Source organism: Phascolarctos cinereus, unplaced genomic scaffold (assembly GCF_003287225.1).
Source record: "Phascolarctos cinereus isolate Bilbo 61053 unplaced genomic scaffold, phaCin_HiC Scaffold_2;HRSCAF=192, whole genome shotgun sequence".
Taxonomy (NCBI): Eukaryota; Metazoa; Chordata; class Mammalia; order Diprotodontia; family Phascolarctidae; genus Phascolarctos; species Phascolarctos cinereus.
This window is the reverse complement of record NW_027555625.1, coordinates 176,740,664-176,812,752: the sequence shown is the minus strand read 5'-3', so window position 1 is coordinate 176,812,752 and position 72,089 is coordinate 176,740,664. Positions and strand designations below refer to the sequence as shown.

General features: G+C 39.2%; 1 protein-coding gene and 1 long non-coding RNA gene across 2 annotated transcripts in view; one reads left to right on the top strand and one right to left on the bottom strand.

Annotated features, from left to right (window-relative positions):
* The window catches only part of XKR5 (XK related 5), a 21,075-nt gene extending 20,459 nt beyond the window's left edge, over window positions 1–616 (bottom strand). Inside the window, 1 exon segment of the mRNA XM_020985266.2 lies at window positions 387–616. Coding sequence (XP_020840925.1) covers window positions 387–444 — 58 coding nt within the window. The 5' untranslated portion in view covers window positions 445–616.
* A 26,140-nt stretch (window positions 617–26,756) lies between these two features.
* On the top strand, window positions 26,757–60,178 carry LOC144455602 (uncharacterized). Its single transcript, XR_013484324.1, has 2 exons — window positions 26,757–27,003; window positions 59,937–60,178. It is a non-coding gene; the product is annotated as an uncharacterized LOC144455602 (long non-coding RNA).
* The last annotated feature ends 11,911 nt before the right edge of the window (window positions 60,179–72,089 follow it).

Below are 72,089 nucleotides of genomic sequence, written 5' to 3'. Positions count from 1 at the left end.
TTGAGGAAGGAGTGGACTGGTTCCACTGTGTTGGAGGGGGGGCGGTAAGCGAGAGTCTGCGTGGAAGTGAGGATAGTTGTTCTGTATAAAAAGGCGGGCTGTGTCTGCAGACTGGAGAGAAGGGAAGTCTGCGTTCATAGTTTTAAAAATTAGTCTCCAAGTGGGTTTGCAACTACAGGAAGAAAAGGTTACGTAGAAAAGGGAGTAAGCATTTTGCATGCGAAGGTTCATGCGTAGAGACTGGAGGCTGCCTGTAAGCATCGTTAGACGTTACAGGAACTTTAGGGAAGCTGCAGACGCTGGAGAGGGGAGATTAGGAACTGGATGCAAAGCCCTGCGGTTAGTCAGCAAGTCTCCCTACTCCCCGCCCGGCTCCGCCGACTCACGCGCGCCCTGCTCCGCCGCCAGTAGCAGAGCGCAGAGCACTAGGTATCCCGCGTGCATCCTCAGCGCTTTTCCCGAGCTGCAGCTATCCCGGGCAGGCTACCAGTGCAGGCACGATCCAGGACTTCTGGCGCGAGCCTCCTCCCCCAGTTTTGGAGCCCTCCCAGACTGCCACCCGCCTTTGCTCAAGTTTGCAGTGGGTTACCACTCTAGTGGTGGAGTAGGGGAAGAGAAGGGCGTGGAATCCTTAGTTTTGGCCCCCGGTGGGCAGAAGGGTTCACACGCCAATCGGCCTCAGGACCCCTCCCACTTTTGAGTACGCGATTGGCTGGCTGGGGAGAAGAATTAGGTGGTCCTAGTCTCCTCTGGAAGGAAGGGTGGGGGAGGGTACGGTTCTGCAGCGCGCAGGGCTCAGGGCTGGAACCTGCAGTTTTTGCTGTGAGGCCGCTTGAATTAAGTAGTACACTGGCTATTTCCGAATTCATTGCACTGGATCGTATTTGTTAAGCGCTTAGTATTAAAAGTGGAATTGTAGTCAGGAAGATGGGTTCAGAACCTGCCACTGTAAAATGATAGACATGTAAAGTTCTTCGTAACCTAGTCCTTTCCTACCTTAATCCTTCATGTGCTCTAGTTCTGTCACATCTTGCCTGACACACAGTTCCTCAATTTTTCCAGTCTTCTTGTCTTTACGTTGGCTGTCCTCCACTCCTGGAATGCTCCCCGCTTCCCCTCTGCCTCAGTTTCTTTCTTCCTTTTTTTTTTGGCTGGGCAATGGGGTTAAGTGACTTACCCAGGGTCACACAGCTAGTAAGAGTTATGTGTCTGAGGCCACATTTGAACTCAGTTCCTCCTGAATCAGGGCTGGTGCTCTATCCACTGCGCCACCTAGCTGCCCCCTCAGTTTCTTTGAAGACAGTTAAATCCCACCTAAGGAAAGAGATCTTGCCTTTAACCCCCCCCCAATCTGTTAATGCCTTCCTTACTCAAATTATACATTTTATATGCTGATATTTATGTCTTCTCCCCCACCAGAATGTAAGCTTTTTGAGGACAGAGACTCTTTGCCTTTCTTGGTATTCCCAATGCATAACAGTCTGGCACTTAGTAAATTTGTGTTATTTGAAAAAAACAAACCCAATTCTCTTAGTTGCAAAGCTAAAATTCCTTGTTTGTTTCCAATCTTGACTTCTTTTTGCTACTTCTATAGCCACAAAGGCCATGAGGGCAACATTCCTTCTCTAAGAAGCATGCTGTCCAGGAAAATGTCGTTCTCTTGCTATAGAAGGCTAAATTCAAGCTTCATACTGCCTAAGATACAGAAATCCTCACTCTTGAGCCTACATAGAAGGTTGGGGCCCAAGAACCCATGAACTTCCATTTGGGGCAGAGTTGTCAACCATATGTCTGCTTTTGCCATTTGCTTCTGTAAGGAATCTCTGAGGACCCTGGCTGATGCCACTTGGGAGAGTTAACTCTTAAGGCTGCCTTCTTTCAGGCTGCATGAGTAAGCTTGGAAAACTGCCACTTGTTTCTGCCCTGAGTCAACCATTACCAGTTTCTTGTGGAGAGGAGAAAGGGTATGCAGGCTTCTTCCACCCAGAAAACACCTCTGCTCAACTACACTCTGGTCTGTAGAAGTTGAAAAAGGTGAAAGGGCTAAGAGCTAGTCTTTTTTACTGCTGTTTGTCCTTTGTTCTCAAAGAGGAACATGACATCAGGGAGGTGGTACTATGACATGCAAGTGAATTGGTTTTAAGGAGGGAGGGCAGTGCAAAAGTCACCAGCCTCACTTTCTCCTCCAGAGCCATCTGGGTTCATTGGCAAGATAAAGATCAGGACAACTAGAGATGGCCCAGGATGCCGTGGAAGACCTTGGCCTTTTAAAGCAAAGGTCTTTATCAGGTGTCAGTTTCATCGAGGCAATGCCCAGTCAGTGATTAAAGCTAGGTAAGAAATGAGACAGAGAGTGGCCTTTTTTACCTAGTCAAAAAAAAAAAAGCAATCTGGAATGGGAAGACTCTCAAGGTTTCTGGCCAAAACAGAAACAATTGCTATTTATATTCACTCTGAGCCAGTCAGGGCCCAAACGATGACCGAGTGATGCTTGGCTTGGGACCTATTGTCAGGTGCTAGTACAGAGGGGTCGAACCTACCTTATCTGTCCTGAATCCCTGCCATGCAATCATCCTAGAAGGCATCTCAGTCCTGAAAACCAATCTGGAGAGGTCAGTTGCCCTCTTAACCAGGTACCAGTGGGCATGTCCATACTCTGTAGGGGGAGATATATGCTCTTTTTTTTTTTTTGGTGAGGCAATCTCAGTTAAGTGACTTGCCCAGGGTCACACAGCTAGTAAGTGTCAAGTGTCTGAGGCTGGATTTGAACTCAGGTCCTCCTGTATATATGCTCTTATTAATGGGTTCATCTGTCCTGTCAGCTTTTATTGCTTTTTACTAAAAGTCACTGTAAGAATTAAAGAACAAATATCAGTGACTTCAGGGTAAGCCACAACATTTAAGGTAAGTTTCTCATCATGCACATACAAGATGTTCTAAACATCTTTTAAAGCTTAAAAATACCCTAAAATTTTTGGGACAAACCATGTGTCACATTAAAAAAAAGTTTCACAGAGGGTATCATCAACTAAATATAGAGCCTCATGTTAATATTAATTATAGTATTTTTTTTTTGGTTTGTTTTTGATAGGCAATGGGGTTAAGTGACTTGCCCAGGGTTACACAGCTAGTAAGTGTCAAGTGTCTGGTCTAAGACCAGATTTGAACCTAGGTACTCTTGACTCCAGGGCTAGTGCTGTTCAGCACCTAGCTGCCCTGTTAATTAGAGTATTAAAATATTACTGGCTATATGACCTTGGGAAAGTTATTTAACTTGAATTTCTAAAGGATTCAGTTTCCTTTCCCTAAAATAATGGTGTTAGACTAGGTGGCCTCTGAAACTCTTTCTAGCATTAGACCTATGATCCTTTTTTCTTTAATTCTTGATTTTTTTTGTCAGCCATTGTACATGTATGAAGAAGCCATTGAGTCCTGTGCTCATAAAGTATTTTGATGAGACTAGTTTGGGTGATCCTGGCAGGATTCATGGCACTTTGGCTAACCCCTGCCTATTCAGAACCCATGGCACCTAGGTGGTCTGGATTTCACATACTGATTTATTTCATTATTTGAAAAAAGGTTATGTCCAGTTTTTTAAAAATAGATTTATATTAGCAACCTTTTGTTTTTGCGTTGCCTAGATTATTTGCCATATCGGTTCTCTTTCCTCCCTCACAGAACACCGTATGTGATCGTTATAAAATTTATATTGTTTGATATTATAATGATAGGACTGCAATATGGAGTCACTTGGGCAAAGTGGTCCTAATGGCTATCTATAAGACAAAGACAGACAGGGTTGTATACTTTTCCACTGTTCTCATCATGTTAATACTATGTCAGGATTACTCTGATTGGAGACAACTCTTAACCAACTACCCCTTTTCTATGAGTCATTCTCTTCCTACTGCTTTACATAGTGAACTTAGATCCTCTCTCAGTTTCTGGTCCCCGTAAAGAAACTCCCCCTAACAGAAACTCAGCTAAGTCTCTTATCAGTAACTCTGAGAACTTTATCACATCTGGGTCTGATTAGGAATGCCCCCTCCCACATCTGACACTGATTACTTTTTCTCAACCAAATCGATATTAGCTTTAACCTGAATGGTGAGGCTGAATGCCTCATAACGAAGAATTTTTTTAAAAAAAAGAAACAAAAGAAAAAAACGGGGATGAAGAAGACAAAATTCAGCAAAAACCAATCATATGTCAAACTCCCCTCTCCCACAACAAAACAAAGCAAAACAAAGCAATAAAAAACCTGAACTTATTTGCAATGTTCTGCACCCATGGAGCATCCTCTCCACTTCTGCAGAATTGCAGAGAGGTAACTTATCATCTCTATTTTTTGGGGTCAAGTTTTTTCTTTATAATTTCAAGTCATTGTTTCTTCTTTTTTAAAAATTCTATTTGATTTTTAGTTCCAAATTATTTCTTTCCCACCTTTCCATCCTCTGCCATTGAGAAAGTAAGAAAAACAAAACTCATTACAAATATGTATGGGCAAGCAAAACAAATTCCCTCATTGGTCGTCACCCTTCCATCAAATGCTTCATTGTGTACTCTGAGACATCACCCCTCTGTCTGAGGTGGAGAGCATGTTTCATCATGAGTCCTCTGGAACTGTGACAACATTCAGTTTCGGAGTTTTTTTTTTGTTAAGGTTCTTGTTCTTTCTATTTATGTTCCTATCATTACATATATATACATATGTATGTATATATGTATATGTGTATATATGTGTATATATATATACACACACACATACATACACACACACACACATATATTTAATTTTCCTGGCTGTGCTTATTTCACCTGGCATCAGTTCATATGAAAATCTTTCCATACTTCTCTGTATTCAAAATGTTGACTGTTTCTTACAGCACAGTAATATTTCATCACAATTTGTTTAGTGTAATTTTCCAGTCTACATATATCTACTTTGTTTCCAGTTCTTTCTGCCTCACACACACAAAATAGGCTTTCATAAATATTTTATACTCGCTTTTTGTCAGTTAAGTCTTAGATAGCAAACCTTTTTCAGAGATATTCAGTACCAAGATTTTCCCCGTGCCTTCCTCTCCTAATGCATTAATTTTGTCAGTCACTTTTCAATTTTGTGGAATCAAAATTATTTGTCTTTTGAAATTACCAATATTTCCTGCTTTGTTAAGAATTCACCTATTCAAAGCTATAAAAAGTATATGATTCTGTTCTTGTTTTTTATGGTGTAAGGTTTAATGTTCAGATAATGTACCTGTTTTGAATTTATTGTGGAACATGGTATAAGATGTTAGTTTGAGCCTCATTTCTACCAGGCTGCTTTCTGGTTTTCTTGGGAGTTCTTAAATGATCAGTTTTAAAATGTAACTAATTCTCTTTTTCTCTACTAAAATCTTTCTCTGATCTTGTCTTGTATAGAGCAGTGGTTTCAAATGTAATGTCTGTGACATGAGGGTCACATCTGAATACAAGTGGAACCAGATTAAAATGTAATTGGGAAATATTTAACAAAATAGATAAATAAATACAATAAAATATAGATATTATGTTTTAAAATTAAGTCAATATATGCCCCTTAGAGATCCTTATGTATGGTGAAATGGCCCCTATTCTGTATGAGTTTGACAGCATTAGTATAGAGTGTAGAGGTAGCCCTGGGTTCTCAAAGGCTATCTCAGCAAGCATAATCTCTTTCAGGGCCTGCCAAGCTGGGAAGGCTTTGGATCTAGGCCTGATGATATCTCTCTCTGTTATTTGAGGACTGATCTGTCATGTTCAGAGAAGCTCCCCATCCCATTGTCCATATAGTGATGAAGTTTTTGGCCACAGAAGCCCTCCAAGACCATCTCCTAAGTCACTGAGGGGTGTTGTGATCTGTGTAGTTGGAGAGAGGAACCACATGGATTAAATTATTGGTCTTTGAAATATCAAAATAATTCTCTATTACAAAACAAAGTGGAGACAAAGATCTAAGGGTGGTAGTATGGTGCATTGGGAAGAGTGCCTGAGTTTGAATCCTGGTTTTCCTTTTACTGCATGTTGTGACCTGAAGTCAAGAAAAAACTGAATTTAAATCTCATTTCTGATACTAGTTGTGTGATTTTGGGCAAGTGACTTAACCTCTCTGGGCCTCAGTTTCCTGATTTGTAAAATGAGGGAGTTAGACTACATAACCTCAGAGGTCCCTTCTGTCTCTAGAACTATGATCCTACAGTTTCCGTTTTGTAGATGAGGAAACTGGGGCTCTGAGAGGCTCTAGTGATTTGTTCAAGGTTATATAACCAGTTAGAGCACCAGCCCTGAAGTCAGGAGGACCTGAGTTCAAATTCGGCCTTAGACCAAACACTTGACACTAGCTGTATGACCCTGGGCAAATCACTTAACCCCATTGCCTAACCCCTTCCCCCCCCAAAAAAAAAGGTTATATAACTAGCATCAGAAGTGGAATTTAATTTCAGGTCTCTCATGACTTCAGGTCCAGTGCTGTTTCCGTTTCCTCCTGAAAAGTTTAGAGGGGTAAACCAGTCATCTTCTGAATGATAACATTTCAATATGGTTCCCTTTGTTGTGCTGATTGTGGCTTTTCTTTGTTCAGGTTAGGTTTCCTAAGAGCTTTTCATTAAAATAAACACCGTAATATTTGAATTTTAGGCACTAGTCAATTAATAATAGCTGACATTTATACATTTTTACAATGTACTTTGTATCCATTTATCTCATTTGGTCATTTGGTTATTTACTTACAGCCTATTGAGATTTGTTGGGTTTCTTTCTTTCTTTTTTTTTTAAAGTCAAATTTGTTTTGGAATAACATATTTAATGATTCTTCTCTATGATTGTAACAAGTCTGGGAGAGTTTGGGTCTCCCTAGCATTGCCTTCCTCCCTAGGAGTCTCTTTAATACTTGGGTCCTGTACTTTTGGCGCCACCCACTGGAAACTCCCTTTAATGATTAAAATCACTTGGGCTTCATAGGATAATAAAATGAGAACAGTTTACTTAAAAAAACAAACATTGTGAGAGCCACAAAAATATATCAATAAAGCCCTTCAGTACCTGTGACCTCAAGCAAACTTCTCTTTCTTCCCCAACTTTTCCTAATCCCTTAGAGATGAAAAATTGTGAGTTCAACCTATCCCCAACCTCAAGGTCAATTCAGAGGAACTGAAAACTAGAAAGGTAGGTTAATAACTTGTCCATTACCTCACAAACCATCTTCAGAGCCTGGAAGCTGCTGCTGTATAACACAGAACCGTTGTTCTGTAGGGAGCGAGGTCTGCCCAAGGTCTGGGAGAGCATAGACTGCATTGAGTCTCCAAGACAGAAATTAGCAGGAGTGGTGAAACCTCCCAGAATTGTACCACTAGCTGTTATACCAGTATACAATGCCACCTTTACTAGAAAAGAAGGAGAAGGCTCAAACTTTCCTAAATGCAGGATTTAGCAGGTCATGACATTTTTCTTCTGCCTTCCCTGCCTCTTTTTCCTAGTCATCTTCTTTTTCATTGAAGGTCCAATTATGTCACTTCCCTACTCAGTGAACCTCAGTGACTACTACTACAAGAAAAAACTGAAGGTAAGGATTGAGATGAGGACTAGAGATGCACATGGCAATATCAGGATTCTCCAAAGGGCCTAGTTAATTGTTGGTGTTGTCTCAGAAGGATGCTCTTATTCTCGAAACTGTCAGATATCATGGGGTGATGGTGGTAGTGGTGGTGGTGTCTTAACAGGCATAGCTCTTTCATGGAGTTCATTACCTCCTGATGAGGTGGGTAGGTTTGGCACATTTGGTGGAGACACAGAAAGGTTTTCCAGTGCAAAGTAAATAGCTCTTGGCTGTTCCAGAATTAGTTTACCTCGAAAAGCTGGCTTAGAATTACACCTCAGGATCTAAGACTACAAGGACTTCAGTTAATAGCTGTGTGATACCCTCTCCACTCCCCCAAATTCCCATCCTGTCAACCCACTTAAATTCTCTGGGCCTCAGTTTTATGAAATGGAAAGTGGAGGTATCGTCATCATCTTTATTACCACACTGTTCAAGGAGGGAGAGCAGCACTGAGAGTGGAAGGGACATTAAAGGCAATCATTTAATTACTTCATTTTATAGATGCTGAGGCCCAGAGAAATGAAGTCGCTTCCACAAGGCCTCACATGTCTTTAGTAGCAGAGCTAGGATTTGAACTCAGGTGTTCTGCCTCAAAATCCAGTGCCTTGCCTATTGCTAGAAGCTGTCAGCACTTGGTTATGTGGAAAGGCCTTGATCCCTGAACCAGGAATTTTGGCCCAAGCATTGGAAGAGCTTTTTCATTATTGCAAATGTCCAGCAGGTGGCACCATTTGCTAACAGTCTCATACTAAGTCTTTTGTGCCTTTACCATCGGCTGTTCAGTCCTTTCAGTTGTCTGACTTTTTGAGACCCCATTTGGGATTTTCTTGGCAAAGATGCTAGACTGGTTTGCCATTTGTTCCTCCAGCTTATTTTTCTTTTCCTTCCTTCCTTCCTTCCTTCCTTCCTTCCTTCCTTCCTTCCTTCCTTCCTTCCTTCCTTCCTTCCTTCCTTCCTTCCTTCCTTCCTTCTCTCTCTTCTCTCTCTCTCTCTCTCTCTCTCTCTCTCTCTCCCATTAGTCATGTTGTAAAGAAGATGAGAGCCAACAGGAGGAACCACAAGAAAGAAGAAACAAAACAGAAGGAAAAAAAGAGCAAATCGTATTCTTCAATCTGCAGTCAAACTCCATAGTTCTTTCTCTGGATGTGGATAGCATTTTCTGTCATGAGACTTTTGGAGGTGTCTTAGATCCTTGCATTGCTGAGAAGAGCTAAGTCTAGCAAAGTTAGTCATCGCACAGTGTGGCTGTTACTGTGTAAAACGTTCTCCTGGTTCTGCTCACTTCACTCAGCAGTCTGTGTAAGTCTTTCCAGGTTTTTCTGAAGTCCGCTTGCTCATCATTTCTTATAACAAAATAGTATTCCATTACATTTATATACCACAACTTGTTCAGCCATTCCCCAAGTGATAGGCATCCCCTCGATTTCCAGTTCTTTGCCACCACAGAAAGATATTCTATAAATATTTTTCTACATGTGGGTCATTTTCCCATTTTTATGATCTGTTTGGGATACAGCCCTAGAAGTGCTATTGCTGGGTCAAAGGGTATGTACAATTTTATAGCCCTTTGGGCACAGTTCCAAATTGCTCTCCAAAATGGTTGGATCAGTTCACAACTCCACCAATAATGTGTTAGTGTTCCAATTTTCTCACATCTTCTTCAACATTTGTCATTTTCCTGTTTTCTCATGTTAGCTAATCTGATAGGTGTGACGTGGCACCTCAGAGTTGTTTTGATTTGTCCTCCAGCTTGTTTTGTGTTGTTGTTCAGTCATTTGAGTTGTGTCTAACTCTTTGCAACCCCTTTTGAGGGTTTTTGGGCAGAGATGCTGGAACAGTTTGCCATTTCCTTCTCTAGCTCATTTTACAGAGGAGGAACCGAGGGAAACAGCTATAGTGATTTGCCCAGGGCCTCACAGCTACTAGTGTCAGAGGTCATATTTGAACTCAGGACTCCACGCCCAGCACTCTATCCACTGCACCACCTACCTGCCCCTGTCTTAAGTACTTTTAAACAAATGACCTTTCCTATCCACTAGCCCACGTTAGCAAACTGAGAGTCCAGGCATTACTCAAATAGCTTGTGATCTGAAGCAGAGCCCTGGTACCACTCACAGACCTTCCTAACATAAGCATTTCTGGTGCAACTACATCACTAATGACATCATGAGACAGGAAGAGCACTGGATTTTGAGGCAGAAGTTCTTATTTAGTTGATTAGTCGTGTCCAACTGTTTGTGACATTTGGGGTTTTCTTGGCAAAAATATTGGAGTGGTTTGTCATTTCCTTCTACAGCTCATTTTATAGAAAAAGAAATGGAGGCAAACAGGATTAAGTGACTTGCCTAGGGTCACACAGCTAGTAAATGTCAGAGGCTGAATTTGAACTCTTGACTCCAGGGCTAGCACCCTATTCACTGTGTCACCCAGAAGACCTAGGTTCAAATCATAGCTCTGCTCCTAAGGACTTGTGTGGCCTCAGGGAAGTTATTTCATTTCTCAACATCTGCAAAATGAAATAATTGGACTAGATTCTCTCTAACGTCCCTTCCATTTTTAATCCTGTGCTCTCTCCCTGGACACAACGTGGTGATAAAAATGATGGTGATGATGATGGTGATGGTATCTAACACACCACACACACACACACACACACATACACACACATATACATATACACACACATATATATATATATAGCCCTTGAAGGCTTGCAAAACTCCTTACATATATTATCTCATTTGATCCTTGCCATAATCCTGTGAGGTAAATGTTGGTTTTATTCCAATTTTACAGATGAGGAAATTGAGGCTGAGAGGTTAAATGACTTGTCCAGGGTCACAAAACTAGCAAGTGTTTGAGGCAGGATTCAAACTTAAGTCTTCCTGACTCCAAGTCTAGTGCTCTGTCCACTAGCGACACAGTCTACCTGAAGAGAGACCTTTGTGATGTTTATTATTTTTACAAATGATTTGGGAAAGGCATATAATCAGCATGCTTATCAAATTTCGTTATGACACAAAGTTGGGAGGGATAGGTATCACACTGGATGACAGAATCAAGATTAAAAATATTGGCAGGCTGAGCACTGGGTCAAACAGAATGAAAATTTAATAGGGATGAATCTTAAGTACCACACATGGTCACAAGAAGACTTCAGAAAAACAAGATGTGGGAGAAAGAGTAGATAGCAGAGTTCATCTGAAAAAGAATTGGAGTTTTAGTGAACTGAAAGGTTGATATGAACTAACATTGGTAGCAGCGAATGGGGTGTTGGGCCTAGAGTCAGGAAGACGCATCTTCCTGAGTTCAAATCTAGCCTCAGACACTTATTAGCTGTATGACTCAGGGTAAGTCATTTAACCTTGTTTGCCTCAGTTTCCTCATCTATAAAATGAGCTGGAGAAGGAAATGGCAAACTACTTCAGTATCTTTGCCAAGAAAACTCCAAATGGGGTCGCAAAGAGGATATGACTGAAATGAGTCAATACAAATCATTCAGCATTAAGAGAGACTTAATGCTCCAGACTCAGGAGGTGATAGTCTCTCAGTACTCTGCCATGGTCAGACCACTTCTAGAGTAGCGTGTTCAGTTATGGAGCACCACGTTTTAGGATGGACAGACTGGACACCATTAAGAGTAGGGAAATGAGAATATTGAAAGGCCTTGAGATCCTCCTATGTGAATAAATAAATGATTAAATAAAAAAGCATGCATTAATTGCTTGCTATATATAAAGCACTGGGGATCGAAATAGAAAACCAGAAACAATCTCTTCTCTCAAGGCATTCACATTCTGATGGAGATACTATAGGTCATATAGGACGTTTCAGTTCTAAGTCAGATGGAAAGGGCTGTGGCTCTTAGGGATCTTAGCAGGCTCAAAACTGGTGGAGCAAAGCAGATGGGAATGCATCTTCTTTAATGCCATTTCTATTGATAAAACCACACTGATCAAATGTTGAATCATTTGATAATGCTGAGCGAGAACTTTCTTTTCTGGTTCTTCAATTGCTATAGCTTCTGAGGAAGGAGCTATAGAATCTGCTCAAGCAGTTGCCAAGTTGTATCCTCACTGAGGCTGCTTCCTTGGATGATGGCTGTTGGGGATGAATTGGAATTAAGGTTAGTGTCTGGGGGAGAGGAAGTATGGCTATTCTCAGGGGTCTTGAGCTCAGGATCCTAGGCTGTTTCAATCAGCATGTGGGAGGAGGTTGTGGGTAAGGTGCTGGTGAGGGTTTGACTTGCATGATATGTGCTACCTCCTGTCTTTCTATCAAGCTGCCTTGCTGCTTTAGGTAGGTTGACTTTCCTGTCTGATGAAGGAATTGGCATTGTTTAATCAGGGGAGGACAACATGTTTTCTGGAGGGAGAATTGGATATGATATCTTGTATTTAAAGGGAAATAACATGGAAAAAGAATTAGATTTGTTTTGTTTGGCTCCAAAGGGCAGAATTAGGATCAGTGGGTGGAAGTTGTGGGGAGTAAGGTTTAGGTTGGATATAATTAGGATTATAGGGCTACTTCAGGAGGTAGTAGAATTCTGCTCAGAGAGTTTTCTTTAAGAAAGATCTGAATCATTGTGAGTGAAAAGATTATAGAATAGATTCTTGTTTGTGTAGTAGTTGGACTAGATGAACTCCAAGAACTCTCTAGGAACTTTAAAATCTTGTTAGTTCTACCCCCACAACATCTCTTGTATGCACAGTGTGCAACGAGGTAATGCAATGGATAGAGTGTTGGTTGCTGACTCAGGAAAACCTGAATTCAAATTGGGCCTCAGATATTTATGTAGCTATGTGACTCTGGACAAGTCATGTAATCCCTGTGTGCCTAAATTTTCTCATATGTAAAATGGGGGTAATAATCACACCTATCTCTCAGGGTTGTTATAAGGCCCAAATGAGATATATTTGTAAAGTTCTTTGTAAACCATAAAGCACTACATAATTGTTAGCTATTATTAGCTATATGTCCCCTTCTCTTTACTCACACAACCACCACCATATAATAGCACCTGCTTCACAGGATTGACTTGAAGTGTCATATAAATCTAGCTGCTATTATTAAGATGCATTTAGGTAAGGTGTTTTCCTTAAAACATAGAGTCTGGGATGAAGCAATCAGAGGAAGAGGATGAAGAAATCCAGGAGAAGAATGAACTTCTACTGTGAAGAGTCTTCTGAGGCATGGTTTGGAAGGTGCAGAGATACAAGAGTACAGCCTGGAGGTAGAAGCGGAAATCAGGAAGACTTGAATTCAAATCCTGTCTCAGATACTTGCTAAATGTATGACCCTGGGCAAGTCACTTAAACTCTCTTACATTCAGTTTTCTCATCTGTAAAATGGGGATAACATTTACCTCACAGGGTTGTTATGAGAATCAAATGAGATAAAATTTGCACAGCACTTTACATGAATGCTAACTATTATTATTATAAAAAGTTATGGAAGTTACTTCAATAGATGGGCTGTCAAAGGCAGCCCAGCCCCACACTTTTCATTGCAATGCATTAAGGTTTTTTTCACTATAATAAAGACATTCAAACATTTTGAAACATAATTTCAGTGGCTGGCATGACAGTTGGTTGAGGTGGCATTAGTATTTGTATATATAAATCCTTAAATGATGCTTAAAAACTTTCTATAGATAGCCTGACCATACACCATTTAAAACTGACTCCAATTAAAGGAAAAAGAAATGAATTAAAAAAAACCCACCACTACCCAAGGAATTTTCAAGGTGGGGGGATGGGGTGAGAGATCATAGATTCAGTTACCTGAAAGAGCACTGGACTTGGAGTGTTTGAACTCCCACTTCATTGCTTATTGACTGTCCTTAAATTTCTTGGGGTCTCAGTGTCATCATTTGGGAATGAAGTGATCACTAGATGATGCTTTAGGTCCTTAAATTAGAAGTAGAAAGAGACTTTGAGGCCATCAAATCCAACTCCCTCATTTTATAGATAAGGAAACTGAGGCCCAGATGGGGAAAATTATTTTCCCAAGGTTACACATGTGGAAATTGATATGGAAATGTCCACTGAGTTCAAATCCAGCGTTCTCACTTTAACTAGAGATTGTCCTCATGGTTATCATCAGCAAACATTTGATAGGGGAGCAGTCCAATTCATTTGCTATTGCCATCTACTGAGCTCCCACCTTCTACTCCCTACTAGAATATAAGATAATTAAGAGCAGGGACTTTTTTCTTTGGTATGTTTATTGAATGGCAATAAATATTTGTTGAATTGAATTAATACAAGGAGCTACAAGACAGAGAAGAAGATAGTGAACAGTTGGGGAAGATAGTCTATGCACATAAGATGAGAACTATCATCGACCAAGAACAGAGGCTAAGGGCTCAGGGAGTGGTATAGGTTTTGAGTGTGTCAGGTCTTCAGAGGAGAGTGAGATCCCTGAAAAGTACCTCTAGGAAAGCTTCTTGGGGACATGGGACTTGAGCTTGGCCCTGAGGGAAAGGTAACTGGAGAAAAGGGGGAGAATACTATAGGAAATGAAATAATATAAGTGAAAGTCTGTAAGCTTCTAGGAAAGATAAGTAGATTAATTTGGCTGAAGCAGGAGGTTTTTGTAGGGTGGGGTTATAGTAGGAAATAAATTTGGAATAGTAGGTAGGAACTGATCCATGGAAGGCCTTGAATGCCCACACAGAAATGCAGTGTGAAAGGAGTCTTTCCCTGAAGAATAATCATTGCTTTGACTCTAAGATTGCTATAACTTCACAATTCAAACTCTTTTTTGGGGGGGGTTGGGGGAAGTAATTTTTATTTTTAAAACTTTAGTAACTTGTAACAGTCAAATAAAGAACAATTTTAAAATGAAATCATATGTGAAACCACAGTCTCGAAACTATTTACAATTTTTAAAAAGTACAAATTTCTTTTGTTGGAGTTGCCTACTCCTATAAATAATGCCATTGTGTTTGATGAACCTCTGTGACTACGGGCATGGACTTCACTGAGCCTTGCCAACCTGTTTTTACCCTGGCCAAAGGCGGTATGGCATCAGGCATCTTGGTTTCCCACAATTAATGACCAGCAGTTTACCAGATTGGCCCCCAGGTTTCTAAGCTTAGGGCTCTCTAGCAAGGAGACAATGCATCAGAGTGGCATATACTTCTTGGCCATCAAGCCTCATATTATCCTCTTCCTCCTGGGAGAGATTGGGCCCAAGATTAAAAATAGATAGGCAGTAGTCTTCTGTGCTGCTGGTGTCACAATTGGCTCCGTCAAGAAGATGCTGACAGGATTGACATGCCCTGACAGAAAATGAGTGCAAGATGGGGTCCCTTCAGTGACTGGCAGACCCTCTGGATGCGCAATACTTATGTATTGGAATAATAAATGCCGAGAATGTTAACCAGCACTGCCAAGATACCCACTAGAATCCAGAATAGCTCAAAGGTAATGTCAGTTGAGAAGCTCAGCTACTAGATAGGAGGGGTTTCTGCCTCAGCAAAAGTGGACCTTCCTATACATTTACAGCTTTACTGTTAATTTTTTATGTAAATCTGAAGATTTTCTCTGAGAAATTATTTTTATTCTGTTTTGCATTTTGTAATTTAAAAGTGGCTACAGAACATTTCTGAAGTATAGTAGGAGACCAAAACACACTTGGAGAAGAATAAATATATGAAGAGAGACTGGTTGTTTTATTATCGATGTTTGAATGTTATCAGACTAACATTTGGTGAGTGGACATGAAGCAATATGTTTGTATAATTGAGGGTAGCCCTAGATTTTCCTTGAGGTTATTGTTCAGAATCATTGTGTCTTGAACACAATGTGACAAATCAGGTGTAAAAAAAAAACAACGAAAAACCCTTTAACATGGCTGTCTTTCTGGTGCCGTTGAAGTGCGAGAATACTTTTGCACATACAGAAAATGTAGGTGAAAGTTTTTCAATTAATGTGTAAAAGAAATTATAGGCATTAAAAATTTTATTCATACATTTACAGCTTTTGATGCACTGAGAATAGATGGGGCCAAGATAGAGCTGCTTTAGTGTTTAGCAGTGCTTCTGGATTCACTGGACATATGAAAAGTTGCCAAGATGCCTCTTGGAATCAGCATAGCTATTCACAGCAACTCAAAAGTAGCGTCTGTTGTCCTGGAGGAGTCATGACTTGCACTGCTTAGCAAAGACTTCCACTCCTCATCATGGCTTACAGACATGGAATTGGTCCTGGTGAGCATCAATTCCTGGCTGACTGAGAGAAGCTTTTCCCAACTGCTATCAACTTAATCCTTCTGGATACAATAAAGTTAGAATTTCCTGTAGTATCCACAGAGTTGCCCTTTGTCTATGTCCATATCAAGCTACTCACTGACTTCCAGGCCTCTTGGCCCAAGAAAGACCCAACATAGAACAACTGTTCTTTTTGCTCGGTATGGTCATTCTCTCTGTGATCATAGATCAAAGATCTATGGATTCTTTGGCCCTGAGTAACCAATGAAGGAATATTTCTACAAAGCAGAAAGAGTTTCATACTAAGTGTCAGAAAGCCTATGTCCTTTGACCCAAAGCTATATTGATGGATGAGGTTTGCTTTTCTTATTTTGCTCCAAAGAGGTCAGAATGGCATTATTTTCCTAACTATTGGAAAAGTCAAGCTTGCCCTAATCCATCTTAAAAGTTATAGAGTTTCTGCAGCTATAGCCCCAGAGGATACCCATGCCGAAGAAAACACTCCACTCACCTATCTCGTGGGAACAATATCTGTCTTTCCTCTTTCAGAAAAAGAGAAAATGATCATCCCTGGAAATAGTGCCAAGAATGTTAAACCAAGCACTGAGAGCTGAGACTGAGCTACATAAGTCCATTCTGTCCTAGAAGGAACAGATTTGGCCTCTTGCTTTAAGTCGTGACTCCAGACGCCAGAGGTGCCAAACAACTCATCTCTCTTTCCCTCTACTAATGTTAAAATATATAAATATGTATATATATATATATATATATATACATATTTATTGAGGCTTTTTTTTAAACCACAGGAATTTCCTGATATGTTTCTTTGTGCACTGCCACTCTCATTGACCCCTTACTTTGTAACAACAATAGCAGCAGCAGCAGCAGCAACAGTAATGAAACAATTAAGCAAAGCCCCGGGAAATATTTCATTGCATCATCCCATACTTGCAGTCTCCCGTCTGTCTGAGTCAGCATTTGCTCTCTGGAACTGAGATTCTTCTCCTTATTTCTTCAAGAATCGCACCCTTTTTTAGATAACCATGTTCTAATTTATTGTTTCCTGTTCTCTGTCTCTCTCTCTCTCTCTCTCTGTCTCTCTTTATTCCCATAAAGTGGGGATAACAATAGTAACTACCTCCTAGAGGTGTTGTAAGGATCAAATGAGATAATTTTTTTTTTTTTGGTGAGGCAATGGTGTAAAGTGACTTGCCCCTGGTCACACAGCTAGTAAATGTCAAGTGTATGGGGGCCAGATTTGAACTCAGGTCTTCTTGAATCCAGGGCCAGTGCTCTATCTACTGTGCCATCTTGCTGCTCCTGAGATAATATTTCTAAATCACATAGCACAGTGCCTAGGACATAGTAGGTACTATTTAAATATTGTTATTATTATTGATTAGGTCTTTCACTAGCAACCTGAAGTTTTCGAAATTAACTACCATGCCGTCTCCAAACAGGGATAGTTTTATATCTTTTTTTGCCAATGTTTATATATTTTAATTATCCTTCTTTTCTCACTGCTCTAGCTAGCACTCCTAGAGCAATGCTACACACTAGTGAAGACAGAGGACCTCCTCATTTTATCCCTGTACTCAGAGGAAAACCTTTTAAGTATTTTGCTTAATATGATATCAGCCTTTTTTTTTTCATACTAAAGAAAGGTCTTTCCATGCTTATGCTTTTAAATATATATAAATGCTGAATTTTATCAAAGGCCTTTTTCTGTATTTGTTGATATAACCTTGTGTGTTTTATTATTAAACAAATATTAAAATACTCATATTATGGTAATTATTTTCCATCCTGGTATCCCTCATTCAAATCCAACTTGGTCATGATGGATAATGAAAATTATATAATATAGCAGTTTCTTTGCTAAGATTTTACTGAATATTTTTGCACTGATATTCATGATTGAAAATGATTTAGTTTTCTTTTTTTTCCTTTTTCCTACCTGGTTTAGATACCCAACTCTATTTCATTTCTACTTTGATGCCTCCTTATGATATTGAGGTGACCCTGGATGTTTGAAGTCTTTGTGAGCAGGGTGCCAGCTCTGGGATATCCTACTAAGCCACTGAGGCTTGACTGCAGGCCCAGGGTTGTATTATGTGTCTATCCCTGTGGATCAGCCTAATTTAAGACTAAGAGACTCACTGCTGTAGGAATAACCAACAGGAGGTGAATTGTTTTGGCCAAAGCAATCCTTAAGTACTAGGTTCCTAGGTGTAGAGGGATTGTAAACTATTAATAGAGGAAACATTCCCAACAGTGAAATTCTGGATCTGGATGAAGGATAAGGAGAAGGACTTGGCTTTCATCAGTAGAGAGAACTTCCAGACGAGGAAACTCTCACAATGCAGTTTTGTACTTTATTTGTAATTTCAAGTCTTAAGAGAACTTTCCTGGAGTGCTGAGAGGGTTGAAACTTATCCAGAGTTCCACAGCCTATATGTGTCAGAGATGGGTCTTGACAGAGATCATCTTGTCTTCAATGTATACTCTCTGTTCTATACCACACTTCCTCTGTTCTGCTCAAAAGAATATAAATTCTTAGTTGTGGTTTATGAAAGAGAGATTTCACTTCTTCCATTGAACAAAGACCCAGAAAGCATTTCTGACTTAGCAGGCTTTTCAAATGTGGTTGCCTTTATTTAAATAAGAATAACAAATATTCCATTCATTTCAAGTCCTCCCATCTTCTATTCTCCTATGCTTACATATCCCAGAGTCTCCCCGCACCATGGTTTTCAGTTTATATTTTCTTTGGCCGAATTTCTTAAATTTGCAACACTTGGCTTTCTTATTAAAGCAGGTAACTTTAGGACGTCCAATATTTTGACAACTGCCATATACACAGATGCCATGCTTATGGTAGCATTTGGTAGTATCAAGTGTTGACACATGGTCTATAGGAAGAAGAAAATGAATGTTTCAGAATCTTTGTTTATAGCCACATAGTAGAAGAGATGTTAGGTTATATTCCGAATTATAGTTGAGAGTTTAGCTTTACATTCATTAATTTGACTAAAACATTAACCATTCAGTAAATGAGTTAGTGTGGTAAAATGGGAGGAGCCCAGGACTTAGAAATATAAGAACTGGATTTCAATCCTAATATGTCTACTTATAAGCTGTGTGACTGTTAATATCCTCTCACCTCTTTGAGTGATCTACAAAATAGGAATTGATGGGGTGCTTTGGTGCTTGTGTTTGGGTGCTTGTGCTTGTACTTGTACCCTAATTTCTCCCTAGCCTCAGAAATACTGTCTCTAACAACCACTCCCCAGCCCAAGGACACTGTGCCTAGCAGTTATTCATGCATGGGCCTCAGCAGGACCCTTATCTCTATCCCTGGTACAGCTACACAGAGCTAGGCTGCTCAGGCCCCAGCCCTCAGATCATGTCTCTGGAAGCCTCCCAATTCCTTAGTAAGTTCCTGTCTTGTGAGAAAGCTTTCCGTTGTTGAGAGCATTCTCTCATCAAGACAGAGGGAGACAGGTGCCTTGCCCAGCCCAAGGACTCTTCCTCCTGCCAGATTCCAAAGATCCATATCTCTGTCTGGTATACTCCCTGTACTTTCCCATCCATAGCCCCCAAAGACACCTGCACCTTTGGATTACCTCATCAGTGTCCAGTGTCCCTGGCATTTCTTTCCCATGCTCTTTTCCATATAAACCCTAGCTGCATCCTCAGTCTCTCGCAGGATCCTTAAGAATCCTTGCCTGCTGAAAAGCGACACAATAAACTTTGCCACCTTGAATTAAAGAATGCTTGAGTCTGTGAATTCATTCCAGATGACCCGTCTTGTATTCCGGTCTTTGAGGGGTCACAACCTCTCAACCTCTTACACCACAACAGGAATCATCATGTTTGCATTAACTTACTTCTCAAGGTTGTTGTGAGAATCAAATTGGGATAGGAATTGGACATGTGATTTCATTGGCATAGCACATGTTTTATTATGCCCCTCTCCTATCAATTAAGTCCTGTGTGCTAGGATCAAACACAAATCCCTCACATCTTGGCCCCAATGTATCTTTCCAGACTAATTATATAGTATCTCTTTATTCATTCTACAATCCAGTCAAAGTAGCCTCCTTATTTTTCACAATTTTGGACTCCATTTATCATCTTTTGTTTTTGCACTGGCTATCCTCCATATCTGGAATGGATTCCTTTTTCACTTCTTGGAATCACCGATTTGCTTCAAGATTCCACTTATGTGCTACCTTCTCCATGAAGCCTGTCATATGTCTGAAACTCCAAGTACACTCTCTACCTCCCATTATCATGAATCTATTTAAATATTTTACCTATACTTATATAGGTTGAATCGGAGTTAGTTATAAGTGAGATATTCTTGGGGCCGTGTCTACTAGAATATCAGAAAGGTGGACCTGGAATGGAGGGGAAGGGTATGTTGTGAGAATCAATTGGGTCAATAAAAGCGATGAGATTTTCTTCATTGACATGACTTCAAATCATGAAAGACAGTGGATCAAAAGAGAGAAAGGACAGAGCAGGGAAGTAGACAAGCATTGCTGGATGTCTATATTTAGGATGGGGAAGAGACAGAAAACCTAGCTATGGGACTATGGGCAAGTTATTGGATCTTTAGATTTATAAAATGGGAATAATTGTTTTATTAATCACCTCGTGGTGTTTTTGTGAAGAAAAATGCATTAAAGCACTACACAAATATGATATATTATTACTACTCACGTCACAAAGTGACGGATGAAGAGGTACTGAGAGAATCAGTAGAGAATTCTGACTTTGGCTCTTTATTCCATCACCAGACTAGTGACCTCTTAAGCAGATATAAACTACGGGGGAAAGGGAAAATGGTTTTCATAAGAGAAGGTAATGTTTGATTAATTATTTAAGTTCTTCCAAATTTAACTATAATAATGATGATAGCATTTGTATATCACTTTAAAGTTTGTAAGGTGTTTTATATGTTATCTCATGTACATCTTCATAAATGGGAACAAATAATTATAATAAATTTAAAATTATGAAGATATTTCACAAAGCTCCAGATTAAAAGCAAAAAGTAAAATGGTACCATTTGTAAAAGTCATCTGGAGATTTGTTTTTATTTGGATAGTAAAATGGTTTGTTAGTGACATCTCAAGGTGTGCACATTGGGGTAGTTGTCCCTCACTTTGGGTTATAAAAAAAGGAATAGAATCATACATCCAACCCTTTTGTAAATCCACTATCCTTGTGGTCTATGCTGTGGAAGGTACCTGGGTGCATGGCCTGGAACAGAACCAGTGGACTGAGAGTCTGAGAGCATCAGGCTGAGTGCGAGATAGCCTCATAACTGTCTGCCTGAAAAGCACCTCTAAACCTTCCTAGGTGCTTGGAGAGTGACCCTAACTGCAGGGCAAGAAAGAGGGGGAGGCTCACATACCTTCCAGTCTTGGCTGGAGAAGATCTTGGGGTTAGGCAGCTTCCCCATTGGGGCCACCAAAATGTTAAGGTTTAGGGGAGCTGGGACCCCAAAATCATGACACTTGGGTCCTGTCCGAATGAATTCAAATAAGTATTTATTAAGTACCAACTATGTGCCAGGCATGTGTTAAGTATTGGAGTGAGAAAGACAAATATTCCTAAATATAAGGAGATGCACTACTCCTTTAAACAGTAGGCAGAAATTTATGCCATAAGTTTAAGAGATAAAAGATATAATGAATTGAGGAGTTGAATGGTACAGTGAATACAGTGCTAGACGTGAAGTCATGAAGACCTGAGTTCAAATTTGACCGCAGACATTTAAGAGATATGTGACCCTGGGCAAGTCACTTAACCTCTGCCTCAGTTTCATTGTTTGTAAAATGGAGCTAACACAATAGTAAAGCACTTTGAAAAACTCAAAGTGCTATATATATATATATATATATATATATATATATATATATATATATATAACTTTGTTGTTGTTCCGTCATTTCAGTCACATCTGATTCTTCATGATCCCATTTGGGGTTTTCTTGGCAAAGATACCAGTAGTCTGCCATTTCCTTCCTCCAGATGAGGAAACAGGGTTAAGTGACTTGCCCAGGGTCACACAGCTAGTAAGTGTCTAAGGCCATGAAGATGAGTCTTCCTGACTCCAGGCCCAGTGTTCTATCCACTGCACCACCTAGCTGCCTTTTTATAATTGCCAGGTATCAGAAGAGACTCAGCTAGATTCATGGCTGATAGACCTCAAGGAAATTAGACCCTTCATCTCTAGAGGCAGATTTTGTACGGAGGTTAGACAACCAGAGGATTTCTATCTGGAAGAGAGTTTAGCAATAACTCCAAACACAGTGAATACCCTTTGTACTACAACATGCTGCTTCTTTGTCTTCCATATGCCAGTATCTGGTAAAGCTGTCCGGGCAAAAAGTGATCTGAGAGGACCATGGAACTGGGCCAGTGGGAACATCATGCTTTTGGAGATAGGGGCATAGTATGTGGAAGAAATATGTTCCTGTTAGCTATAGCCAGGATAAGGAGAATAAAGGAATTGATAGAAAGACTTTGTAGACCATGGGGCGAAGGAAGCAGGAGATATAAATCATTCAATAGCCAAATATTTCTTAAGGACCTGGTGTGTGCCAGGAATTGTGCTGGGCCCTGGGGATCCAAAGACTGAAACAGTTAATTACGGTACAGTACAAAAAGAGCTGAGCTCAGCCATTCGCACTATCTGTTGAGATGAATGAAATCCTGGAGAGACAGAGTTTCTGGGTAATTATTAATCCATTTATTAATTAGGCTAGCCAGCAATCAGTAAATTGATGGTCAGTGGTTTCTCTCAGGAGCCAAAGATGCCAAGGGAAATCTCGAAATGCCTTAAATCCCTTCTGAAAGGGAACTCCCTTGACAAGTGAAAATCAACCCTGACTGGTGGACATTTAATGAGGAGGTATGCTAAAAGTCTTCAGTTCTGCCTGCTGAGAATGTGACTTGATCATAAGACTCAGCAGCCTCTAGCAATCTGGGTGGGAGAAACCATTTCCATCACATCTCTCTGGCTGTTTTTCTTCTTTATGACTTAGGTCACCCTAAACTCTAATAGAGGGGATCAAGGACACTGGTTCCTTTACCCAGGGAAGAGCTCACCCAGACTGGTTTATACTCTAAACAGAAATTAGGTCTCCTAGTTAGAGTATATTCTTGAGGGCTAGGAGCAATCTCAACAATCAGTCATGTCCTTCAGAGACTGATTGACCTTAACAGGAATTGGGCCTTTACAGAAAATTAAGGGGAAAAGGGTGGATCACAATTAATAATAATAATATAATATTAATTTCTTTCATTGTGGGACAATGAACAAGCCACTTTAATTCCCGGAGATTCAATTTTCTCCTCTGTAGAATGAAGTGGTTGGCTATATGGCCTTTAAGGTCCCTTTCAGCTCTAGATCTGTGATCCTCAAAGTCACCAGCCTCATTCTCTCCTCTGAAGCCATCTGGTCCAGTGACAAAATATAGATTAGGATGACTGGAGATGGCCCTGGATGCAATGAAAGACCTTGGCCTTTTTAAGCTAAGGTCTTTCCCAGGTGTCAGTTTGATTGAGGCAATGCCCATTCATTGATTAAGGCTGAGTAAGAAATGAGGCAAAGGATGTCCTCTTTTACCTAGTCAAAAAAAAAAAACAACAATCAGAATTTCTGGCCCAAAACAGAATCACTATTTACACTCCCTCTGAGTCATCAGAACCTGAACAATGATCAGGTGAGGCTTGGGCTGGGACTTACTGTTGGCCCATCAATGACAGCCAGAGTGATTTGGGATTAAGGCATGGTCCTTAAAAAATAAATTTAGCCTGTAAACCCCAAGATATCTTTTGAGGTTTCAGTGATCGAAATTTATATTCTTTTAGGCAGGGCACCTGCAGATAAGGGTATGATTCCCTATGTGGACAGAAGGAGAGGAGAGAGGGAAGGAAGGAGAGAAATAGGGAAGGAGGGAAGGAAGAAAGGAGAGAAGGAAGGAAGGAAAAAAGGAGGCAAGGAAGGAAAGAAGGAAAGAAGGAAGGAATAGTTAAATGTATTCACTTTCTAGAAATACCCCTTTGGCTTGTCTACTGGCTAACTGGAAGACTATTCCTTCCAAATAACCCAGGTTCTCTAGGACCTAGTTTTGACATCTTTGTGAAAATGTCTGGACTGGATTAATTTCTGAAAATAGACATCCTTGACCACAGGGCTCTTTTTCTTTTATATTTAAAACATTGTTTACATGTAAGTTAATTTTTGAGGCTTCATAAGCAGATCAACTTTCACTGGTGTCTGTAATTACTGCAGTTCTATGCTGAACTCATATTTCCACAAAATAGGGACTTCCACTGACCCTTTGATTCAACTTTCAGTGGCAGATAAGTTTTAGTAATTTGTTATAAAATTTCAAGTTGGATTGAGGTTTCCACATGCAGAATTGTTTTAATTAGTTATCAAGAAATTTTTAAGTCATCTTTTTTTTTCCCTCTGAGGTCTCTCTCATAATATCAAGAAATGGAAGACCTTATTTTACAAAATTAAGTCTCAAGAATTCTCTTCCCAGACCTCACCTCCTGCGAAAAAAGATTCTTCCTTTAACCTAAAGATAACATAATTCATTCTATGTGCAGGGTTCAGGTAATGATAGAAAGAATAAATAGTATGTGAAGATTGAAACTCTCTTAACTTTCACATAAGTTATAAGTAGTCTTATTTGATGTTGTTCCTTTAGCTCTCTAATGTTCATTAGGTTAAGTCCATGAAGTTTCCACTGACTTTCACCACATGAACTAAGTGTTGGAAGGCCAATATGATTAGATTCTGTAAAGCCCTACTAAAATATACTAAGTTCTATTATTAATAGGTTTAATGGCATTACCTAGGAAATCTCTGCAAGTGGCTTGGAATTGACTAGAAGAAACCTCTACAAATCTACCCTAGAAACAAAGCCCTTTCCAAGTACTGTCACTAATTGACACCCTCATTAAAGACACCAGAATATAGATTCAGGGATGCATGTATTAAACTAGACAATTTATGAGCAGCATCAAGAACAGACCCCTTTGACATATTTATGTGTGTCAATTTGTCCAGGTTAGTACATTCAAGCTCAAAAACATGCATCCTTGAATCTATATTCTGTTGTCTTTATTATTTTGTTTATATTTATATTATGCATTTATTTATTTATTTTGAGGGGCTTTGTTTCTAGGGCAGATTTGCAGAGATTTCTTCCAGTTGATGCCAAGCCACTTGCACAGGTTTCCTAGATAATGCCATTAAACCTGCTAGTAATAGGACTTAGTATAATTTAGACCTCCAAGATGACAAAATAAGAAATTTCTTGTTTAAATGGATATTAACTAAATGTTGTACATATGTATTTGACCACACCTGTAATATTACACAGTACCTGAATTGCATTAGGGAGTTAGGGAAGGATCTGGAGGAGATTAAACATGAAGGAATATCTGACTGAAACATTTGAGGTTGGTTGCCAAGAAAGGACTGGATCAAATAAATATGAAAAACCCCATGTTACATAACAACTAATAATCATTATTATACTGGTTTGCTTTATTATTGTGTTCAATGCTTCTCAATATTTGTATTTTGCCCGTGGGAAGACATGCTAGGAAACATATTAAGGTGTCTAAAGAGAAGATAGATGGGATGTATATGAATGTAGTCAATATACACATATTATGTGACCTACAACAAAATTGGAGTGGGGGGAACTGTCATAAGAGAATTTCTGGCTTAACTTTCTTACTTCAATTAACTTAGGATGAACAGGGCATCTAACTAGCTACAGTCTGCAAAATTCAGCTGCGATATCAATAGAGCTCCCGTGTTAAACAGCAAGTGTCTTTTTTTAAAAAACCTGATTAAGATCTTCCCTTTCTGCCTGTTCTTTGTAAATAATTATCTTCCCTTATCTGCTCTTTGAAATTTCATTGTCCTCATCCTACTTATGTAACCAAAACTTGTATAATGTAGCTTAACAAGGATATTCTGGGCTCGCTGTTTTTTTTTTTAAATGATACCTGTGCTCTGAGCATAATCAAGTGTATTGGTTTGGGGATTGGTAGCAGTACCTTATCAATGGATCCTCAGACATTTTTTTTTGTCACAGTAATGTCATAAAAACCCATAGAGAAGAGTGTATCAAAGAGAAGAAGGTGATTAGAGTGTCAAAGTTGTAGAGAGGTCAAGAAGAATGAGGATTGAGAAAAAGTCATTGGATTTGGCATTGAAGAGGTCATTGGTAACCTTAGAGAGCAATTTCAGATGAACAATCAGGTTAGAAGCCAGATTGTAGGGTGTTAAGAGAATGAAAGGAGAGGAAGCACAGGTACCTATTGTAGACATCTACTCAAGGAATTCAGCTGCAAAAGGCAGGAGAGATATGGGATGATAGCTACCAAGAATGGAAGGATCAAATGAAGGTTCTTTGAGGATGGAGGAGACATTGGTATGGTTGTAGTAAGTAGGAAAGCAGTAAGGAGACAAGGATAGATAGAAGATAAATGAGAGAGTCAGGATAATAGAGGGTGCAATTTACTGGAAGGGACAGAATGCAATGGGATCACTTGTCCAGGTAACAGGAGGTGAAGGAAAAGATAATGGCAGAAGGTATTTGACTGATATGAGATGAGGAGGCAGGAATAAGAGAGAGCTCTTGGCAAATGGCCTCAATCTTTTTAGTAAAAAATGAGGCTGTCTTCTCAGCTGAGAGTGGGGTATAGGCAGCCATAGGAGGTCTGAGGAGGGCTGAAAAGTTTTGGAAGAGCCGCTATGGTAAGGGAGGTCACAAACTGAGGGAGGTGTAGTAGGATTGCTTAGCAACAATGAAGGCCCAGTTGAGATTATATAACATAGATTTATAGTGGACCCAGTCAGAACAGTTTTGTGACTTTCTTATCTTTCATTCAGCAGCATGCCATGGAGGTAACCTGAGTCTCTAAAAAGGCTTTGCCAACAGAGCACAAACCCTGGCAGGTCATACAGGTTGGAAAGATTTCAAGATTGGGCCCAGAGATAAGTTATGTGATTGTTATCTAAGGACCAGTCAAGCCTGACTTGAAGAGCCTCACCACCAGAGAGGGGTGACAACCAGGCGATGAAAGTGTTGGACTACAACAGTCCATTCATCCATCTAAGGTATGTAGAGGCTCTGATCTGCATCAGAGAGAGAACACTCACTCTGAGGACATCATAGATTCTTGGAGTATTCATATGAAAGCCCAATATTAAATGAACAATATGGATTTCTAAGTAGGAGCCCTATATTAAAGGTATAAAGAATATTTTCCACTTTAAGTAAGTCCCAGATCTACTGGACAATGACTAGTATGGTCTAGAAGCCATAGAATAACCCAGTGCAGCAAGAGATAAGCAGATTTTATGAAAAGAGTGTCAGCAGCATCAGCCCGAGATTCAAGAGAATTGAGTCTGACTTCATAAAATTTACATGCTACACATGTCTATACATCTAAGATGAGTTTAAACTTATTTTCAAAGTTCTTTCTTGCACTTGGGAGCAATGGGTAGAAGCTGCAGAGAGGCCAAGACAGGCTCAATGTTAGGATAAACTTCCTAACCATTAGAACCATCCCAATGTGGAGTGGGCTCCCTCAAGAAGTGGTGGGACCCACCTTCCCAGAGGTCTTCAAGCACAGGTAGGATAACCACTTGACTTTTATGTATTCAAACAGATTCCTTTTGGGTAGGGGCAGGTCCGTAGTGCTGTGGGGCCCCTTCCAACCACGACATTTTGTTCTTAGGATTTCAGATACATCTTCAGTACTTTAAGGTTCATTGATAAGGGAGTATATTTCAGGCAATATGCACATTCTGTGCAAAGGCAGAGATAGAGGATAGTTATGCATGAAGAACAGCAAGAAGGCCAGTTTGGCTAGACATTAGGGTGCATGAAGGGTATCACTTGTATGACCTTGAGTAAATCTTTTAAACTTCCTGAGTCTTAGTTTTTTCATCTACAAAATGGGGAGGGGAGGAGAAACTAGCAATATATTATAAATCTAGGAAGGTAAGTTGGAGCTTTTTTTTTTTTTGATTCTAGAGGTAATACAGAGCTAGTGCTATTTATTGAGCAGGGGAATAAATGATGTTTTCAGATCTATGCTTGAGAATAACACTGGTGTCTGTGTGGATAATGTACTAGGGAGGAGAAAGACTTGCTGATTATGAATTTAAATGATACAGAACTTCCCCCCTTACTGCTAGGCTAAGTACTGCAGATTCAAATGAAAGGAAGCAAAACAGTTCCTGCTCTTAAGAAACTTCCATTTTAATGGGAGGAAGACCATAGATAAAGGAGGGCTGGGAAGTGGACAATGGTGGGCTTAAAGGTAGTCTCATAAAAGAGGAACAGGTCCAGGGAGTGAGAAGAAGAGGTTTGCCCCAGATCAGGTCCAGGACTCAGACTGACTGGAATGCAGGTCTCTTAACTCTACTGCTGTGTCCACAATGCTATACTTCTTCCATATAACATCTTTCCATGACTATGAATATAGATGTGTTCCTGGTAGGCTCCAAAATGAGTACAGAGAAAGGCATTTCATTAAGTCAGTATAGTAGGAAACTCAGAGTCCAAACCTCTTCCAGTGACCAATTAGGTAAAGGACACCTGTACTACTCACTTCACATTCCAGTCGCTATTGGTGATGGCAGAATGGATGAGCCTATTCTCATCTCCTCTCACATGAAGAGATCAGTGTCACCATTAGGGGCTGACAAGCGGGTTCCTATCCTATTCCCCCTCCTCTTTTTCCTAATAGTGGTTGTGAAAGGCATGGGGAGGCACTTAGGGCCAGCACTTGGTACTATCAGACCAAATTACAGGGACCAAACAATTTCTTAGAAATTTTGGATGATAAAAGTAAGGAAGGGGAATTGGATTGTGCTTAGAGTGGGGATTTCTGTGACCCTGGCCTGCCCTAATTGAGTCACAACCACCCTCTGGATCCCTAATCTATATGAGAATGTTTTCTATATAACCACAGCTTATATTTCTCTATCTTTCTGCTTTAAACAAATTCTCTTTTGATCTTCACTATAGCCCCGGTAATTAGGCAGAGTAATAAGAAGCTGAAGCCCAAAGAATCTCATTGATTTACCTAAGGTCACCCAGTTAGTTGGTGTGACCTACTCATTTAGAGAAGTAATAAGTGGTAGGGCTTGGATTCAAACCCTCGTCCTTTGGTGCCAAAGCCAGTATTTTAGCCACTCTATTAGAATTGTGTCTGGGTAGATATACTGGCAAATGCTCCCCTGCCCACCTCCCTAGCCAACATAAAATATAATTGAAAGGGGTTTTCAGAAAGCTTTCCTTACCTGGGTTCAAATCCCACATCAAATACCACTTGTGTGATTTGGAGCCAATCATTAAATGTGCCTAGACCTCCATTTTCTCATTTGTAAAATTAGAGGTGTTTAACTAGAAGCCCTCTGAGTTCCTTTCCAGCTAGGATCTACAAATCTGGGTGTGATGCTGAAACCATGTTGGAGATGTCCTGCTCCTCTCTGCCCTGGCTTCCCATGCTGCTCAAGAGTTCTTTTAAATATATAACAACCTCTCAGTGCTACACAGTCCTTTCTCCTCCCAGCCCTTCTTCCTCCTGGCCATAAATACAGCATTTGTCTACCTAAATAAAACCTGTTCCCCTAATGAGCTGTGTAACCCGAGAGAAGGTAGCTTTTACCTCAATCTTCCTAGGCATAGGGAGGACCAGCTAGTTCAGAAAATTGATATCAGCCCAGAGTGAGCCCATTCTACATATCCACAGTTCCACTTTTCTTGTTAGTCAGCCTGCACCTTACCTGCACTAGCATCAGAGAAGATCACAAAGAGCACCATAAACACCAGGTAGAGGATCCTCATGGTGACTTGTTCACTGGAACCTGAGAATTATAGGAGAGGTGAGGGAAAGCCAGCTCAGGAGAAGATGGAGGAAGACGGGATAAGTGAGGCCAGGCCAGGCCATGCTCAGCTTACCTTCAGCTCTACATACCTAAGGCTGACAGAGAAAAGCTTCCCAGGAGACTGAAGTGCCCCTGGACACTAGGGCTAGGGGATTACCCAATAGAACACTGATAATCAAAATGTTAAGAGGTGTAATCCACAGTGAAATTCTAAATAATCCCACATTGTTTAACCAAAAGAGGGTCCAAATCATGTGGGTTTCTTTCTCTCTGGTTACGAGTAGATTGGTATAGAGATGACCAACTTGAATGTTTTGGCTAAGGCAGCTTCTGTCACAGGCAGCTCTTTCTTGACCAGGAAGCTTTGGACAGATTTTTTCAGCCTGGGTTCCTAGAAAGCTGGGAAAGAATCTCACCTATCCACATGACTAGAGGTCAAGTATTTTGAAAGACTTATTAAAAAGAAAACAGTGTTTTGATTCTAAGCTAGTTTAAGGATGCATGCACTGGAAATTGACTCCTCAATGAGAGATTGGTGTTGCTTTCAATAGAACTTGTGTTCTAATTTCCAGTTTCCCCAGGTCCCTTAAATGTTAAACAACTAATAAGCAGCATTATGTGGCATTTTAGGATAGATAAGTAACACCTTTCATTGGAAAGAGAGGGATAAAGGAAGGGGGAACTGAATAGGAGAAATGGGGTGAAGAATTCTGGGGGAATTTTTGGCATTTAAGTGACTATATTCAGAACGAGAAAACATTAGCTTTTCAAGGACAGCAAAGAGGAAGTGGTAAAATACTTTTAGAATTGTTGAAGAAGTCCATATGATCTAACAGAGTAGAGTTGATGTAATCTTTAAGAAAAAGCTGCAATCAAGTTTTAAAGCAGTAGATGCCATCAGCTTTACCATGTACTTATGTTGTTGTCATATTTTATTTCTCCTTGAAAGACAAATTTTTCCCTCATGTTTTCTGTACATAGAAGAAGTTAGTAATGTGTGGGAGCAGCTACATTTTATGTTTTCCTTGACTGAAGGGTTGGGTCTGTGACAGTCTTTCTGGATCTTTCATTCTCTCCTGGATGAACCAGATCTGGACCCTCTTTATTAAGAAACACTAGTTATCTTCTCTCAGTCAATAAACACTTCTTCCCACCTCTTCTGTGCCCTGGGAACTGCTAAGCTGTAGAGTTCTTACCTCCAAAAGTCCCTCCTTTAGACCAAAGCTCCTTTCTAAAATCATCAATTTAGGAATCACTTTTTCTTTGCTTCTCTTTGCTACGCTTCCATTCAGTTACTATACTGTTTCCAAAGTATGGGAGTGCTCAGCCTAAGTCAGGCAGTTGGAAACAGAACTGTCTGGAGCTTGGGCTTCCGATCACTGCCTCAAACTATGTGTATGACATCTGGCACATATCCTCACCTCTCTAGCCTTTTCCTTCTGTCACTCCAGGAAAAAAATACATGTGAAACACTTTTAAGATTAGCCAGCCTTCTGAACATTTTTTCTACCACTTTATTAATTCCAGACAATCAACAAAATAGCAAATCAACCCTTGATTTGTAGCATTTGGTGATTTTTGAGGTATAAATACTTATTCTGAAAATTTTTACTAATTTAATTAATCAGACTCTCAAGACCCTAGCTAGCCCCCTAAGGCTCAAATCTGTATAGAGGTTACCGTGGGTACTCAAAGGCTATGACAATAGAGGACAAGCTATGATGGGTTCAGTTATGTTGTGAAGCCTTTGGGTAGCAATAGACTAGTTTGATTTCTGTTTAGCTTTGTACAGAGAGCCACAGCCCTAATAGGTTCTTTGGCTTTCTGATGATGAACTCTTTGGCCATGGCAACCTATGAAACCCTTTATGAAATGTACCTCAGTTCTTTATCACTCTCTTTCCCTTCTGTGGTCATCATAGAAGAATTGCAGAAAAGAAGTATGGGTGTGCTAAGAATCACAGAATTTTTAGACCCATTCTATATATTTGAATTTATTTGTTGGTGCACTAAATGCATGATCTTTGTATAGTGACTAAATGGACACGTATGACTTAGAATAAATAGCCCTTATGTAAAATATAATATTTAATAATTAAAATTATAAATTAAGATTCTATGTCATATCATTTGGAACACAGATCCAGGTGTAATTGAATTTATTTTGGCCTCATTTTAAGTGAAATGTGTCTATCCTAATATGATGTTTATGATAGGTGAGAATTTATTATACTATTTGGCATTAAGACACATTGAGAAAGTGCATGGATATGAATGTTTGTTGACTGGTTAACCCTAAGCAAGTTACCTTGCTTTTGGAAAAACGCAGACAATAGTCATACCACCTGTGCAGATACACATGGGTAATGATCTGATTCATTAAATGGAAAACCATATTGATGAAATCACAGATTCAAATATATTTTTGAACAAATGAATTTGTAAAAAGGGGATATTGATTGCCCTTCAGAGATCTCAGAAGTCCAGGTGAAGACTATAAAGCCCTGAGTGAGTAAGTATAGATCAGTAATGTCTTCCCTTTGGGGACTACTGATTCCCTTCCTCCTAGTTGCCTAATGTGTAGAGAACAACCCCTTCAAATTGAACAACTCTGTTCCTATCCACAAACAAAAACAAAGGGAAAAAACCCATCACCTATAAAAGTGGGTCTGGAGCTGTTCTGAATGGTAGAAGTGAGGGAAAAAAAAGAAAATTTAGGCTCAATGTCTGGAAAAACTTGTTAGGGAGTCCAGGGTATGGTAATAAAGTGCCAGAGTATAGCTCTTTGGCATAGGACCATAGGTGAAGGGGAAACTTCTGCGTTTGTTTATTCTGTCTGCTTATATTAACCTATTTATTAATTACCTAAGGAGCCCTGTCAGGAATATTAATAGCTCACTTATAGAAAACACTTTATGTTTACAAAGCAATTTGTTTTCATTATCTCCTTTAATCTTCACAAACCTTACCTGTTAGGTAGGTAAAACAAATGTTATTAATTCCATTTTATAGATGAGGAAATCAGTGTTTGGGGAGTTGAAGTGACTTGCCCAGATTGGATGAGCCAATCAGTGTCTGAGCTGACCACACATCTGGGTCTCCTCTCTCCAAGTCCAATTTTCTTTCCTTTACACATTGTAGTAAGTACAGAGAAATGCAATTAGTCATCTCTTGGTGGGAGTTAGGATGGAGTACTGCTTTCTTCTGGATGGAAGCCTTGACTCTTTATGCACCAGGATAGGAACAAGGCAAGGGTTCTTTGTTCTGATCACTGCCATGTGTGGTAGTATATGAATGATATGTAAGAGGACAAAATCCAGGTTCTTAGAATATCATAGGATAGTGGGGACCCTTTAGAGATTACCCATTGCCTACTGAACAAAGTAGAAACTCCAGGCTCTGACATTTAAGATCATCTAGCGTTGGGCTAACAGCTACCTTCCCAAGCTTATCTTAGAATATTCTCCCTTATTTCCTTTATGTGCTAGCTGAATTGGACTACACTCTACCCCCTCTTCTTGTCCTGACCTCTCTCATCCCAATGCCTTTTCTCATACCATATACCATGCTTGAAATGAATTCTGTTTATCTTCTTCCTTCTCCCCAGTACTTTCACACATTTTAGTCTGTTAAAGTCCCTCCCTCTTTTAAAAAAATCAACTCAGAAGCCTTTCTTGATGTTACCTGCTATCCCTTAGGTAAAAGTTATGTTAGCCTTTTCACATTTCTGACAGCACCTTGAGAAAAACGCAAAGAAGAGATAAACAAATTGTTTGTATCAGTAATTTGTGTATGTGACTTTTATCCTGGTAGAGTGTAAGCTTCTTGGAAGGAGGGTCTTTGTCTAATCTTTGTAGTCTCAGCCCTGAGCACAAGGCTGACATAGTAGGAATTTAATAAATATCTGTTTGTGGGAAAGGATTTTTTGTTTTTCTGGATTTTTTAGTCTTTCTGTCCAGATATCCAAAGCTTTTTTTCTTTTTTGCCTATTTACAGGTAAGGAGGGAAGATGATGAACCTGATAAAACTTAAACTTCTACATGGCAAAATGAAGGGGAAATATTCAGCATGGGGCAATATTGTAAAGCAGGTGAAGTTTGTCTTTCAAATCTCTACCTTCCATAGATATTCCTTCTATCCCTTTTCTTGCATCAGCAATGCTCCCCCTCCTCTGCGTGCATAGACTCCTGGGAGATGTAGTCTGCTATTGGCAAAAGCCTTGTATGAACTTTGACTCTATGCCATGAGGGAATTAACTGAGGGAACTGGGGAGCTTCTAGGGAAGGAAGAGGTTTGAAATATTAATTTCTCCTGCTTTACACTATTTCCCCAAGCCCTATCATGAGAGCTCTCCAGTTTGATTATAAGTCAAGCTAGAAGCCAGGTGGTGAAGTAGTAGATAGTGTTTTGAATCAGAGAGTTAGAGTTAAATCCTGCCTCAGACACTCACTATAATAGCTAGCTTTTATAGGACATTTTAAGGTTTGTAAAGCACTTTACAAATATTATCTAATTTGGTCTTCATAAATGCTTTGGGAGGTAGGAAGTGTTATTATCTCCATTTTGTAGTTGAAGAAATTGAGGTCAGCAAAGGAGACTGAGGAGAGGTAGAATAGGTAGGAGAAACAGGAGACAGTATTATCTGAAAATCCAGAGAGAAGAGAGTATCAAGAAGTGAATAGTCAGTAGTGTCAAAAGGTACAGAGTGGGGAGCAGCTAGGTACAGTGGATAGAACACTGGCCCTGCAGTCAGGAGGACCTGAGTTCAAATCTAGCCTCAGACACAAAATACTCACTAGCTGTGTGACTCTGGGCAAGTCACTTACCCCCAATTGCCCCACCAAAAAAAAAAGTATAGAGAGGTCAAGAAGGATAAGAATTGATAAAAGGCCATTGGATTTGATGATTCAAAGTTCATTGGTAATGTTGGAGAGAGCAGTTTCATTGAAATAAATGAACTTGGAGAACAGATTGTAAGGGATTAAGAAGAAAGTAAGAGGAGAGGAAGTGAAGGCATCTGTTGTAGATGGCCTTTTCAATGAATTTATATACAAAGGGCAGAAAAGATAGAGAATGATAGTGGGGATGGAAGGATCAAATGAGGATTTTTTGAGGATGAGGGAGACATGGGCATGTTTGTAGGAAATAGGAAAGCAGCTAATAGGGAGAGATTGAAGATAAATAGTAAAGTGGGGTGGGCAAATGAGCAATCTGTTGGAGACAGGATGGAATTGGATTGCTTCTGCAGATGGAGTTTTCCTTGGTGAGAAGTAACACCACCTCTTCTTGTGAGACAGGGGCAAAAGAGAAGATACTGGCAGAATATATCTGTGTGATATTAGATGAAGACGAGGAGAGGAGAGGGAGCTTGCAGTGAATGGACACAATTTTTTTCTCCTATAAATATGAGGCAAGGTTCTCAGATGAGAGGGCAGGGTTAGGGGAAGCCTTGGGGGTTATGAAGAGAGGGTCTCTGTGTCAAATAAAGGGATTTCAGAATTCTTGAACATGGAGGTGGTATATTTGTGGGTGATGGCAAGATCAAGGGTATGATCATCTTTGTGTGTAACTGAGGTGGGGTGGAGGAGTTGGCCATGGGAAGTGAGTAGGTTGAGGAAATGAGTAGTTAAAGTGCTTGAGGGAGGTTCAATATGTATATAAAAATCCCTTAATATGAGGGCAGGAGTTTGGGAGCAGAGAAAAATTGTGAGCCAGGCATCCAACTTATTGAGGAAGGAAGGAGAGTGACCTGGGGGCTTTGTAGACAACAACTAATAGCAATTTGATTTAGAGGTTGATATGAATTGCATGCTCTTCAAAGTAGAACTGGTTTCTTTTGATAGGGTTAGGTGGAGAACTTGGAGGGAGCAGTGGGGATCAAGAAGTATCATAATTCCCCAGCTAAAACAGTGAGCCTGGGGGAATGAATGAAAATGCAGTCAGTAAGTGGCCAGCAGATATATTGTGGAGGAGGGGAGTCAGATTTCTTTAATAGCCAGAAGATGGAAGAAGTGGGAGAAGAAAAGATTTAGAATGAACAGAACTTTGTTGCCTATGATTCGGGTATCACAGAGGGCACAATGGAAGGGGTGGATAATGCTTGGTTGGGACTCTGGGGTGGCAGGGTTGAGGAAAATGGGAATAAGCAATCGGGTGATAGGGATGGGGCGTGAGGTTTGGATGATGACCTCCAGGGGCTCAGGTGTAGGGTAAGACCTGGTGTGAGTATGTTCATCATTGAGTAGAAGGCATTACTGTAAACAGAGGAGGCTGGAAATCTGGATGGAGACAAACCATTATAAGATTCAAGGCAAAGGGTGGGGGTGGGGAGAGAGGTCTCATTTCACTTCCCCTCTTCCCTTAAAAGATTAAGCAGAAGATAGCATAGCAGGAAATGAAAGACCTTTTCCTCATTGACTTTATTCTTTTTCCCTCAGGGGACAAGCATAGCAGGAAATGGAAGGTCAGAAGTCAGAGATTAGAGGGAAAGTTGATCCTTTTCACACCTGAGGCACTCCACATCCTGGGAGGTGGGAGATTAGGCTGGCCACTGCAGGTGAAAGTTGTCTTGAATTTATGCAGAAGTCTGAAGCACTGGCCCCTAGTGGCCTGAGGCTGGGAATCAGGTCATGGGCATCAGGAGATGGAAGGCCTGTGGTCAGAGAAAAGTCAGTCCTCTTCCTACCCTAGGCTGGAGATCAGACATGCTCAACAAGAGGTGGAAATCTCCTGTGCAAGGTGAAATCAGATCACACAACCGGTATTTGTCTGGAGGTGTGACTTGAACCCAGGCATTTCTGACTGAGGCCAGCTTCCTCTCTTAGTATCAGAGACTTAAAGCTGGAAAAGCCCTTAGAAGACATCCACTCTAAGTCCTTCATTATACAAAGGGCCGGAGAGGCAAGTTGAGCTCACCTGCCTAAGGTTGCACAAAACAACCTATTGCAGGGAGAGGCCTTTGAGCCTAACTTCCTTGACTTCTTTTCCCTTGCCTGGCAGAACCCCTTTGTCTTGCCATCTGCTCTGCTGAGCTACCTTTGAAGAACAAAATCATCATTTTTAAAGATTTAATTTCCATTGTGATGAATTGTTCAATATGCTTATGAGCACAGAGAGCCCAATGTTTGCTTTGTCACTAATGGAAACATTCTTTTCCACTTTGTTCCAAAGTTCTTTCTCCTTATATATTGGAACTGAAGAACTTTGTGGCTGAAACTTTCTAACACCAAGAGGGAAAGAGGATTTCTTTCCTTCTGCCACTGTGACCCATAGTCCTTTCTGAATCATACCAGGAGGGGTCTCCTCCTTCAAGTCTGAACATCTAATTCTGCCAATATTTGAGGACCACCTAGTATGTATTCAGCCATGCTGGAACAGGGCAGTTTTGTTCACACATTTATCTCTAAATGTGCTACATGGTGGCAGAAAGTCCAACCTTGTTTGAGTTGTTTGTTGAAGAATCTTGCAGCCTAGTCAGAAGGGACCCTCTGAAGTAGCATCATTTCCATCAAAGTAGAATGTGAATTCTGACTAGGGATGACAGAGAGAAGCATCACGTTGTCGTGGTGGCAAGAGCTGTCAGTCTGACCTCATGGAACACTGGAGCTTTTTGCTAAGCAGTGAGATATGGCAGATAAGGACCCCATTAGTTTAGAATAGAAACTCATTCATGAAATTTTATGGAGAAGAATGGTGGAAGATCATGAACTGTGCTATCTTATGAAACAGTGAGAGACAGTAGAGGGAAAAACAGATTTACTGAAAACTTGGCATGAGTCAACTAAAGTTAGGAGAACTGGGTTCAAGACTCAGTTCTCTTTATTCTCTGAGTGACTTTGGAAAAGCCACCTAATTTCTCTGGGCCTCAGTGTCCCCACTTGGAAAACAATGTGATTTAAAACATTATAAAATCTCTTCAATTATGAAAACTATTATTATGAGATGTAAAGCATCTGAAAAATCCCTTTCAGTTCTAAAACCTATTATTATGAAGACTTTTAACATGAAAAATATACTGATTAGTGACTCATTCTTGATTGCAGTTGCCAGTAGGGTCTGTTTCATGGACCTTCAAGTCCTGAGTCCTGCTCTTTGGCTAGTGAAAACAACTGTTATCTTCCTTCTTCATGGCATAGAGAAGGAATTTACTTACAGGATCACAACCTCAGTGACGGAAGCAACCTCATTGATGGGAAGTGATCTCAGACAACTTATGGTTCAGCCTAGATCTGAACAAGAAGCCCTTCTACAATGTTTCCAACAAATATTTTTCTGACCTTTTCTTTAAGACCTCTAGTGAAGGAGAACTCACTGCCTCCCAATCCCTTCTACTTTGGCTACCTCTAATTGATAGAAAGTTTTTCCTTTTGCAAGCTGAAATTTGCGTATTTCTAACTTCCATATATTACTTTTAGTTATGCCCTTTTTGACTAAGCAGAATAAACCTAATCTCTTTTTCCCATGAGAATCCTTAAAATACACAAAGATAGCTCTCATGGCTCTGCTATTTTTTTTTCCTGTTCTCTAGAATAAATCTCTTATCCTGTTACCATCTTGGTTGTCTTCCTTTGAATTCTCTACAGGTTGTGTCCTTCCTAAAATGTGGTGTCTGTGGCTGATCATAATACTCCAGATGTAGTTGAATTAGGACAATAGACATGTCACAAGAGTATTACCTCCCCAGTTCTGGATAGTTTTTTTCTATTAATGTAGCTTAAGACACAACTTATATTGTATATGCAATCCACTAAAACCCTGAAATCTTTTTTCTAAATAAACTGCTTGCTGCTTAGCTAAACTTTCCTATCTTAGACTTGTAAAATTATTTTTAAAATCCAAGTATAAAACATTTGTGTTTATCTTGATTACATTTCATCTTCTTGGATTTGATTCACATGCCCTCATTAATATTAATCCAGGTGGCCCCTAATTCTGCATGTATATCTTTTGTTGGCAGCATGCCAAAAAAATCACTGGATTTGGAGACAAGTGATCTGGGTTACAAAATAAAAAAAATCTGAAAATTCTACTATTGGATGGGATGTAGAGGCTATTTTGTAACTGAAACAGCTCTTTTATCAAATCCTTTACATGTGACTATCTAATCAGCCTAATGCCACCCCCCAAAACTGTGGCCTTGAGCAAATTGTTTCTTCTTTCTTGGCCTCAGTTTCCTCATCTGTAAAATAACAGGGTTGTAGTAAATAATCTTTATAGTTTCTCCTAGCTCTAATTTTTATAATCTTAAATAGACAAACAAAAATTAATGAGAAATTTTTACCCAAGTGACTGATTAGTGAAGTGAAAGGAGAGATGAAATAGAATTGACAAAAGATTGGTTGAGGGAATGGAGGACTCTAGAGGAGACATGGCCAAAGGGAGCTACCCCTCTCCTTCAGAGGAGACCCCAGGGTGCCCCGGGAAGACCCCAGATGGAGGGTCTGCGTTCTCTGTCTTTTTACCCAGCTCTGGGCAGCCGCAGTGAAATATTGAACAAAAAACCCAAAATCTGGGGACCTAAAGGTGGGGCCTTCCTTATCTGTCTCAACCAAGCAGAATGGATGAGGTGCTGAGGTACATGATGACCAAATCTGGACACTTAAAGGAGAATAAAATCTGTTATGAAGAGAGTGCAGGCATTATCTTGCCATTTCTCATCTCCCTGTTTAATTAGTCTCTATAACACAAACCTTTGGAACTCCAACTTTAGACCTGAAGGTAAATTTACTGAGCTTTTTTTTTATTGCCACAGTACACCCTTCAGAATTTTCTTTTCTATTTATGCAAAGCTCTCATTGATACTATTAATTCTAGATTATGAAATATTTACTTAATATGAGTTCTTATCCCACAAGCTGGAGTCTTTGAGTTTATCAAACAGTAGATGACTATAGTCATTGAGTACTGTGTCTTGTTTACCTAAACTATTCCGCTGATCCACTGCTCTACTTTTTAGCCAGTGCCAATTAGTTTTGGTGATTGCTGCTTTATAATACAGTTTTAGATCGAGTATGACTAGGCTACCTTCCCTTGCATTTCTCTTCATTAGGTGCCTTGATATTCTTGAATTTTTCTTCTTCCAGATGAATTTTGTTATTATTTTTTCTAGCTCTATGAATTTTTTTTTGATAGTTTGATTGGTATGGCACTGAATAAGTAAATTAACTGAAGTAGAATTGTCATATTTATTATATTAGCTCGACCTACCCATGAGCAACTGATATTTTTCCAGTTATTTAGATCTGACCTTATTTGTGTGAAGTGTTTTGTAATTGTGTTCATATAGACTGTGGATTTGTCTTGGCAGGTAGTCTCCCAAATATTTTATATTGTCTACAGTTACTTTGAATGGAATGTCTCTTTCTATCTCTTGCTGCTGGGCTTTGTTAGTAATATATAGAAAAGCTAATAATTTATGTGGGTTTATTTTATATCTTGCAACTTTGCTAAAGTTGTTAATTATTTCAAGTAGTTTTTTAGTTGATTCTGTGGGATTCTTAAGTAAATCATCATATCATCTGCAAAGAGTGATAGCTTTGTTTCTTTATAGCCTATTCTAATTCCTTCACTTTCTTTCTCTTCTCTTATTGCTAAAGCTAACATTTCTAGTACAATATTGAACAACAGTGGTGATAATGGACATCCTTATTTCATTCCTGATCTTATTGGAAATGCTTCTAACTTATCCGCATTACATATGATGCTTACTGATGCTTTTAGATAGATGCTACTTATCACTTTAAGGAAAACTCCACTGATTCCTAGGTTCTCTAGTGTTTTTAATAGGAATGGGTGTTGTATTTTGCCAAAAGGTTTTCCTGCATCTATTGAAATAATCACATGATTTCTGTGAGTTTTGTTATTGATATGGTCAATTATACTGATAATCTTCCTAAAGTCAAGCTACCCCTGCATTCTTGGTATAAATCTCAAGAATTACAAATATAATCTTCCCATGTAGGGATGTAAACAGTGTAACCTTATTGAATAACATTTTCCCCCCTTTCCTGTTTACCTTTTTATGCCTCTCTTGAGTCTTGTATTTGAAGATTGAATTTTATGTTCAGCTCTGGTCCTTTCATCAGGAAAGTTTGGAAGTCCCCTATTTCATGGAATATTTACCTTTTCCCCTGAAAGATTATGCTAAGTTTTGCTAGGTAGTTGATTCTTGGTTGTAATCCAAGGTCCTTTACGTTCCAGAATATAATATTTCAAGCCTCTGAGCCTTTAATGTAGAAGCTGCTAGGTCCTGTGTAATCCTGACTGTGGCTCCATGATATTTAAATTGTTTCTTTCTGGTTGCTTGCAGTATTTTCTCCTTGATCTGATAGTTCTAGAATTTGACTACAATATTCCTTGGAGTTTTTATTTTGGGATCTCTTTCAGGAGATGATCAATGGATTCTTCAAATGACTATTTTAACCTCCAGTTCTAGGATATCAGGGCAATTTTCCTTGATAATTTCTTGAAAGATGTTGTCCAGGTTCTTTTTCTGATCATGGCTTTCAGGTGGACCAATAATTCTTAAATGATCTGTCCTTGATTTTGTTTTTCAGGTCAGTTGTTTTTCCAATGTTTTCTTCTATTTTTTCATTCTTTTGATTTTTTTTGACTGATTCTTGATGTCTCCTAAACTCATAGAGTCATTAGCTTGCACTTCCTCAATTCTAATTTTTAAGGAATTGTTTTATTCAGTTAGATTTTGTACCTCCTTTCCCATTTGGCCACTTCTATTTTTTTAAGGAGTTGTTTTCTTCAGTTAATTTTTGTCCTTCCTTTTCCAAGCTGTTGATTCTCTTCTGCATACCTCTTATTTTTTTTCCCAATTTTTCTTTTCCCTCTTTTATTTGACTTTTAAAATCCTTCTTGAGGTCTTCCAAGAAGGCTTTTTGGGCTTGAGACCAATTCATATTCTCCCTTGAGGTTTCAGATGTAGGTATATTGACAATGTTGTCCTCTTCTGAGCTTATGTTTTGATCTTCCCTGTCATCATAATAATTCTCAATGGTCAATGTTTGTTTTTGCTTCTTGCTCATGATGTTTGCCTGTTTCCTGGCTTTCAAAGTTGAGCTCTCCTGCTGGAGCACAGGGGGCAATGTCCCAAACTCCTTATGATGGGGACTAGGGGCTTAGTCACTGGTTTTGTGTGCTGGAGCCTCAGGTACTGTCCTCTGGAGGTTGTAGGGGTCTGGCAACTTTTACCTGGTTCTGAGCTGGGGTCCTAGTGGTGGTATTTTGCATGTCCTGAAGCCAAAATGGGGTTTTTCTTCCCTGGGGCTACACTGAAGCACTTGGAGCTCTGAAAGCTGGAGGACACCTGCCCACTCTAGGCTACACTGAAACACGTGAAGGTCAGCTGCTGGGGAATGCCTGCCCACCTATGACTATGCTGGTACATGTGGTGGTTCTCCAAGCTAGAGTCTGCTGGTTCTCCTGGCTATGCTGTGGCTTGTGGGGGGTCCTGGTGTTGGCATTTGCCTGCTCCACCACTCTGTGACCCAGGATCTCCCACTAGTTTGCTGAGATGCCTCCTATTCTGAAATGTGCTCCCTTTTTACTCTAGTGAGACAGACCTTTCTTGTCAATCCTCCAAGTTTCCTAGGCCAAAAGACTGTTTCACCCTATCTTTATGCTGTCTCTGCTGTTCCAGTATTTTCCCTAGGGTGCTATTTTCTGGGTTTTTCAAAAGTCAGTAAGGGAGAGTGAGAGTAATTTACTGCTTACTCCACCATCTTGTCTCCTGGAAGTAGCAGGAGTTTCTTTTAGGCAGCAGTCTGTCCCACACTTCACTTGTTCTTCCTCTGAGGCCCTCCACTCTTCTGTTGGACAAAAAGATTCTTTTTAGCAAGATGGAAGCTGAAGTGTTAAGCCCTTTTAGTAAAGCAGCATTACCCTCTTTAATGAAACCTCAACCCTAAAGCTGAGGTGGGCAGCTTTCTGGTCTGCTCCTTTGATTGAGTACTGAACCAGTGTTAAGCTGTTTCAGTGACAAACAGTTCCCTTAAGCTTAAGAACCACAAAGGTCCTCAGATCTGCTCTCTGGGGAACACATCTCAGCCCTGACTACTTATCACAGGAGAAAGTAGGATTCTACTTTTTCCAATAAACAACTAGAAGTTACAGAGTTTTCCTCTGAGTAAAATGGCACCTAGATTGGTGAGTGGCAGGGCTTGTCTGTCCTCAGTCCACTTTGACACTGTAGATTTTGCTGCAGAGCAATAAGATGAACCTCTCCTGCTCTTCATGCAGCAGAATTTTGCTTTCTCCAGGGAGCTCACAGCAGCTCCAGAGCTCTGCTATCAAAGCAGCTCACAGAGCTGTCCAAGGACTTGGCTATTTCAGTCCATGGTGGCTGCTCATCTTTTCCGAAGCATTTCTGCTGGGCTTCTTTTAGCAGTACAGAACAATCTTTGGTGGGCTTCTGTCTTTAGCATCATCTTCTCTCTTCAGGTGGCAGATGTTTTCTCATTTGAGAGAAAATATCATTTCTCTCCTATTAATAACTAATTATTAAATTAGGATTAAAATTTTCCCTTCCTATTTCATCAGAAACCAGCCCCTATAGGTTATTCAGTCAGTCTCAGAAGGACATTGCTGATAGATGAGACTGCCCAAACCTCTGGGTACATAGTTCTTGTTCTTGGATAGGACTCCACCCAACCAGAAGACTTTACAAACAGAATCCAATCTAGGTGGGTTCTTGCCCTTAGGAAATAAGTTCCTGTCCTTGAAACCTTCCATTAGAATTTAGAGTGACTTAACTTATGAAGGGGGGAAAACCAGCCAGAGTGGTCTGGGTAGAGATGTATTCTTTTGTCCAGATGGCTGGAAGTGTCTGAGTTTCATGATCAGGTCATGTTCTTAATAGGAGGAGCTAGAGATTTTTGCCTACCTCTTCATTAATATGTCCCCTTCCCTCCATTAATTATTAACCAATTAGAGTTGATTTCCACCCTCAGGTATACCTCCTTTTCCGAAGGCTTTTTAAGAATTCAGTGTTCTCCAAGGGAGGTGTCTTTGGCTTCTGAGAGGGCCACTGACATCATTTTATTGATTATTTGTTAGCCATAATTAATGAGTTGATTATTAATTACACAGAAATTGTATCTTTTGGATTTTTCATTCATCACACATTCTTTGGATCTTTAGCTTCTAATTTAGCTTCTAATGCTTCATATCAAGGCCTCCTTGTAATTAGTGATCCAAATAGTTCACTTTAGTTGAAACATAGAATTAATGAAGGGGAATTTTGTGCAATAATGCTTGGTGTGCTCAATAGTAGAGAGCCTTTAATGTCAGCCAAAAAAACTTGTATTTCATTCAATAGACAGTGGGAAACCCTAGAAGGTTTGAGCAGAGAAGTCATATAGTCAGAGTAATGTTTTAGGAATATCCCTTTGGTGGCAGTCTGAAGTAGATTAGAGAGGGGAGGCCCTGGAGCATATATGTTTATATATATAAAATCTCTTGTGATGTAGCAATATTGCATTACCTTAAATTTTAAGCCTGGAATTAACTTCAAACTCAGATAGTATCTCCCAAGGATGTTGTGTTTACCCACCCACAGGCAATAGGACTAAAACTAATTCTTTCTTTGGAGTAATTTATTAGTCAGACTAGTCAACATAATTTTTTACAGAAATGTATGGTGAAATAGGTGATTTGACCTCTATTTTACTCCAATCACTACTAATCAGCCATTAATTTTATAGGGTAGTGATTGTTAGTAATTTTCAATACATTATACCTATCAGTATACCTTTAGTTAATAAATTAATATACATGTTATCAATATATATGTAGCTAATCAATTAATGTATTATACTTAATATATTTTTAGTTAATCAACTAATCGGGAATCAAATAGGATAGATTCTTTCTTATAAAAGACCCCAGACTCTTACAAAAAGCCTGAAGCCTTTTATGAAAGGCCTCAAAATGTATATTACATAAACAGAAGGTTGCTTCCTAAGAAATTCACTTACCTAATCATAGGAAACTAATTAGAGGATCTCCACCCTTTCTTCCTGCTGAGCAAGGAACCAAGACCAGCATGGCAGATGTGACTCAATTACATGGAAAGTCCCCCAGCCATTTCATTGCCTCTTTACCTTTCATTATCTGCATATTGCCCAACACCAGGAGATGACTATGAGCATTTGGCCAATGGGTGACCCTGGTTTCTGGGCCTGTCCTTCTCCCTGCCAATGGGCCCATATACATCTGCTCATCAGCGCAAACCCATGAGCCTGCTGATCGACCTTGGTAAGACCTCCTGAAAGATCAAGTTAGGTCCGTTAATGTCTGCTCACTAGCCTGTTTGTCAACCAGTGGGTTTCTGTATTTTGTGTAGACCCTCCTGGAGAATCAAGGGCAAGGTCTATCCACCAATCAGACTCTGCTTTGCTCTGCTTTACCTGTGTTGTCCAGGTATCAAGCACTATAAAACTGGAGGAAGGAGGCATCTCAGATCTCGAGGAAGATCTGAGGTCCTGAGAGGGGCAGGTTGCTTTAATAAATGGTTATTGGCTCAGAGTTCTGCTTTAGTGGTTTTTCTTGCAGACTGAACATTTTTGGCCTACAATTCTGGTGAGCCAGGTAGGAGGGCTTGGTGTGGACCCATGTCTCGTTAGGCCAGATTTGCAAGGTACCCAAGAGGAAGTGCATGCCCAGACAAATTTTTATAGTTGGCTCCCCTATATCACCAGCCCTGGGAAGTTTGACTTCCCTTGCCCTTCACCTCCAAATTCTCTAAGCCTGAGATATCTCGCCAAGCTACAGATTGGTGAGCCTGCCTTGACTTACCCCAAATTATTTCACTTTTATGGAAGGTTTCCCAATTGGGTCAAGAGGGACTGTTTGAATTTATAGCTAATCTGTTTGGGTTTTATAAGCTCTGGAGCATATATATACACATACACACTCATAGCTATACACATACATATACATACAAATATATACATACATATTAATTTATTTTGCTTTTTAATTTTTGTATATATATATATCCATAATTTTTGTTTTTTAAATAGTGATCAGTTTTCACTCTGTCCTCTTTCTCTTTATTTTTCTTTACTTTCATTTTGTTAAGACTACAGAGATTCTCTAGTGAAACTGTTAGTTCCTTTTTTTTGGCCAGCTAGCTACCTAGCTAATTTTAAACTTGGTAGAATTAAAATAGAACAAACCACTCTTGCCCTTAGTAGAGAAAATCTATTAAATTGGTGGAGAGGAGACTTTGCAGGGGGAAAAATACATTTTTAGGGACTTTACCAACACATCCCCAGATGGACAGGGATTAGAGGAGAGATTCCCTGAGAGTGCAGGGTTCCCCAGCTTAATGGAAAACTGTCAGGGCCTGTGACCAATCTGAGAGCAATTTTGCTCTCCTAGAAAGCTTTCCTTCAGTTAGTAAATAAGGCTACTCTGAGGCTATAAAGCCATCACTTGGTCTTTAGCCTGGCACCTCCTCAGAAAGCCACACTCTATAGGCAAGTTGTTTTGGTTTGAAAAAGTCTGGTATAAATTTTGCTAAATATTCACTCATGAAGGACCTTGGGGTCTTAATTGACCAGTCTTAGGAACCTAGGGGTTAAGCCCTGAAATGAAAATTGGAAGAATTGGAGATTTGGTCAAAACAAATCCCTGAATATTTGAGTGTTAGCGGTAGAAAAGGAAGCCTATGAGGGTGACCTCAGATAATTTAGAAATTATTTTGTAGATGATTTAAGTGGAGAACTTCTTAGAAGGAAGCAAAGAAGCTATACCTTGAGAATTTAGTCCAATTCTCCTAGGAGAAATTCCTCTGAGAATTCCTGTTCCTGGGTGGGGATGTCCACATGAGATATGGGATCAGATGTAAGCATTCCTATAGGATCACCACTGAGCAAGTTTTTGATAGCTTGCGCCCTGTCCATCAAAGAAAAAAAAACAGAGCTGTCAAATTGTGTAAAATCTGGTTTGAGAGTACAAAGGATTCAGGGGGATTGTATTGGCTGAAGCATGGTGCCTTTGATTACTTTACCCTCAGAAAGTTACAAAATTTCATTGAACAATCTCCTAAAACTAGTTTAGAACAAATTAATTATTGTTTTGCTGGGAAGCACTACTAGAAACCAGCCAGTCCTCACCCCTCTGTTCAGCTCTGCCAGGCTTTTCCTCTCTTCCTGCTTTCTCTACCACCCTGCTTATGCAGCACCCCAAACTCCCCTTTCCTTGACAAAAACTCAGAAAGCAGAGCAGTATGCTGCTATTTTTCCTCTTTCAGACAACATGCATTAGGCAACAGAAGGAGGTCTTGTATATATAATAAAGAATGCCATCTTTTTAAGCCACAGGACCTCTCAAATTGGAGGAAAGACATACCTAAGTTGGGTGAACATCCTGTTTCAGTTATAAATCAATTTAAAGCCATCTTTCATGACTACAGTCCTACTTGGGGAGATGTGACTCATCTCATAGAGACCTTGGGGATAAGAGGATAACAAACAGACAAGTTGTGGGACAGGGAACTTGATCAGTGTAGGATCCCCACTGGTTCTTCTGGGGGTTAAATGACTGCCCAGGGTCACACAGCTAGTAAGTGTCAAATGTCTGAGGCTGGATTTGAACTCAGGTCTGTCTGACTCCAGGGCTGGTGCTCTATCCACTGTGCCACCTAGCTGGCCCAGACATGGAACTTTTCAAAGAGCAACCAGATAATTTTAGTAAATTTCAGGAGATTATACAAGAAGAGGGTGAAAACCCCAAGCAGTTTTATCATTGTGTAAGAGTAGAAAGCATTTTGCCTGATTAGATCCCTTAAATCCACAGGATGCAAGAATAATAATTCTTATAATAATAATAATAATTATTATAAAAATAATTCTTATGATGATAATGCAGCTTTTGTAAATCAGTCATTACCTAAGATTCAGGACTGCTTTCTTAAATGCTGTCCAGGATGGCATGAGAAAGCCATAGAGGAACTTAAGGGGATAGCACAACATGTCTATGAGGGAAAAGAATTAGTAAAAGACAGAGCAGACAAAGGATAGAGGTCTAAACAAAAAACTCAGCCTAGGTCTCTCCTTGTTCCAGTCCAGATTCTTGACCATCCAACATTTCTTTTCTAGCCTCCATTAATCCAGTGGACCAAAAAAGATTGTCATTATTGTGGGAAGAGAGGGTATTTTGCCCAGGACTGCATGAGGATACTGCCCGCTCTGCCTCTTATTGCCTTCCCCTCATATTTTCCTGTGGGGTAAGATAGATTTCTATACCCAAGTAAGTGTGTATATGATTCACTCTTTGAGCCAATTTTGATGAGAGTTAAGGTTCAAGTGTTCCCTCCACCTCCCCCATCTTCCCGTTCACTGTAAAACCTTTTTCATGCCTCTTATGTATCAAATAATTTACCTCATTCTCCTTCTCCCTTTTTCCCAATGCATTCCTATTTCTCACCCCTTAATTTTATTTTTTAGATATCATCTCATCATATTCAGCTCACACCTGTGTCCTCTGTCTATATAGCCTTTTTGTAATTGCCCCAATAATAAGAGAGTTCTTATGAGTTACAAGTATCATCTTCCCATGTAGGAATAACAGTTTAACCTTATTAAGTCCCTTCTGATTTCCCTTTCCTGTTTACCTTTTTATGCTTTCTTTGTGTCTTATATTTGAAAGTCAAATTTTCTACTCAGTTCCAGTCTTTCACCAGGAATGCTTGAAAGTACTCTAGTTCATGGAATATTAATTTTTTCTCCCTGAAGGATTATACTTAGTTTTGCTGGATATGTGATTCTTGGTTGTAATCCTAGCTCCTCTGGAGTATCATATTGCAAACACTCTGATGCTTTAGTGTAGAAGCTGCTAAATCTTGTGTTATCCTCACTATGGCTCCACAATATTTAAAAGTTTTCTTTCTGGCTGCTTGCAATATTTTCTCCTTGTGCTGGGAGCTCTGGAATTTTGTTGTAATGTTTCTGGGAGTCTTCATTTTGGGATCTCTTTAGGAGGTGATTGGTGGATTCTTTCAATTTCTACTTTACCTTCTGGTTCTAGAATATGAGGGCAGTTTTCCTTGATAATTTCTTGAAAGATGATATCTAGGCTGTTTTTTTGATCATGGCTTTCAGATAGTCCAATAATTTCAAAATTTTCTTTCTTGAATCTATTTTCTAGGTCAGTTGTTTTTCCAATGAGATATTTCACAGTGTCTTCTATTTTTTTTTCATTTTTTGGCTTTGGTTATGGTTTCTTGATGTCTCATGGAATCATTAGCTTCCACTTGCTCAATTCTAATTTTTAAGGAATCATTTTCTTTTTTCTTTTTTTTTTTTTAAGGCAATTGGGGTTAAGTGACTGGTGTTAAGTGCCCAGGGTCACACAGCTAGTAAGTGTCAAGTGTTTGGTCTGAGGCTGGATTTGAACTCAGGTCCTCCTGACTTCAGGGCCAGTGCTCTATCCACTGCACCACCTAGTTGCCCCAGGAATCATTTTCTTCAGTTGAGTTTTTGTACCTCCTTTTCCATTTGGCCAATTCTACCTTTTAAAGCATTCTTCTCTTCAGTGAATTTTTGTAAATCTTTGCCCAGTTTCTGCTTTTCAAAGCATTCTTCTCCTCGTTGGATTTTTGGACCTTTTTCTTTTTTTTTAAACATTTAGCCTATTGTATGTATGTTTAAGGTGTTACTTTCTTCAGTATTTTTTTGTGCCTCCTTTACCAAGCTATTGACTCTTTTTTCATGATTTTCTTGTATCACTCTCATTTCCCTTCCCAAGTTTTCCTCTACCTCTCTTAATTGATTTTTAAAATCCTATCTGAGCTCTTCCATGGCCTGAGTCCAATTCATATTTTTTTTTTGAGGCTTTGGATATAGAAGCTTTGACTTTGTTGTCTTCTTTTGAGTGTGTGTTCTGATCTTCCTTGTTGCCATAGTAGCTTTTTATAGGCAGAATTTCTTTTCTGTTGTTTGCTCACTTTTCTAACCTATTTCTTGACTTTTAACCTTTGCTAAAGTAGGTCTTTGTTTCCATAGTGGAAAACTCACTACTCCAAGCTCCAGGGGTTTTGTGCAGCTGTTTTCAGAGATACTTCTAGGGACCTGTAAGTTTTCAGTTCTACCAGGGTGGCATGATCTAAGGAGAGGTGTGCTTACTACTCTCTTGGCCAGTGCTCTGGTCTGTGAATGACCACAAGCACTCTTTTCTGACCTAGAGCTGTGATGAGGGTTCCTGCTTCACTGCTGTGAGGTCTGGTCTGCTACTGTTCTTCCTTACCCACCTAAGACTGTGACTGGGATCTGAGTTTGGGTAAAGCAACAGAGTCCTGTCCCCAGTGCCAGCAAAGAGACCCCTGTAATCTCCTTCTGACCAATTGTTCAACTCCCTTACCATCTGTGGGCTGAGAGCTCTGGAAGCATCTATTGCTGCTGTTGTTTCAGTTGCTGTCAAGGGCTGCTCCTAGTTTGTGGGGTCCTGGTCTGCGTTGGTGTGGCCTGTATTTGATTTTACTCTACTCTCACCGCCGTGGGGAGACAGACCTTTCTTGGCAACTTTCTAAGTTGTCTTGGGCTAGAAAATTATTTCACCCCATACTTTTGTGTGTTCTGCCATGCCAAAATTTGTTTTAGGGCATTATTTGAGGGTATTCAGAAGGGTTTGGGGGAGAACTCAGGAGAGTCCTTGTCTTTTCTCTGCCATCTTGGCTCTGCCCCTAAATCCTTTTCTTTTTAAATGAGTTTTTATTGATGTCTTCTATTTTGGACATTATCATAGTTGTTACCAATATCTTTTCCCTCCCTTTTCCAAAGAGTCATCTCATAAAATAAATAGTATTTTTTAAAGAGGAAAAAAACCCTAACACAACTGATGGATACATGGCAAAGTGTGAAGACATGTGCCATGTATGAAATCTGTAGATCTTCTACCTCCATGAAGGGGTGGATTGGGGTTATCTTCTCATATTTCTTCATTGGAGTCATGCTTGATCTTTACAATTTTGTTACATTCATTTTTAATTTTTTTTTGGTACCTGGTGGTTTTTTCCCATTTGTGTTGTTATAATTATGTAATTTTATTATTTTTTGTTCTGCTTGCTTCATTTTATATCAGTTCCTGTAGCTGTTTCTGAGCTTCTCTGTACTCATCATATACATCATTTTTTACAGCATAAAAATGTACTTCCATTATATTCATGTACCACAATTTGTTTGGTCATTCCCCAGTCAAGGAGCTTCTACTGTGGTTCCAATTTTTTGCTATCACCAAAAGTGCTACTGTGAGTATTTTGAGAGATATGAGGACTTTCTTCTTATCAATATTTTCCTTGGGATGTCAGCCCAATAACAGAGTCTCTGGTTCAAAGAGTATGGATACTTTAGTCATATTTGCATAATTCTAATGGCTTTCCAAAATGGTACTATTTCTCAGCCTTGCCAACAGTATCTATTTGTCTCTCATCTCACAACCCCTTCCAACATAGACTGTTTCTAATTGCTGTCATCTTTGCCCATTTACAGGTATGAGATGAAACCTCAGGATTACTCTGATTCTTATTTCTCTTATTATTAGTGATTTGGAGCATTTTTCATGTGGTTGTGAATACTGTGCAGTTCTTCATTTGAAAACTTCATTTGTTCATATCCTTCGACCACTTAACTATTGAGGAATGGGGCAAAGAATATTAATAATAACAATAGCTAACATTTATATTGTGCTTAGTATGTACCAGGCACTGTGCTAAGACATTTACAATTATATCATTTGATTTCACAGCAACCTTGGGAGATGGTTGGTGCATTTCAGAGATGAGGAAACTGGCGTTTAAGTGACTTTGTCCAGTGTCATGCAGCTACTAAGTGTCTGAGACTGGTTTTGAACTCAGATCTTCCTGACTCTAGGAACAGTGCCCTATCCATTGTGCCACCTAGATGCCCTTAATAGTCTAATATAATTAGACTAATATAGTCGCTTCTATATTAATATATATTTACTAAATTTTTATGTGTCTTAGAAACCAATCCATTATTAATCAAATGTGATAGAAAGATTTTTTTTCCCATTCGGCCATTTCTTTTCTTATCTTAGGCTTCTTAATTTTGCTGTTAATTCTTTTCTGCTTGTGTAATCACAGTCATCTACTTGATCTTTTCTAATAGCCTCTCAATGTTATTTGGTCAAGGATTCGTCTCTTACTCATAGCTGCGAGAAATATAGAATCCTCTTGTCTTCTAATTTTTTAAATAGTATGATCTTTAATATTATAGTCATATATCTATTTGTGGATTGGTGTATTGTAGAATATAATGTAAAGTGCTAGTCTAGGTCAGGGTGGGTCAATTTTCCATGTTGGAAGGCCGCATTAATATTTAGCTGTAATCAAAGAAAATAAAAATATAAAAGATGAACAAAAACAAAAATTTATTCTGTAAATTTATTCAAAAATAAACAAAAATTTATTCTGTAAAATTTGGATTCAGTCAGAAAGCTGCACTTCATGACCAAGGAGGGCACACATAGTCTTAAGGCGCAAGTTCCCACCCCTAGTCTAGGTGTCATTCTGCAAAATTACTTTCCAGTTCTCTCAATAATCTTTATCAAATAAGGTGATTTATCTCAAGTAACTTATTTTCCACTTTATCAAATACTGGGCAATAGAGGTTTTTTTTTTTGTTTCTGATTTTCTTTTATCTAGCCTGTTCCACTGACCATTCTCTCTCTCTTTTTTAAACCAATACCACATGACTGATACTTTCTAGTGTAGTTTGATTTCTGGAAGTGCTATTTCCCGCATGATCCCTACGTGTTTTTATTATTTCTCTTAATATTGTAGATCTTTTGTTCTTCCAAATGGATTTTGTTACTATTTTATCAAGTACTACAAAGTATTCCCTTGTTTATTTAATTGGTATAGCTGTAAACATTAATTGAACTTCAGTAATATTCTCATTTTTCTTACATTGGGATTCTGAGTGATCTTAGAGTAGGTATCAGTTCATGAGTGTTTTCTATTTTTTTTTTTAATCTTCATTTGGGATCTGGATGTCCCTAAACCAACCAAACAGCTGAAGTTGCTTTATCTTTGGTGAATAATTTCTGTTAGGAGAAGTCTGAGAGGTTGTGGGAATCAGAGAAATGTATGCTAGACTGCCATCTTGTTGGTCACATGACTCAGAATATAAATTTATGATTGTGCTTTCATGATTCAGACATTTTTCCTCTGCAAATGAACAAAGACCCAGGAATCATTTCTACTTTAGAAATCACACTTTCTTTTTTTCTTTTTTACATTTAATTCTTTTTTAAAGTTTCATTTTATTTATTTCCTGGTTATATTTTAACATCTGAAGTGTCTCCCTCCATCTCTTCCCATTCTCCACTAGAGAAGACCATAGGCTTATAAATATGTGCAAAAACAAACTATGCAAACTTCTATTTATCAGTTCTTTCTCTGGAGGTAGATAGCATCTTTCTTCACAGAACCTTTATGTTTGATTTGAGTATTTATAATACTAAGGATAACTCATCTGTTCACAATGATTCTTCAAACAGTATCACTGTTACTGTATACAACATTGTTTTGGTTGTACTCACTTCACTTTTCATTATTTCATGCAAATCTTTCCATGTTTTTCTAAAATCAACCAGCTCATTATTTCTTATATCACAGTAGTATTTTGTCACAATTATGTATCACAACTTGTTTAGCCATTCCCCTATTGATGGGCATCCCCTTAACTTCCAGTTCTATACCACCACAAAGAGAGCTGCTATAGATATTTTAGAACATATTAGCTCTTTTCCTTTATCACTCAGGGAAACAGACATAATTGTGGTATTGCTGGGTCACATAATTCCAAATTGCTCTCCAAAATGGTTGGATCAGTTCACAGTTCCACCAACATTGTATTAATGCCACAATTTTTCCACATCTCCTCCAACATTTGTCCTTTCCCCTTCTATCATTTTAGCCAATCTGATAGATGTGAGATGATATTTCAAAGTTAGTTTAATTTACATTTTTCTAATCAATGATGATTTAGAACATGTTTTTGTATGACTATATTATAGTATTGATTTCTTCTTTGAAAAACTTCCTGTTGATATTTTTTGACCATTTGTCAATTGGGGAATGGTTCATATTCTTATAAATTTATTAAAGTTCTCTACATATTTGAGATATAAGACCTTTAACTGAGAAAATGTCTATAAAATAATTTCTCCACCAGTTTTTTGCTTTCCTTCAAATCTTGGCTTTTTTGTTTTATTGTACAAATAAAACCAATATAGCCAAGATTAGAAATCATACTATTAACAAGAGTTTTCTTTCATTCAAATAAAGATAAGCAATATTCCAAGCATTTCAGTGCCTTCCATTTTTTACCCTATTACTTTTCCATAACCCAGATCCTCACCTTACCAGGCTTTCCTATTTGTATTTTAATTAACTGCATTTCAAGATTAAACAACACTTCATTATCTTATTGTAGTGGGTGCCTATAAGAGTTTTCCATCTTCTGCAGCATGAATGTGAATGGAATGAATAATGTGTTCATATTTTGCAGTGATGAATGGCTTGCCTATAATAATAAGATAAATCATGTTTCATAATCTTTGTTTATAGCCACATAGAAGAAGAAATCTTATGTTGTATTCCGGATTATAGTTTAGGCAGATTAGCCCTACATATGGAATTCATTAATTTGATCTAAAAAAAAAATTAAACTTTCAAAAAATGAGAGTGTAATATAATGGAGAAAACATAGGATTTGTACATGTAAGAGATAGATTCAAATCCTTGCATGTCCATTTTTAGCTATTATGAGCTTGTTAAAATCATCTCACCTCTCTTAGCTTTAGTTTTAATTATCTACGAAATAAGAATCATACTTACAATAATCTACCTCAGAGGGTTATTGTAAGCATCAAATAAAGATAGGAACTGGACTCATGATTTCGTTGTTTAGTGCAAGTCTTACTATGTCTCCTACTTCTAGGAACAAATAGAAACTCCTCTCCCTTTTTTTTTTAAACTTAAATCTACTCACATTCCAGTTCCAACATATCTTTCCAGTGTAATTACTTAGCATGTCCTTTCATCGACTCTATACTCCAAACTAGCTTTGTTTTTGTTTCTCATAACATGGTACTCTATTTGCTGTCTATGTGCCTTTGTGGGATTTATCGCCCTTGACTGGAATGGACTCCTTCCAGATTTTGACCACCTAGAATCCCCAATTTCCTTCAAGACTCATCACATGCTGCCTTCTGCATGAAGTTTATTGTAATCCCACAAGGTTTTGTTTCCCTCCACAAATCCATTGCAATGTATTTCATATATACATAGGCATGTCTACGTGGACATCCCCAATAGAATATCATTTCCTTGAAGGCCGGGACTGTTTTACAAGGCTTTTGTCATTCCGCCAGAATTTCCTCTGTGTAGGAACACAGGCAAATATCCTGCTGCACACCTCCTTATCCAACATATAGTATAAATGAAAAATTTTCAGAATCATTTATTCCTTTCCTGGGTAGAAATCACACATCTGAAACTACCTATGGGGCCTTGGGCAAGTGACTTAAAGTAACCTGACTGAGTTTTCTTATCAATAAAATGGGAAGGCTTTCATTAGAGAGCCTCTGAGTTCTCTTCCATCTATGATCCTAAATCTTGATGTGATGCTGAAATCATATTGGGGATGTCCCCTCCTCCCTGCTCTGGCTTCCCATGCTATTTAAGGATTGAAAAAAACCAGTCTCTCAATTCCATACAATCTCTTCTTTTCCTGGCCACAAATGTGGTAGTTGGTCCAGTTAAATAAAATTGCTCTGCTAATGAGTTCCTTATTTAAGGAAGCAGCTTTTCCCTCAATCTTCCTTCCAGTTAGGGAGCTCTGGGTCCTAGTCTCAGTGCCAGGTATTGCAGACAGCTCATAAAGGCCAGGTCAGAGCCCATTCTCCATATCTATAGGACCACCTGTTTGTTAGTCAGTCTTCATCTTATCTATGCCAGCATAGATCACAAAGAGCACCATAAAAAATTAGGTAAGGAATCCTTATGGTAATTGGGAATTATAGGAGACACTGGTAGTAGCCTGGAAAAGCCTAGCAGGCTAGGCCAGGCTTAGCTTACCTTGGCTCAGTTCAGTTCCACTCCTATGCACTTATGGCTAACAAAGGGAAGCTTCACAAGAGATTGATGTAATCCTATATTCATACGGCTACCCAACAGTACATTGATAATCAAAATTCAAGTGTTGGAAACCACAGTGAAATTCTAAATAATCCCACATGTTTGTTTGGGTTTTTTTAACCAAAAGAGACTGTAAGTCTTGGGCTGCTTTCCCTTTCTCCTGATGCAAGTAGATTGGGAAGGGGAGGACCAAATGGAATGCTTTGCATAAATCAGCTTTTGTCATAGGCAGTGCTCCTTCCTGGAGGGAGGGTTCTGCGCCAGAATTCTTAGTCTGGGTTCCTAAGCCTAAGAAGAAATCTAGCCCAGTCACAAGACTGCAGGTCATATATTTTGAAAGTCTTGTTATTTTCTCAGTCTCTTACAAAAGAATTAGTCTGTTGATTCTAAGCTATTTTTGGGAGGCATATACTGGAAAGAAACTCCCCCAAGAAGATCACAGTTTTTCTTTAAATGCCCAGCTACCAGTAAAGGTTACATGACTGATGAGCAGGATTCGGTGGCAATTTAGAATAGATAAATAACATTTTCTACTGGAGTGGGAGGGGTACAGGAAGGGGGACCCAAACAGATAGAGAGAGAAAGAAGAATGGTTTTTTATGCTTGCTGATTGCTTGATTGATCTTTGGTGTGCCCAGGCGATATGCTCTCAATAATTCCCCATCCTTCCTGTTTGCCAGGAACAAAGATACTCCTCTTGTTCTCAGGTATTTGTTTATGTATTGGTCCTTGTATTTATTAGGCAAAGTACTATGCAATGAAACTTTGCTTCTTTGAGAACTTTTAATGGAGGATTCCTGGGTGTTCTGAGACTATCTGTGAAGGAGATGGCTTCCCAATCGCCATATCTCTGGGTTACCATTACACCATTCTCTCTACCTTATTGGAGGTGCCTCAAATAGTATTCTCCCTTGGGATAAGAGATGCTTTTGGAATTAGAGGGATCATATCTCCTTTGTGGACTATAAGCTTCTTCTAGAATAAAGTCTACTGGGGACAATGAAAATTTAGAAGACTGCAATTTTATTGCATCAAAAGAAATAACAAATACAAAAACTATTCCTAACTGGCCTGCTAATAGCCTCATAATTAGTCTGTCCACTTCAGTGTCTACCCTCTCCAGTTCATCCTCCAAACAGCTGCCAAAAGGATGTTCCTAAAATACAAATATGACTGCATCCCTTCTCTGCTCAAATATTTTTGAGGTTCAACACTGCGTATCAAATCAAATAAAAAAGGAAGGAAGGAAGAAAAAAAATAACTATGAGAAATAAAGATGAGGGATGTGGGGGAGTTTGTTCCAAACATGCGAAATAACTCGTTTGAATTTATGGAGTCAGGAGATGGAGATGGACTACCAATTTTGAGGAATAGCTAAGTAGTCTAGTTTGGCTAAATAAACATAGAGCTCATGGAATCATGTGAAATAATATTGGAAGTATAGGTGGTAGCCCAGTGTATAGAGGGCCTTCAATGCCAGGCAAAGGAGTTTATATTTGATTTAATAGTACTGATTATCAAACAGTTTTGAGCAGGGAAAAGATGCTGTCATATTTGTATTTTAGTAAAATCCCTTTGGTAGCTGTTTGGAGATGGATTGTAGTGGGGAGATCCTGAAACATGCAGATTAATTATGAGGCTGTAAGTAGACCAGTTAGGAGTCTTCTTTGCATTGGTTATTTGTTTTGATGGAATAATTTTTCAGTCCTCTAAATTTTAATTATTTCCAGAAGGTTTTGTTCTGGAGGAAGCTTGCAGTCCACAGATGTTTCTCTGCTCCTCCTACTCCAGTGGGAGTTGTTATTTATCTATACTAAGTTGCCTCAGAATCCTGCTCATTGGTTGTATAATGTTTAAGGATATATATAGGTGTGGGAGCTGGATATCAAGGCGAAAGTTCCACTTAAAGCAAATACTAAAACCTTCTTGGAGAAGTCACTTTTTGATATGTGCCTCCCTAAACTAGCTTAGAATCCACAGACTATTCTTTTGTTTAAGACTTTCAAAATATTTGATCTCTTGTCTTGTGACTGTGTGAGATTTTCCCTAGAACATTTAGGAACCCAGACTGAGAATTCTGGCCCCAACCCTCCCTCCAGGAAGGAGCACTTCCTGGGACAAAAGGTAATTTACATAGAGTATTCCACCCATCCCAATCCACTTACATTGTGAGGGAGGGAAGAGAGCCCACATGATTTGGACTCTCTTCAGGTTAAATAACATGTGGGATTATTTAGAATTTCACTGTGGAACCCAACAATTGCATTTTGATGATTGATATCCTATTGGGTAATTCTGTAGCCCTATAAATTCAGGGGTTCACCAAGCCTTTGCAATGCTTCCCTTTATCAGCCTCAGGTGTATAGAGCTGAACTGAACTGAGGCAAGGTAAGCTAAGCCTGTCCTGGCCTGGTCTCACTTGTCCTGTCTTCCTCCATCTTCTCCTAAGCTGGCTTCCCCTCATGTCTCCTACAATTCTCAGGTTCCAACCAACTACTCATCATGAAGATTATGTACCTGGTGTTTATTGTGCTCTTTGTGGACTTCTCTGCTGGCACAGGTAAGGTGCAGGCTGCATATCAAAGAGTGAGGAGTGTAGGCTGTGTCTGGGCCTTTATCAGTTGTCTGGAGTAGCTGGCCCTGAGTCTAGGGTAACTCTAAGGAAGATTAACAGCAAATCTGCCTCCTTAAGCTAAGGAGCTCATTAGGAAACAATTTTCATTTAACTGGACAACTGCCACATTTGTGGTTAGGAAGAGAAGAGATTATGTGACATTGAAAGATTGTTGTATATTTTGAAAATCCTTGAATAGCATAAGAAGCCAGAGCAGGGAGGAGGGGGACATCTCCAACATGGGTTTAACAACACATCAAGATTTTAGGATCATAGCTGGAAGGGAACTGAGAGCTCCTCTAATCAAAACCCTCTTGTTTTATAGACAAGACAACTAAAGTCAAGGTACTTTAAGTGACTTTCCCAAGGTGTCATAGCTAATTTCAGATGTGTGATCTGAAGCTGGGATAGGAATAAGCCATTCTGAAAACTTCTCATTTATATTGTATGTTGGATAAGGAGGTGAGCAGTGGAGCATTTGCCACTGTACCTACACAGAAGAAATTCTGATGGAGTGACTAAAGCATTGTACTACATCTCCACCCTCAAGAAAATGACATTCAATTGGGGATGGTCACATGGACATATATATGTATTTATTAAATATATGGTAATGTGGTTTGTGGAGTGAACCAGGAACTTGTGAGATTTCAATAACCTTTATGTAGAAGGCAGCATGTGAGATGAGTCTCGAAGGAAATTAGGGATTCTAGGAGGTCAAAGTGAGGAAGAAGTCCATTAGAGACATAGGGAATAGACACTATAAACCACAGAGATGATAAATACAGTACTATTATGAGATCCAATTCAAAGGTAGTTTGAGTGGACTATAGAGTGAAAGAGGGGACACCATACATAATTAGGCTAGAATAATATGTTGGCGCCAACTGTGAGTACATTTTAATAAAAACAGGAGTTTATATTTGATCATTATGAGGTAGTAGGAAGCCAGCACAGGCTCTTGAGTAAGAGGCATAGTAAGACCTGTGCTATATCAATGAAACAAATCCAGTCTCTATCCTTATTCAATTCTCACAGCAAACCTGTGAGGTAATTTACTGCAAGTGTGATTTGCATTTCATAGATAATTAAACTAAGGCTTAGAGGTGACATGATTTTAATAAGATCAAATAGCTAAAAAGTGGACATGCAGAGATTTGAATTCAGTTCCTCATGTTTCCAAGTTCTTTATATGTCAGTACCACATTTACTGAAATAATAGGTTAAAAAAAATCAAATTAATGAATATCACATATAAGGCTAGACCCTTTTAACTATGATTCAGATTTAAAAATAACAGCTCTTTTTCTATGAGGCTACAAACGAAGATTTTGAAACATTCTTTTTCTTCTTTCCACAGAATATGACATATGCGGTGGCAATTTCAGATGTACTGAAAGAGGACGTGGCTGTTCATATTCAAAGTGGCTGAAGTCAATTCACAGGCAGCTTTTCCTAGAAACGTTAGAAAAGGTTGAGAAGGGGGAAACTGAGGGTTTAGAAGAGGAAGAGATCAGAGAATGGCAGAAGGTGATATGCATCAAACGTTGCTCATTACAATTTTAATAAAGCAAATATTTCTGTTGAAAGTATGATTTCCAAGGCAGAAGTGATTCTTGACTCTATTCATTTGCATAGGTGAAGAGTCTACATCATAAAGCATAATCACACATTTACATTCTGAGTCACATGGCCCAAAAGATGGTATATTAGTCATTTCTCTGATCCCCGCTATCTCTCAAATCCGTCAACTGAAAATTTTCACCACAAATAAAGAACTTCAGCTGTTTGGTTGGTCGAGGGCAGGGGTGGGGAGCTTGTGGCCTCGAGGCCACACGTGACCTTGTAAGTCCTCAAGTGTGGCCTTTTGACTGAGTCCAAATTGTTCAGAACAAATCCTTTTATTAAGGGGATTTGTTCTGTGAAGTTTGGATTCAGTCAAAGGGCTGCACTTGAGGACCTTGAGGGCCACATGTGGCCTTGAGTCTGCAGGCTCGACACCCCTGGTCTAGGGACATCTCACACCTACAAGGAAGATTAAACACTCAGACACAGACACACAGACACAGACACAGACACAGACACACACACACACAAACATGAACTAATGCCTCCCTGAGCTTATTTAGAGTACAAAATGATATTACCAAAATCAATTTACGTGTATAAATCTATTCCAATTAAATAACCAAGAAGGTACTTTATATAGTTTTATTAAACAATAACAAAATTTGTTTGGAAAAACAAAAAAATTTTGAATATCAAGGGAAATTATGAAAGAGGTAGAGATCATAGGAGAAATAGTAGTTCCAGATGTTAAACTGAATTATAAAGTTGCAGTCATCAAAACCATTTGGTATTGGTTAAAAAATAGAGAGAAAGATCAATAAAGAGACCAAACAAGGGAGAATTGGAAACAATGCAACTCAATAACCCAGTTCTTAGTAAAGTAGAACACTAATTACTTAGCAAAAAACTCCTTATTTGATTTTAAAAAAACCCCAAAACTTTGAGATCCAGAAAGCAGTCTGATAGAAAGTAGGCTTTGACGAACACCTTGGATATGTCTGATAGTCTGTGTCTACTCTGGTGTTAAAATCACCCAGAATTATAAGCTTGTCCTCTTTTGGCACATAAATGATGGTCTCCATAAGATTTTTCTTTTACCTTATCAGGATTTGTGGCATATGCTGCAAGGTGTTGGTCAAAGCCTAGTTTCTATTAGACTGCTTTCTGGATCTCAAAGTTTTTTTTTTTTAATCAAGGAATTTTTTGCCAAGTAATTTGGATGGATGATGATTATGGATATGTGAATTGGACATTAAAGTTTATACTATAAAAAAATTAAAAGATCCTCAGATCATAAATCTCTTATATCTATGACTAAGAGAAACATCCTTAACCAAATAAGATACAGATTAAAAAGATAAAATAGCCAACTTTGATTATATGAAACTGAAAAGATTCCGTATAGACAAAATTAGGATAAGAAGGAATATAGCAAATGAGAAAAAAAATCATAGTATCAAATTTTACTCAAAAAGGATTAGTATTCAAGACATATAAGCAGTCAGTAAATATAAATAAGATTAATATAGGGGCAGCTATATTAGCCTAATTATATTACATAAGATTTATATTGTTGTATATAAATTACATGCTTTATATAATACATGGGGCAGCTAGGTGGCACAACTGATGGAGTGCCAAGCCTGAAGTCAGGAATACTTGTCTTCCTGACTCCAAATCTGGCCTCAAATACTTACTAGCTGTGTGACCCTGGGAAAATCATTTAACTGTTAGCCTCAATTTCCTCATCTGTAAAATGAGCATTGCTGAGAAAACCCCAAAATGGATAATGAGGAGTCGGGCATGACTGAAATGACTGAACAACAAATAAAATATATAATCTTATAGGATATACATTATATATAATTATGTTAATAAGGACAGCTATGTGTCACAGTGGATAGAGTGCTTAGATTAGGAATATCTGAGTTCAAAACAAGCTTCAGATACTTACTAGCTGTGTGACCCTGGGCAAGTCACTTAACTCTGTTTGCTTCAGTTTTATTATTTGTAAAATAGGGATAATAATAGCAACTACCTCCCAAGGTTGTGAGGATCAAATGAGATAATGTTTGTAAAGCTCCTAGCAGAGTTTCTGGCACATGGTAAAGACTGTATAAATGTTAACTGTTGTTATTAAAGAGTGCTGGGCTTAGAATCAGGAAGCCCTAGATTCCAGTCTAGCTTCAGACATTTATTAGCAATGTCACCTGGGCAAGTCACTTAACTATACTATCTGCCTTTACAATTGTAAAATGGAGATAACAGCATCTACCTTAACAGAATTGTGGTGAGCATTAAATGATACAGAAAAGTGACTGGCACATTGTAGGTACTTTATAAGTGTTTATTCCCGTTTCTTCCCCTCATTCTTCAGAACAAAATATATCTATGAGGTAAATGCAAAGTAAAGGATTGAAAGAGGGGGAGAATATGTTCTGAGAGCATCAGGAGATCAGGAATGGCTTCATGTAGGCAACAATTGAGGTGATTTTTGAAGTAAGAGAGTTTAAGAAGCAGTGATGGACAGGAGTGTCTCCAGCATGGGAGACAGCTTGTACAAAGGCATGCAGATGGGAAATGGAATGTCCTACATAAGGACCAGTATCAGAAACCAGGTTGACTGGCCTATAGATTACCTGAGGAGAATGAAATGTTGTTATGATTTGTTCTTCCTGCTCAAAGAGGACCAAAGTGACATTGTGATGTTAGGGTCAATACACAGTGTGTCGGGCTGTGGCTGTTCATGCCAGTAAAAGCTTGGAAGGCTCTAACTCATGTAGGGCAGAAATAGTTCGTTATGACCATTTGGGGTGGAGATGTCTCTAAATTTGTGCATGTCACATCTCCTTTGAGCTACCACAATTCTGCTTTCCTCATAGAGCTCAGTGCCATCTTTGATGTAGGCCCACCATGCTGGGCAGTCCTGTGTTAGTGTCTCCTGTGTCTTACAATTGATACTAAAGTTCTTCAGAGAGACCTTCAGATTGTCCTTGTTTTGCTTCTTCTGACCTCCATGTGACCTTGATGCAGTTTTCATCTGCATTTAAGGTATCTGACATCACTGAAAACATCATGTTAAAAAGCATGGAAACAAACACACAGTCTTGATTCATTCCATTGATGATGGGGAAAGCATGAGGGCATTGTCTATTTTCCAGCATCTGTGCAAAAATGCCATTATGAAACTGATTTAGAATACTGATGAACTTCCCTGAGCAACCAAATTGTGCCATGATCTTCCACAGGCCCTTATGACTGATATTATCAAAGGCCTTGGTTGGATGGACAAACATTGTGTACAGACCTCTGTTCTGCTTCTGCCATTTCTCCTGGAGTTGTTGGGCAGCAAACACCATATTAACCATTCCTCGGCCCTTTCTGAAGCCATACTGCCTTTTGTGTAGATGACCATCTTCCAGGTGAAGGGATGACCTGATTAAGGAGGACTCTGGAAAGAATCTTGCCAGTAATGACTAAGAGAGAGACCTTGCTATGGTTGTCACAAGATAGCCTTTTTCCCTTTCCTTTATAGAGATGGACGATAGAGGAATCCTTGAACTCCTGGAGGACCACCTTCTCTTGCCATATAACCTGGAAAGTTTCTGTCACCTTTTATGAGCACTGGACCCCCTGCCTTGTAGATCTCTGACAGAATGGAATCAGTATCAGGCACTTTGTCATACACTTTGTCATACAAGAGGAGCCTAATGGCATTCAAAACCTCTTCTTCAGTTGGAAGTTCAGTTAGAGAGGGATTGACCTCAGCTTGAGGTATATATGTGGGTCAGTGGCTTCAGCATTGACTAATGATGGTCTGTTGAGAACACTATGGAAGTGTGAAGCCCATCTCTCCAGGATCATGTCCTTATCACTAATCAATGTGGCTCCATCAGCACCGAGTAATTGACATGCATCATATACCTTTGGCTCATAAATAGCCTTCAGGGCATCAGAAAAGCACTTTGGATTGTTGCTATCAGCATAAAACCAAATTTCATCAGACTTCTTACTGAGTCAAGAATCCTGCATTTTGCTTTGCACTTTGATGGAGTTAAGTGCTGCATTTTTAAAGACTGATAAACTACCTTGCTGGTTGACCCTATAGAGTTCTAGTTTTCATTTGGCAGTTTCTCATTTTCCCCATCATTTTCATCAAACCAGTCCTGGTATTTGCAAGTGTTCTGGCCCAGATGAGTAAATGTGATGCTATTCTCCAAATCTCTGAAAGCTGCCCACTCCTCTTCTGCTCCGCTACTGCCAACTGTGTGTTGTCTCAGCTTTCGCTCCAAGTCAGCCATAAACTGTTCATGCTTGGAGAAGCACTCTAATCTGTGGACTCTAAGTCTTATGGTTCTCATGCCTTGTGGATGCCACTTTTGTTGAATGTGAATGTTTGGCTCGGAGAGGATAAATCTATGATCATTCTAGTATTGTGGGCCACACATTTCCTTTGTCACCCTCAAATCCTGTCTCTCTTCTCCTTACAGTGACATAGTCTATTAAATGCCAATTTTTGCTGCAAAAGTGCATCCATGAAGTTTTATTTGCATTTAGGTAAATGGAAGACATTGCTGGTGATAAGAAGGTTACCAAATGCACATCTTAGTAAGACACTATTGCTCTTGTGGTTACATTTTCTGACACCATTCCTCCCAATGACGTCCTGCCCTGTCTGATAGTCTGTGCCTGCTCTGGTGTTAAAGTCACCCAGAATTGTAAGCTTGTCCTCTTTTGGTGCATTGATGATGAGGGTCTCTAGGTCTCCATAAGATTTTTCTTTTACCTTATCAGGGTTTGTTAGAGTGGGAGCATAGGCAGTAATGATGGTGGCATGGCACTTTTCTGCAAGTGGCAATTTCATTATGGTGAGCCTTTTTTTCCACTCCTTTTGTAGGCATACAAGCTTATTGACTAGATTGGTTTTGATTGCAAAACCTACCTCGGAGGCAGCTAGGTGGCACATTGGATAGAGCACTGGCCCTGAAGTCGGGAGGACCTGAGTTCAAATATTGTCTCAGGCCAGATACTTGACACTTACTAGCTGTGTGACCCTGGGCAAGTCACTTAACCCCAATTGCCTTGCAACAACAAAAAATAAACCCACAAAAAACCAAAACCTACCTCAGCTTCATGGCCTACCTCATCACTGTGGGAACTCCCCATCATAGTCACTCCAAAAAATGTGTATCCAGCTTTGCCTTCAGGTAAGCTTGCCTTCATTTGTCAGCCCTGACTATTTGGATGTGAAACCTTCTGAGTTATTTCACAACAAGTGCTGTTCATCTTGCAGATCTACTAGATTTCTTGTTGTCAACAAGTGTGTTCACATTCCAAGTACTGATGGTGAGTGGAATCCTCTTCACAATAGTTTTTTTTTTATACATGTTTTGATGTTTCAATGTCAGGGTGGACCAAATTGAATGTTTCAGCTAAGTCAGCTTTTATCACAGGCAGTGCTCCTTCCTGGATGGACATCTGTGGGCCAGATCTCTTAGCCTGCCTTCCTAGATAGCTGAGTGAGAATCTCACTGAGCTCCAAGACTGTGGGTCACATATTTTGAAAGTCTCATACAAAAGAGTAGTCTCTTGATTGTAAGCTAGTTTAGGGAGGCTCAAAATGGAAAGTGTCTTCCCCAAGAAGGTCTTAGTCTTCCTTTAAATAGAACTTGTGCCTTAATATCCAACCCTCCTTTCCCACACCTTAAAGTTTTTTTTTTTTTTACAACCAACCAGCAGCCTTCTGTGACGATTAAGAATAGACAAATATCACCTTCCACTGAAGGAGTGGTAGAGTAAGAGGGAGACCTACAGGGAGAAAAGGGGGAGTGGTTTCTTTTTGTTTGCTAATTGTATGATTGATCTTTGGTGTGTAGATCACTTGTCCTCTTCCTGTAACTCTGAGCCTTCATTTGCCTTGCTCAAATACCCACCTCTTGTTCCCCAATATTTTCTTATTTATTGGCCATTTTATTATTTGGCAAAGGTTTAAGTAATGAAACTTTGCTCTTTTAAACAACTGTAATTGGAGGATATCTGGGAGTCTTGAGGCCATATCTGAAGGACTTCTAGGAAAAAGGAGGATTGCTTAAAGTGGATTTTTGGGAGGATGTAACTGACTCCATTTTTTCTTGATTCACCATTATGCTGTATATGTCCTTTGGATGAATGGCAGGAACAGCTACTAGAGCTGATTCCTTTGAGTCTTCTTTTTTCCTTAAATGGTAAAAAAAATTCATAAGTGATACAAAAGGGGGACTTCAACAGCCCAAAGAATGTCACTTACCTTATCCTTCCTTCCAGATAACACATAGTTCTTTTGGCTTCTATCTGCCTTGGTTTCCTCAATTGTAAAATGGAGATAATAATAGCACCTACCTCACAAAGTTGTGAGCATCAAATGAGATAGTATTTGGAAAGCTCTTAGTACTGTGACTGGTACAAAGTATGTACTATATAAATGTTTATTCCCTTTCCTTCTTCCCACTCCACAAATTAAAAACAAAAAATCCAAATTAAATGCAAAGTAATAGATTAAGATAGAGATAGACTATAGACTAAGAGCACCAGGAGATCAGGATTTGCTTCATGAAGACAACAGTTGAATTGAATTTTGAAGTAAGGTAGAGATGGATGATGGTGTCCCAGGCATGCAAGGCAGCTTGTGCAATGACATTCTTGTGGGAAATGGGATGTCCTGTGTGAGGAACAATAAAGAAGCCAGGGTTTCTGGCCTATAGATCACCTGAGGAGAATTATGTACAATATACCTGTAAAGGTAGGTTGAAGCCAGAGTGTTAAGGGTTTTAAATACCAGAGTAATTTATATTTTATCCTATATGCAATAGAGATTTATAAGCATGGAGGTCATGGGGTTAAAAAGTCACCATCTTCATGACCATTAAATGACTTTGGAATGATGAGTTCTTGTTCAATGATTCATCTCGAAGGTGTTAGATACTTGGTCAAGGAACATAGCAAAGAGAGATGACTGGAGTGTATGTGTATATGAAAGAGAAATCATGGCAGTGATTGGAAGTCAGACCATAAAAGGCACTAAAATTAAAAAAAAAGATTTTCAAAGAGAAACACTGGAAAGAAGAGAGGAGAACATTAATTTCCTTCTTTTGTTTTCAGAAAAGCATGACATTGGGAATATTTCATGCACGTCAGAATCAGCTGGAGTGTTGGTGATTTTTGTTAAACTTTTTTTTCCTCTATCATTTTCTTTTTTATTCACTGTCAGGAAGGCTGATTTTCCAGAGAGGTGACTGGGGAAAGATGTATTTGGTAGTAAGAGTGGTGTACAAACAAAAGATGTCAATAAAACATTTCAAGTATAAAAGACAGAGAAAGATTGAGAAGCAAAAATGGAAATACAGACACAAAGACATATATTTAGGGAATTGTTATTTAGCTATTTTTCAGTCATGTCTAACTCTTCATGATCGTTTTTGGGGTTTTCTTGGCAAAGATACTGGAATGATTTGCCACTTCCTTTTCTTGCTCATTTTCCAGATGAGAAAACTCAGACAAACAGGATTAAGTGATCTATCCAGAGTGCACACCTAGTATCTAAAGCTGCATTTGAAATCAAATCTTCCTGATCCAAAGCCCAGTACTCCATCTACTATACCACCAACATGCCCCCAGATTAAGAGAAGCAAGGGAATATATTATCAAAATAGAATTATAAGATATAGAAATAGAAAGAGCCAGGCATAGAGACAAAGAGATACATCACAGCTGAAAGTATGTTTTATAGACAAAATGTGAAGGCTAAACACTGAATTAGAAGGGAAATATTATGAGATAGAATTTTTAAAACTAGTCAATGAACTCCCATTCTGCACCAGTTCCAGAAAGTTGTACCAGCCTGAACAAAGGAAGATGCCTTAAGCAGCACATTAACACTCCTTCTCTGGACACCATTTGCTTCCACAAAGACAGCATTATATTAATATTTTCAAAAGGTAGAGTCTTGGCAAAGAAATATTTGGGTATAAAACCTGCGGTCATTTAACAGATTTTCTAAGAAAGCTCCTGATTGTCTTTCTGAGCTGTGAAAGCTCAGTAAGCTTAGCCTCCAGAGTAAGTTTGGAATTTCAAGATTTGTATTATTGAGACAGATCCAAAAAGGAGATGGGAGATGGCAAGATAATGCCTGCATTCTGTTCATAAGGCATTTTGTTCTCACTTTGAAGTGTCTAGATCTGGTCACTCTGTACCTTTCTACGTCATCTCTCCTGCTTGACTGGGACAGGTCAAGCCTTACCTTTAACTCCCAGATTTTGGGTAGTTTGTTTTGTACTTTCCTGGGGCTGCCAAGAGCTGGCCAAAGAGAGAGAACACAACCATTTTTAGAACTTCCATCTAGCGTCCTCCTCAGGCAGCCTGAGGACTTCTCTAAAGGACAGGCAGGGGCTGGCTCCCTTTGGCCATATCTCCACTAGAGTCTTTCATTCCCTCAGTCACCCTCTTGTCAGCTTTATTTTACATCTTCTACCTTGGTAATTAGTCAACTTGTGAAAAATTCCTCTTTTTTTTGTTGTCTATTTAAATAAGAGTTTAGAGCTAGGAGACAATGAAACTAAAAGCTTATTATTCACAGATGAGGATGTAGGGACATAGAAAGGTAAAATAATTTTCCCAAGGGTTCGTAGCCATTAGAAGTACTACACTGAGACTAGATAGACAATGGAATGGATTTTATAAAGGGATCCTTGTTTTAGTTATACTATGCTCTCTTTAGGGTAATTTTGTCTAGTTAGGTCTCTAGCCAAGCATTTTTGAAAAGACAGACTTTATTAACTGCTTTTATTTTATGAAGGAAAACTGCTTGTAATTTCCATCATCCTTCATAAAAAATTGGGAACATGTATAGAGTCTAAATAATTGTTGCCCATGCCTTCCATATCTCTACTTGTCAAGTAGTTCAAGTGTTTGTGAAGCAGGTGCTTTTTAGTTTGTTTTTATCTCCTTAATATGGCAATTGATTTACACTGGTTAAGCTATGAGAAATTATTGTTACCTGTATTGTTGGCCTTTATTCCATCCACATCCCCCCCTTTTTTTTGTATCAATAGATTGTTTAAATGGTCAGTTTGTAGGTATCTTTTCCTCATTTTACTTGAAAATTGTGTCTTTTCATCGTTTATCTATTCTTCTAGATTTATCCTGATTTTGAACCTTGGTAAACACACAGTAGTCTACACACAAACAGGTGAATTAAGAACAACAGGTTAATCTGTAATAAATCATTATTGCATCTTAAAATATAATCAGTTTCATTTTTGAGATGGTCTTTTAATATGTTGAGTGTGTTCTGATTCATTCTTTTCTTGGAGCTGCCTGTGACAGAAGCTGCTTTAACCAAAACGTTCCACTTAATCCTCCCCATTCCAATCAATTTATAGCCAGAAGGAGGGAAAGGAGCCCACATGACTTGGACTCTCCTCCAGTTAAATAATTTTGTTTAGAATTTCACTGTGGATTGCATCACTTGCAAATTGAATATCAGTGATCTGTTGAGTAATTCCTTAGCCAGATAAACACAGGGCCCCCTAAGATCCTCAGAAGCTTCTTTCAGTAAACTTCAGGTGTATAAGAACTAAACTGAATTGAGCAAAGATAAGCTGAGTCTAGCCTGACCTGATCTGGTCTCACTTGTCCTGTCTTCACCTTAGCTGGCCTTCTCTCACATCTCTGTTATGTAAGAGAGGTTTGATTTTTTTAAGTTTACAGTATTTAAATTCAACCAGATTTAGAATCTAGCTACTGTGATGACAGATCTCACATTTTTACCACCATACCTCTGTTATTTCCTTACCTGGGGTCACAGAGATAGTAAAAAGTAGAGCTCAGGTTCAAATTCAGCTCTTCTAGATCCAAATTACATAGTTTCTTCGCCTCTCCCATTCTGGCTGCTTTACCTAAAGTGGCTTGGTCAATGGGCAGATCAGCTCATTTTCACTGAGGCATTGGAATTCTCTTGCATACTCTTTTCTACAAATGGAGGGGGGATGTATAGTGGGGAGAGTAGGAGATCCAGCACTCTGTCATTGAGCTGGTAGAACTCTTTATTTAGAAAGTTACCAGCTAACATACATTCTATTTTACCTTGAGAATATCATATTTCACATCCTCTAATCTTTTTATGCAGGAACTGCAAGGTCCTGTGTAATCCTGACTGTGGTTTCATGATATTTAAATTGTTTCTTTCTGGCTACTTGCAGTATTTTTTCCTTGACCTGGTAATTTTGGATTTTGGCTACAATATTCCTTGGTGTTTTCAATTTGGGATCTTCTTTAGGAGGTAATCGGTGGATTCTTTCAATGAGTATTTTACCTTCTGGTTCTAGGACCTCAGAGCAGTTTTCCTTTATGATTTCCTGAAAGATACTGTCCAGGCTTTCTTTTTTCATCATGGTTTTCAGTACACCAATGGTCTCTCCTAGATCTATTTTCCAGATCAGTTGTTTTACCAATGAGGTATTTTACATTTTCTTTTATTTTTTCATTTTTTTTGTTTCTATTTGACTGCTTCTTGATATCTCATAGAGTCATTAGCTTCCACTTGTTCAATTCTAATTTTTAATGATTTGTTTTCTTCTATTAGATTTTATACCTCCTTTTCCATTCGGTCCATTTTACATTGTGGTTTTTTTTTTTTTGCTAGGCAATGGGGTTAAGTGACTTGCCCAGGGTCACACAGCTGGAAGTGTCAAGTATCTGAGGCTGGATTTGAACTCAGATCATCCTAACTTTAGGGCTGGTGCTCTATTCACTGCTCCACCTAGCTAACCCCCGTTTTACTTTTTAAGGAGTTGTTTTCTTCGGTGTACTTTTTCCCCATTTGGCAAATTGTATTTTTTAAGGACTTGTTTTCTTCAGGGTACTTCCCCCCCCCCATTTGGCCAAATGTATTTTTAAAAGAATTGTTTTCTACAGTTTTTGTCAATTTTTTGTCCTTTGTTTTCCAAACTATTGACTTTCTCTTGCATACCTCTCATTTCTTTTCCCAATTTTTCTTCTACGTCTCTTATTTGACTTTTAAAATCCTTCTTGAGCTCTTCCAAAATGGCTTTTTGGGCTTAAGACCAGTTCATATTCCCCTTTGAGGTTTTGGATGTGGGTATATTGACAATGTTGTCCTTTTCTAAATTTGTGCCTTAATCTTCCCTGTCCCATAATAACAATCTATGGTCATTGTCTGTTTCTGCTTTTTGCTCATGGTGTTTGCCTATTTTCTGGCTTTTAAAGTTGAGCTCTCTTGCTGGAGTGCAGGGGCACTGTTCCAAGCTTCTTGTGCTGGGAACCTGGGACCTGGTTACTGCCTTTGTGTGCTGGGGCCTCAGGTGCTGACAGCTGGAGGCTGTAGGGGTCTAGAAGCTTACATGGTGTTGAGCTGGGGTCAGCAACACTGGAGCTCTGAGGGTGGGAGTGGGGAGTCTGGCCTCTGGGGGATACCTGCTTACCTGGGCTTTGCACTCAAGTATTTGGCTGCTGGAGGGTGTCTGCCAGTCTGGAGCTGTGCCTGCTGGAATTGTGCTTTCTGGAATTGTGCTGAAACACCAGGAGATTTGACTGCAGGAGAACACCAGTGCAAGCACGTGGTGGTTTTCTGAGCTGGTGTTTCCTGGTTCCCCTGCCTGTGCTGAGATATTCGGGGGTCCTGGTGTTGGCGCTTGCCTGTTCCACCACCTTCAGTCTCAGGATCTCCCCCTGGTTTGTTGAGGTGAGGCTTCTTGCTGGCTTGCTGGGACGCCTCTGTTTTGTACTGTCCCCCCTCCCCCAGAGTAAGAGGGGCCTTTCCCATTAATTCCCCAAGCTTCCTGGACTACAAGATTGCTGCACCCCATCTCTCTGCTGGTTCAGCTGTTCCAGAATTTTTCCTGGGGTGATATTTTCTTGGCTTTCAGAGGTCAAAGGGAGGATGAGAGCT